This window comes from Callospermophilus lateralis, chromosome 8 (assembly GCF_048772815.1).
Source record: "Callospermophilus lateralis isolate mCalLat2 chromosome 8, mCalLat2.hap1, whole genome shotgun sequence".
In the NCBI taxonomy this organism is placed as follows: domain Eukaryota; kingdom Metazoa; phylum Chordata; class Mammalia; order Rodentia; family Sciuridae; genus Callospermophilus; species Callospermophilus lateralis.
In genome coordinates this window covers 51,435,230-51,507,318 of record NC_135312.1, presented here as the reverse complement: position 1 = coordinate 51,507,318, position 72,089 = coordinate 51,435,230, and the positions used below count along the sequence as shown (strand labels likewise).

The window sequence follows — 72,089 nt, the reverse complement described above, 5'->3', positions numbered from 1 at the left end:
GGTGGGGGATAGAGTTGAAAAAAAGTACCTAAGACTTTGAGGTCTTTATTATGGCCCAGACACTAATTTTAGTTCTTTATATTTATTATCAAACTAGTTATAAGTGTCATCTACATTTTACAGAGAGACAAACTAAGAGGTTGGAAGGTTAAGAATACTCCTAAGTATATTCCTACTGTCATCAATGACAGTGCCAGGAAATGAACCCACGCCTGTCTCCCCCAGGAGCCTGGTGTACTGCCACCTGACCATGGCAAAGACTTTACCTCACAGAATATAAAAACAAGTCATCTTTACATATTTATGGAAAGCAGAAGGAATGGGATGGGGGAGACTCAAGCTTTAAGACCAAATAAAAGAAAATTTGAAAGAATCACTGAACAGGAAGTTTTCCTGAGATAGTTAACCTATTTTTGACCTTTTAAATATTAGACTACTTCTGTTGCAATCTTTGAGTGCTTAAGGATGGTGAAAGTACATATTGCTGTATCACTTAAGCTCTTCTCTCGTAAGTGCTATGATTCAATATGAAAATGCTGATTTGGTTAACTAAGGGAAAAAATATGTATATACCACACCTCATTTCAGAATCCTCAAAGCTGATTCTTATACTTACATGAACTTGCTTCTTGTATGGCATAATTTTCTCCACCTAAGCCACATACTTTATTTTCTACCTCATTGTTTTGTACTAATATAGAGGGCTGGTAGTATTTTTAAAATTTTAAAAAGTAAGGATTATGAGAACAATAATAGAATATAGTCATTTACTAAAATTGACATGATTTTTTCTAGTACTTTTTTGTTTGATTTTATAAATTTTACTTTTGAAATAAATCAATATTCCAAAGAGAAAAGTTTTTTTTGCTGAAGTATAGTTTTCAATGTAGTTAAAGTTAAGGGTAACTTTTTGTGAATTATTTGTTTAGAAATTTTTATTGTTACTAAAAATTATGTATTTTTTTCATATTGTTGATGGTTATACAAACTGAGAATCTGCTTCATTTTTTCCATTTGCCAAAAATCTTGGGAAATATATTTTTTATTAATACCTTAGCAGAATATTATTACAAAATTTTAAGATTAGATTCATTATGCCTGCAGTATTTTAGACAAAATTATTATGCATGAACAACAAAAGTGTACATGTACAGAGTTTTCTTTTTTTTTTTTTACTATCTTCTCACTCTGAATCTTTAAAAGTACTTATTAAATTTCCAGTGTCTATGTTACAGTTGTACTGATCTTTATTGAAAATTCATGTATTCATTCTAAAATCTCCATAAATATATGCAAATATGTAAAGGGACTAATTATAAAGGCTGAGTAATTCACACCAGTAAGATGGACTAAACTATTCCTGATTATGGAAATGTGAAACAAGGTTTTGATTTTTTTTCTATTTTTTTTTTGTTTGTTTTGGGGGGGTGCTGAATAAATTTTTTTAATAAAATCATTTATTTCAGAGTGAAACAGGAAATATTAGAAAAGACAAATATAGCCCTGATATATTATTAAATATAAGCCCTTTTACTTATTAGAAAATAAGTCTCAACAAGCTAAGCAGCTTGCCCATGGTCACATTACTAAGGTGAAACAGGTGCTCTAGTCTAGAACCCAAGACTTCTCTCCACCACACCTTCATGATTCCCTCAAAGGGAAGAGAGGGAATATTTTAATGAGGAAGTAAGAAGTGCTATCAGTGTACTCTAATGTTTTGTATATTTTAAAACAAATTGGGACCACACCTCACCTCAGTACTGATCATACCTCCCCAACCGGAAAAGTGTGGCCTTCTGAATCATCACCAGTTGCACCTTATGAGCCCTCTACTGCTTGGAGTTTCTCTGTGCAGGTATTTACAGTTCATTGTGTGGAAACAGCTGGCACAGAATTGATCATGTTCTTATCAGACTATATCAAGATGGTAAACCTCAGTCATTAAACTGGCCAGACTTGTTTCTTTTCTGGTGCTAGTGACTGTCATTATTTTACAGCCTCCCAATCCTGACCTGGCTGATACAGATCAGATGGTGACTGAATAGAACCTGCCCCAGTCCGGGTCCATGATGTACGCGTAAGTACTCAGCTTTTCTCAGTAAGAGTTACCAATGGGAACAGATGCTGGCCACTCCTGAGACAGGCTGTGCAGATGCTGCCTGGTACAGATTACTTTAAAAATAAGATTATTTTTATGTGTGTTATTGTATTTTGTGTTATTTTTGTTGTTGTTCAATGTAAGACTTTTGAAACAAAAGGTGCCATTGTCTTTTCTTTCCAGATAAAGGAAATAGTAAGATATAGTAATATGTGAACTGTATTATATGTAACACAGAAAAATCTGTACTTCAAAACATAAAGTGCTTAATATAGTTCACTTAATTTCTTTAGTATTGTCAATAGCATGATGTAAGTTTTATTACTTTTGTTTATTGAATAATCTCTTGAGACAGCAAAGCATAAATTGAAAAGACAACCTATTAGAATTTTTGTTTGAACTTTACTTAAAAGAAAATGTAACAGAAATGGAATTATTGTATCATATGAATGAAATAATTAAAATTAATACATAATTATTAAACTAACAAAACTTAGGTTCCATATAACATTTGTCATAATTAAACTCCAAAATAATTGATCAATTAATGATCTTAAGGTAAAAACATTTATATGTATCTTTACATTTAGGTAATATCCAGGTATTGTTTTCAGACTCAGAAATGAATAAATGATATTTAAGAATGATTTCATTCAAACTCCTGCTTAGTCTGCACTTGTTTCTCAAAAAGATGTTTATATCTTTACAGATACAAATTTCCTAGTATTAATCATGATTCTCTGATAATTGCAATTGCTGAGTGATTTGTTTTCAATTAAATAAAATACATTAAGCCTGTGGGCTCTTGCGCTGTTAAATTAAGAGTGTTCTTCCCCTCTCTATTTTACTTTTCAATAACAGCACAAACCTTAACGACTGTGGATTTCAGAAAGCTTCCCCCACCGACCCTTTCATGACAGCACCTTATAGCATAATATCTGTACTTTTTCTTTAATTTCCCCTTTCTCTCCTCTCTTTTCTCCCTCGGTCCATTTCCTCTACTCTAATAATCTCCCCTTTGATTTTTTTTAAATGTTAAATACAGGAAAGTATACTTGTTATTTACCAAGATAAGGGCAGAACAAGGTAAAATGTGCAGTACATAAAAACTTTTATGTTTAATAAACATTCATATAAATATGACATCTAACAATTTCAGTTTCAAACAGTTAACAAAGAACTTTAAGATCTTTCATGTTCCTTTATTTCAGGATTCTGCAGTATGGCTTTTCGACCAACTGGTTCTTCTCTTCCCAACTTATAGTATCATCTCTACTCACTCACTTTACCGCTCTGAAAGTATCCTTATAGATGTATGAAATGTCCATATTGAAACCTCATCAGCTTTGATTCAGAGTGTATAGGTCTGATGATTTTATGTATCCTTTCTAGTTGGATTCCAGACCACTACTGTTTTTAACACACGTATTTTTCTAAAGTGTACAGATTGTGCATCAAGACAAGATTCACTGAACACATTAGTAAAAGAATTTTGCCCAAGGGATATAGTCTCCTAGAATAAAGGAGTCATGTGTGCTGTAGCTTCTTAGCAAAGTAAAAAGAGAACCAGCATGATATTTAGATGTATTCTAGATCCAGTTTTGTGCTTACTTTTCTTACCTCTCTCAAGACTTCACTTTTACCTGTAAAATGTGGGGAGAGTCTACAGCTAAATAAATAGTATGAGGAATTTGCACATTAATGGGACTTGAAATCATTTTTTGTGGATAAATAGGAAAATAGGAAACTGATTTTGGTTTATTGATTTATTATTTGGTTTCTTTTGACATTATAAACTTTGTTACATTTAGTAATAATGCAAAAACATTTGATATTAATTTTGCTATGTTTTTAGTAGTAAGTCTAAGTGTTATGTAGTGGAAATATTTCAGATTTGTAAATCTTTGCATGTACCATGTTGTGATGTCAAACATTTCTTCTGTGGGTCATGGTCAAAAATATTTTTTTAAACACTTCATTAGATAATTTTAAAGTCCTTTCAAATACTTTAAATCTATAATTTCAAACAGCTAATTGCCAGTTAATATGGAGAACATTACCTTAAAGCATAAGTGAGCCATCTAAATTATTCCAGAGTAGAGACTATTTAATTTTTTTTTCAGTAATACCTACATTTGATGTCCTCCAAAAGTGAGTCAGAGATAAGAGGTATGAGTGCCAGAAAGTAGATCTTGGTGTCAAGAGGCAATTGAATAAGCCACACCTAATGGCACAATCTGATAAATCAAAAATAAGAAGCACAAACAGGGTGTTATGGGGGGGGGGGGTAACCTCATTAAAGCTTTTCTAGATATGTAATAATTGAGTTTAATCTTTTAAAAAGTAGAAAGTGGTTGGAGGAAAAGAAAAATGCATTTTTGACTAAGACAACAGAGTCTTTGTAAAAGCCACGAAACGTTAAATATGCTTGCAAATAAATGTTGAAAACTGTCTACTGAAACTAAAGTGATCACTTTTATGAAGAGCTTTGTGTACCAGATTAAAAACTTCTGAATTTTTAAAAAAGAATTCAGTAAAAATTTAAGCAAACAGAAGAAATGATGAAATTTGCAAACTAGAACTGTTAGCGGGTACCAGTGCACTTGGGTGGTTCCACTGTCATCTGCAGAATTGGAGGAAGAGAGTGGCAGGGAAATTATGTGTTCATGTGCTGTTTCCTCAGCCTGCAATGAGTCTTCCTCCTCACATTTAATAAGACACCATAGTCCATAGTCTTCCTTCAAAATTCTAATCAAAGTTTCCATGCCATTTTTCTCCTGCTCTGAACATCTTAAGTATTCCTGAAACACAGCCATTCTCCTCAAACTTACATAACACATGGTGTGTACTTCTGTTGGCCTTCTCCGGATGTTTAGTTACTTGTTTCAAATCATCTCCCCAGTTAACTAGAGAGCTCTCTGTATTACTAGTGCCAAACACTTTGCCTGTAGAGTCTTAACATTTGCATGTTGCTCTATTATTACAAATGAGTAAAGCCAAAGAACAGATACTAAAAAAAAAAGAGGAAAGGCTAGGAGTAAATGAAATTTTAAGCTTACTTTTTATTATATGTCTATTAAAGAAGGCCTATGAAATATTTGAGATACAGTAATTCAGTAGGTGAATAAAACAGTATAGACAATTTATTCCAGGTAAATTTATGTTTGGTGCTGGATGAGGATTTATTATTGAAAAGATTAAATCATCAAATAAAAGCTAATAAACGAGATTTTAAATTTCATTCATTCAATAAATTCCTATTATACTAGTCTATAGTGTGCTAGAAGTAAATTTACATCTATATGTAAATACCTACAGATATTGTATATACTCATGTGTTGTGTGTATATAGTGTATGTAAATAAATGTATATAAATGAATACACATGTATAAGATCACAACAAATATGGTCACTACTTTTACAGTGCTTACAATCTTAAAGCAAATAAACAATTAGACAAATCATGTGAATTAAAAACGAGATAATTACAAGATAAAATTTTGTACATTTTCAAAAAAATTTTGAGTCCTGTGTGGTGGCGCACACCCCTAATCCCAGCAGCTCTGGGGCTGAGGAAGAAAGATTGTGATTTCGAAGCTAGACTCAGCAAAGGCTGGAGCTAAACAACTCAGTGAGACCTGTCTCTAAATTAAATACAAAATGGGGCTGGGATGTGGTTCAGTGGTCCAGTGCCCCTGAGTTCAATCCATAGTACCCTTTTTTGGTTCATTTAATTTCTTTAACTGGTGCCTTTTTAAAAAGTAGATTTTCAGTTTTTCATTCTATGACTCATTCTTGTCTACTTACAAATAAATGAAAGCTACATTTGTGAAATGTGTTTTTAAAATATTAGATACTGATATAGTTTCCCACTGTGCTAGAAGAAGCCTTGAGAAAATCTTAATAGAACTTCTCACCATCATTGAATGAGTGTAGCAAGACAACAATGGAAACCAGTATTTTGATGAGAAAGACACATCTCCATGGCTTGCAACAACTATCTGCAGTAGTCTTTTTAAAAATATTTTATGTTTGGAGTACTGTGGGATTGGATATGTAGGGGAGTAAAGCAAGAACGTTTTCATATTTTTGAATCGTACAATCATTAAGGCATTGTAAAGCCTTAGCATTTTATTGACATATTCAAAATCCAAGTTCAATGTCCAATACAAAGACCATTCAGATACATTTCTATTTGTTGCTGCTTTGGATTCTATACATTATATTTTGTTCCAATAGTGTGTGTGCCCAAACTGTGACTCTTAAAAAAATTCTCCATAGTTTGACATTGTCATTAGATGAGCAGCCCTCATCTTAGGTATCTTACATAAAGTAAAAATGCATTAATTTAAGATATAACTTTAGAAAATACATAGTATGATGTACAAGTTAAGAATCATATGAAATAGTTTTGCAGATTAAAATTTATTATGTACTAGGTTCCATCTTTCACACTGAACTTATTATTTCAATAATATGTGTAAATCTGAACAGGTTGTAGAGAACTGTTGAGCACTGAGTTTGATCTCTTGGTAGAGATATCACCTCGAAGCTATATCAAAGGCATAATATTAGCTCTCCTCTCTACTACACTGGTGAGGCCCCATTATGACCCTTCTACACGACTTTCTCTCCCTCTATTCATTCATCCTTCCATGATCATCTTAGCCTTTGGTGATTACTAGTACTTGATCATAACTTCATTACCATTCTCAAATTTTAATTGCTTTCAGGGGTATGGGTCACCATTTCTGCTAGGTAAAGGAAAAATCAATTTAGTTTTTCATAGCTTTTATATCATATCACTTTTTTTTAAAAAAAAGTATGAACTAATGAGATAATATAATTGAGTATTTGGAATATTGTCATATAAATTAGTCGAGGCCAGGTGTAGTATTGCACATCTGTAATCCCACAGCTCAGGAGGCTGATGCAGAAGGATTGTAAGTTCAAAGCCAGCCTCAGCAACTTTAGCGAAGCCCTAAGCAACTCAGATCCTATCTCTAAATTGAAAAAAATATATATTTAAAATATGGGGATGTGGCTGGGGATGTGGCTCAGTGGTTAAGTGCCCCTGGATTCAATTCCTGGTACCACCCCTATGAAAAATAAATAAACAAAATAGTTGAGATAAGTGTCTTTGTCTTTTTCTCAGAATGAGCAGAATTATTTTCACTAGTTAACTCAAGAAATGTGTCCTTTTTAGAGAACACAACCTCAGATTCCTTGCAATTCATAATTCATTCTTTTTTGGGCAATTAATTCTTTCTTAGGATTGGCTATGTTTTACTCCCTTGCCCAATGAGAGAAGCAAGAGTTTAATCAGTACTTTCTACTTTTTCAAAATTGACAAAAACCATTATTTTTTTTTTCAGCTCATTTAGTCAGTGACAGCAGATTAAAAAAAAAACACTGAATATTACTTGTAACTAAATTGTGGAAACCTGGAAAATATGGCTTATTGATCTCTTCTATATTCACAAACTTATAAACCTTAAGTCAACTTTGGAGTAGTTCTGTGTATATCTATTTGTAGTGTGGGGAATGTATATCTTCTAGAGATGTCCATTAGTTAAAAATTTGAGTGTCTATGGTAAAGTTGCAGTTTATTATCAAGGAAACTAGTATAATATTTTTATTACCCAACCTGAGCTAGGTATTAATTCTGATATGAATATTCCCAAGGTCAAAGTTAATCTTCACTCTGCATTCACACACACACACACACACACACACACACACACACACACACACAAAATCAAAGCAAACCGAGAATTTGGACAGCACTAAAATGTCTATATCTCTCAACCAATAAGAATAAAATGCTCCATATTCATGACTGTCTTCCTGGAAGTTATTTAATAAATTTTACATAATGTACACAGGCATGTATCAGGAGTTGTTCTAGGTGACTAGAACTGGAATATCTGCGTGAATTAGGTGCTATCTATGCATTAGAATAATTAACATAAACATTATTTAGAATGGAATCTACTTATTAGAATTGCATTTTCTTTGATTCATATGCTGATGTTGAGGAAGCTAATCCTGCATTTATAATATTTAACTGCTTGAACTGCATAGGAGAAAATATATGAAAACTAGGTTCCAAATACTACAATGAAATATGGCTATCACTATTCCTACAGCTGTGAAGTAAGATTTTTTTTCTGACTGGAATTCCTTTTGGGATTTTATCTACATACAGATATAGCAGTATACATTGACTAATGAATCTTCAAGCAAAGTAAATTTCTGTTGATCTATTTACATAAATAAAAGTTGTATCTATCAGAAAATGAGATGTAATAATGGAACCCTAGGTATTCTTATACAAATTTTCTTACATTGCTTAAGCTACATAGCACAGAGTTTATAAGTTATCTTTAAAAGATCAGAAGTTTAAATTAAGTTATTATGTTGTTATTCCACAATTCTTGGTATGATTTTATGTTTTTATTTTAAATTTAAATTTTATTTTTTTGCAGTGCTAGAAATTGAACCCAGGGTCGTATACATGCTAGGCAAACACTCTACCACTGAACTACACATTTAGTCCTAGGTAACTTTAGGTATCAATGAACTACTTAATGTACACTCAGACCTTCAACAAATAAAAACTGATTGTTTGAAAAAATTATAAATCTGATGAAATAGCATTTGACTTGTGAGCTTGTTTAGTTAATTAGTCAAGTTAAGGCAACTCAGTATTAGAGGGGAAAATTACAAGAATGAGAGGCTCTTAAACTTTGAAGGGAGCATTCTAACCTGCTCATTATCTCTCACATGACCCTTCAGTAATGTGGTGGACAGATTCTGGGACATGCTAATGTTGTTTATTTAATATGCAGATTACATGAGTTGTAAATTAGACATTGTTGATCTCTTTTATCTAGGACATTTATATCTTAATCATAGCTCCTCCCTCTGGAGGAGATTGCAAAATGCCACTAAAATACAAAACTTTATACCAGGCAATCAAACAGGAAGTTAAGTGAAGAACATTGACTGCTAACTAAAACAACTGTGCTTTAAAAACACATATTTACTTATTTTGTCATTTTGCCAGAAACTGCAGAGCAATCGCACATTCTGTTTGGCATCTATACTTCATATATAAGCACAGATTATATGCATGGAGTGTAAATAAATGTAGATGTAGATATAGAGAGACAGAGAAAGAGAGAGAACTGAGATTTATTATAAATTTAAATTTATTGCAACTCATAGCTCTTTATATAATTATTTAATTTTTAAATAAGAAAAAAAATATTTAAGATTTTAAGGATAGCTTATCAAAAATGTCCAACATCAATAAGTATACAAATACTTTTCAGAAGAAAGTGTGGCTAACAGTTTATGAAATATTTTTCAGTCACTATTTTAATTCTGCCTTTGTATTCTGACATATTCACATAGACTCAGTTAACACAATTAACAAATATTAAAATTTTATTTCTGGAAAAATGTTTTATTGGGTAGGTGATGAGAATGGTTAAAATTATTTTAATTGGAACAACTGGGTTTGAGTTAAAAAGAGAATTTATTGAGAAAGAATGCATAATAATGCAAGATTATTGGCCAAAAAAAATACCCAAAGAATTGGGTTAGTTGGTAAAATTAAAAAGAAGTTGACATGAGAGGTTTGGAGGTATGGATTCAGTCAGCTTGGTGTCATATAGAAGAAGAGGTGAGACTTGATATGTACTTCCCTATCATTTTGCATTTTTCTTCTCAATTTTTGTTATGTCAGTATATGAAAATAAAATCTCTGAGGTCATATTCAAGGGAAAAAAATAAATGCTCTGCCTTTTGCCTTATCTGAAGTTTAAACCCTAGGAAAAGTCTTGTTGTTCTCCATATTATATTAGATGACCCGTCATTATTTGTTCACAGTCTCAGAGAACAGAATAAAACACAATTCTTGATTTGATTGTGGGAAGTTATTATGATTATTCTTAATTGTGGTGTGCCAAACATTGAGTTTATCTATGGGAAATTCTGGCAAGCTGTGAGCCTGATGTTCATTCGAGATTCAGATTCATATTCACAGTTGAAATTTTTCTTGTCAATAGGATTTTTTAAGTAACTGACATTATATATATATAAAACTGTATAAAAGAAGCAGAGTACAAACCTGTCTTTCAGGAGCTTACATTTTTGTTGAAGAAATAAACTTTGCACACATAAGCAAAAAATAAATTAGCATGCAATCGAGAGTACAGTGTAATAGACTATAAAATACAAGAGGGAAGGACAGAATAATCTTTATAATATGCTAGGATGTTTATATTATAATCATCATGGGAATTATTGCTAGAAAGTTTCCCTTTGTACAGCATCCCAGTTATTACTGAGTTTTTCTAACATTTTCATCTTTACCAAAATTTAAAATACTCAAAGAAGCATGATGCAACTCTATATATTTACAGTAGTATTCTTTGATGAGCTCTATATGCTGTGACATTGGTAGATTTATACTGCTTATTTTCACATTCAAATCCAATTTTTTTGGAATTTATTTTGCATAGCTCTTTGCTTTATTCCAGGTTGCTCTTTTTCCACTCACCAGTTTTATCAACACTGGTTTATTTCAGGATATGAGCTTGTCACACACCTATTCATGTAACATAAGCTGCCTCCTCTGCATATTCTGCTCCTCCCTCTAAATTTCATATAATTAGATGCTCCTTCAGGTCATCTTAGTTTCAATGTCTTTAGAGACACCTTCCTTAATCCCCTGCTTGAGATAAATTTCCCTGTTATAGGCTTATAAGAGCACCTTGCATTTCCTGTTCATTTTTCATTGTGATAATTAGACACAAATTGCTGAAAGCATGTACACATTTGTTTATACTAATTGATGAATTTGAAGATTAGTATATATCCATGAGACTATCACCACAATCAGGGCTATAAGTTTGTCCATCATCTCCAAATGTTCTTTTCTTTTAAAGCCCTTTTATTTTATTTTTTTTTTCTATTTAAGAAATTTTTAAATGATTTTTCTTTTGGTCTGAGTAATGAACATAAGATCCACCCTCTTAACAAACTTAAAACTATAGAATACAGTATTACTAACAATATGCCCTATGGTATAGTAGATCTACAGAACTTACTCATCTTGCATAATTGGAACTGTTGTACCCTTTGGCTGAAGCCTTCCATGTCCCTCCCCCAAATTCCTGGCAACCAGTATTCTATGCTCTTATTCTGTAGAAGTTTGAGTACTTTGGATTCTCATATAGTGGGATCATTCAGTGCTTATTTTTGTGTGTCTGGTTTGTTTCACAGAGCATGGTGTTTTCTAGTTCCAAATAAGTTATCACAAATATCAAGATTTCCTTTTTTAAAAAAGCCAAAAAATCTTTCACTCTATGTACGCCACATTTTCTTTATCTATCCACTCATTGATGGATATTAATGTTGTTTCTATATCTCAGCTATTATGAATGATGCTGCACAAAACATGGGATGCGAAGATCTTTTTGATATCCTCACTTCAATTATTTATGGTTTCAGGTGTGGAATTAGTAGATTAATTGGTAATTGTATTGTGTGTGTGGTGGAGCAGCAGTTCTCCCACGCTATTGGGGATCAAACCTAGGGCCTTCTACATGATAGGCAAGAATTCTACCACTGAGCTACATTACTGATTATTTTTTATTTTTTATTTTGAGACAAAGTCACATAGAGTTGACCAAGTTGGCCTTAGTCTTGCTATCTTCCTGCCTCAGTCTCCCAGGTGGAAGGGATTATAGGCATAAACTACCATGCCTGGCTTTACTTTTAATTTTTTAAGCAAACTTCATTCCTTTTTTAATAGTGGCTAAAACAATTTATATTTACCCCAACAGTTTACGAGGGTTCTCCTTTCTCCATGACTTCACTAGCACTTGTTGTCCTGGCTTCCTTCCTTCCTTATTTCCTTCCTACCATCTCATCTTATCTTTTCCCCTCTCTCCCTTTCTTCTCTTTTCTCTCTCTCCCTCTCTCTCCCCCCCCCCCCTCTCTCAATCACATCATCATTATATGTTTAACCTTATTACAAACTTCCAAACCATTTTCTAGGAAGTACCATTCTGCATTTCCAATGCCAATGTATAAGTGCTTCAGTTATTTTCCATTAAAACAAAAAAGACTTTCACTTCATTAGTGGTTCATTAGTGGATTGTGTGTTTCCTCTCTAAGAAATCTTTTCTTGCTTCAGGGTCAGGAATATTCTCTTCAGAGTCTTTTTTATAAATTTTATACTTTCAGACAATATTGGAAAATCCAAAAGAAATTCTAAAGTTTATATGGAAAAGCAGATGACTGAGGTTAGCCAAAGTAATTTTGAAAAAGAATAAAGGTGAAGAACTCACATTTTTCTGATCACATTTTGTGATTTCCTTCTGAGAATCTATAGTTCAATTTTGGGATAATTGTCAAATTTAACAATATTGAGTTATTAAGTCAATGAACATGATATATTGCTCGATTTTTAATGGTTTTCTTTTTTTAATCAATGTTTTAAAGTTTCATATATATATGTTTTACAAATTTTATTAGATTCATACATAAATACTACATGATTTTCAATGTCATTGTAAATTATTCTGCTTTTGTAATTTCAGTATCCATGTGTTCAGTAAGAGTATATGAAAATAGTTTGATTTTTTATATATGACCATCTACCCTGTGGTCTTTGTAAATTTATATATGAGTCCCTCTATGGTAAATTCTCGGGAATCTTCTATATAGTAATGTTAATAAAAGCAGTTTATTACTCTGGGGTTTTTAAAACTTCTTTTTCTTGCTTTTCTGCATTTACATGAATAGAAGTAATAAGAGCCAACACCCTGCTTTGTTTTCAATCTCAGGAAAAAGCATTCAATATTTCATCATTCTATATGTTACAGAATTTCCTTAGAAGACCTTTATCAAGTTAAAAATTTCTCCTCTGTTTCTAGTTTGGTGAACATTTTTGTTTTGTTCTTTTTTAAATTTAAATCACAAAATAGTCTTAGTTGAATTTTGTCAAATACTATTTCTGAATCTATTAAGATGATCACTTTTTATTTTCTGCTTTTATTTGGTTTGATTTGGACTGTAAATAGGATGAGTGATAGTGATAAATTTTAAAATTTTCAACTAACCTTGCATTCCTAGGATAAATTCCACTTATCTTTATGTAATATCCATTGTAAACATTGCTGAATTTCTTTGGCTAATATTTTGTTAATTTTTTAATTTATTTGATTATAGGAATTTGTCAGATTTTGAAAATAATGTCTTTGGTTTTGCTGTCAGAATAACATTCGTAAAAAACATGGGAGGTGTTCCCTTCTTTTCTGGCAGAGTCTGTTTAAATTGTTAAACAGTAATTGTTAAACATGTAATTTGCATCTTGTTGAATGAGCTTTTATAGTTTGTGTATTTCAAAGATTTATCTCCTTCATCTATGTGAGTGAATTTATTGGCATACAATTTTTCATAATATTCCTTTATTATCCTATTGATGTTCAAAGAATCTATAGTGATATTTTCCCCTTCATCTTTTCTTGCAATTAATTCTAGGTAGTGATTTGTAAAATTTCATATAAGGTTATAAAGACCTTTTATTTTAATTGATTTCTTTATTGTTTTTCTGTTTACAACTTCATTTGTTTTCAATATTTATTATTATTTTTATTCTGCTTTTTTCTTGGTTTACTCTGATCTTTTTAATGTATTAAGGTGGAGACTAAATTATTGTTTTCTTCTGTTCTAATGTAAGAATTTATAGCCACAAAATTTTCCCTAAACATTGCCTTAGGTACATCCCAGAAATTTTTTGAAATCTTTTTACTTAATTCAAAATATTTTTTAAGGTCCTTGAGTCTTTGTTTTAAAAATAAGTCATTTAGAAGAAAAATATTTAATTTCCCAATATTTGGGGAATGTTCCAATTGTTTTTATATTAACAACTTGTAGTATAATTTTCTATGGTCAGGGGCTGGGGATGTGGCTCAAGCGGTAGCACGCTCGCCTGGCATACATGTGGCCCAGGTTTGATCCTCAGCACCATATATAAACAAAGATGTGTCCGCCAAAAACTAAAAAAAAACAAATATTAAAAAAAATTCTCTCTCTCTCTCTTAAAAATTTTTTTTCTATGGTCAGAGAACATATTTTATAAGATTTTAAAAAATTAATTGTAGTTTGTTTATAGACCAGATTATGTTCCTCATTGGTGAATGCTGCATATGCAGTCGAAGAATATACAGTTGTTGGGTGGAGTATTCTATAAACATCAACTAAAGAAAAAGATGGCTAATAATGTTGCTGATGTATTACACATCCTTCCTATTTTGTTCTGCTTTATCAGTTAATGAGGAAGCGTGTTGACTTTTCAAGTTACAAATGTGGATTTACTTGTCCTTTTTATCATAACTGTATTTGTTTCAAATACTTCGAAGTCTTGTTGTTATTTATAACACATTTAAGAGGGTTATATCATTGTTATTTTGGTGAAGTTACCCCCTTTATGATTATGTATCTTCTTTCTTTAGTTGTTGGTAAATTGTTGATTTAAAGTTGATTTTGTGTGATATTACCATAACCATTGTAGCTTTCTTTTGATTGGTGTTTATATAAACTATAACTTTTCCATCCTTTCACTTTTAAACTATCTTTATATTAAAAATTGATTTGTTGTACATAACATATAATTGGTCTTTCTTCTATATTACTTGGACAATCTCTGCCTTCTAATTGAGATTTTAAGACCATTTACATTTAATATAATTGTATGCCTGGATTTGAATCCAATCATTTTTCTAATTAATCATTTTTTTTTTCATCTGTTCTTTATACACTTTTACTCTTTTCTGACTTATTTTGGACTAATCAATTATTTAGGTTTTCCATCATCTCTATTTTGGCCTTTAAGTTATAACTCTTTCTTAAAAGTGTTAAGTGCCATTATATGATTTCCTATATTTTTTTCTTAAGAATTCTTTTTAATATTACCCACATCATCAAAATTCAGTTGTCAGTATTTGAAGCATTCTTAGGTTATTGAACATTTTATTCCCCTTATAATATACCTTTTAAAATTTTTATAAATTTACTTTCAAATAATATTATATTACTTTTTATAATATAAAAGTGTATGCTACATACTTTAACTTTCTTTCAGTCCTTGTGTTATTCCTTGCATGCATTTTTCTTTTTCTCATATTATAAGTCTCACCATATGTATACCCCAAAATTGTTGTTAATAATTTTGCTGTGTTCATACTATTACCTTTTAAAAGTAATTAAAAATAATGAAGTTGTCCATCATGTCTACTACTATTTACTAGGCTCATTAGGTACACTCTGTTTCAGGGTTGTTGCATAAGGTATTGCCCCTACCTGAGAACACATTTCTCCACCATCTGCATGTGTTATTCATGCACTTAATTATGGACTTGCTCAAGTGTCAGCTTCCTAGTGAGAGTTTCCTTGACCATCCTTTAATTCCAGCTATCTGGATCACTTTTAGGCTTGCTCTTTCTTTTTTGGTCCAGAGGAATTGCCATTATCTATCATGCCATGTATATTTTCCTCATTTATTTGTTTACTGTTATTCTGACTTATTTTGGACTAATCAATTTTAAATCTTTTTACTTAATTCAAAATATTTTTTTAAGGTCCTTGAGTTTTTGTTTTAAAAATAAGTCATTTAGAAGAATAATATTTAATTTTCCAATATTTGGGGAATTTTCCAGTTGTCTTTATGTTAACAACTTGTAGTATAATTCTTCTATGGTGAGAGCACATATTTTATAAGATTTTTAAAAATTTATTGTATTGTGTTTATAGACCGGATTGTGTTCCTTATTGGTGAATGTTGCATATGCAGTGGAAGAATGTATCCTTTGTAAACTATATTAGGGTGGGTTTTATCTGTTGTGTTCACTGGTATTATCCTTATGCCTAGAGCATACAGCAGATAACTATTTGTTGATTGAAAAAATTGGGGGGAAAAGGGTTCAATGAACACTATTGGGACATTAAGTTAGCATTAAAAGCATGATTCCTGATTGTTGGTCTATGTAATGGTCTAAATGTTTGTGCCTCTGCCCACCCCTACAAAATTTATATGTTGAAATCCTAATCTTCAAGATAATGGTATTAAATTAAGCCTGTAGGAGTTGATTGGGTCTTAAGGGTAGAGTTCTCATGAATGGGATTAGTACCCTTATGAAAGAGACCAAGGGAGCTTTGTCATTTCTACCATGTGAGAACACAGAAAGAAGTTCTTGTCTATGAGCTAAAATTGGGACCTTCACTAGATGTTGAATACCTTGATCTTGGACTTCCCAGCCCTTAGAACTGTAAAAAACAAATTTCTGCTTATAAGCCACCCAGTTTATGGTATTTTGTTTTAGCAGCCTGAATAGATCATGACAATCGATATTGAAAAGTGCTTATCCTTCGTTAAATACTTAATTTCCAAATACATAGGCTTCTTTTAAATATTAGAGGCCAGCACAACATTTGTCATTACATTGTCATAACTCTGCTTTTAATAACAAAAAGGAGGTGTGTCAAAAAAAAGAATGAAAGAAAATGGCATTATTCCTGCAATTATTATTATGAGTCTATAGAGCAGTTTTGAAATAATGAGTTTCGGGGTTGATGTTATTATGACTAACCTGTGTCCATCAGTGGTTCCATGAAGTGCAATTCAAACTAGTAACTTATTATTGTAAGAAATTTTACTGAAGCCTGGTGTGGTGGTGCACACCTATAATCCTAGCAGCTCAGGAGATTGAGGCAGGAGGATTGTGAGTTCAAAGCCAGGCTCTGCAAAAATGCTAGGTGCTGAGAAACTCAGTGAGACCCTGTCTTTAAGTAAAATACAAAATAGATCTGGGAATATGGCTCAGTAGTTGAGTGCTCCTGAGTTTAATCACTGGCAGAAAAAAAAATTTACTAAAATGCTCACTAATGCAACAGTTTTATTACCAGTCCTATCTATCTTTTACCCAGATTTTTAAAATATTTAAAATTACCAACTATGATGCAGGTGCTTCATAAATTGCTTCCCCTTAGAGTTAAATGTTGGGTAAATTGAGAGGAGTTAAATTTTTTCCATATGGCTTCATTGGGCAGAACAAAACAGATGAGTGTTATGTAACTTCTTCCTTCAAGATACTTACACCAAGTGACCAAAGGTCTCCTACTTAGTTATATGTCATATTTGAAAAGTAATTACATGTAGTACTTGTCTTCCTGAGTACAGTTTCATTTCAGTTAACATAATGATTTTCAGTTCCATCCATTTTGCTGTGATTTTGTTCTTCTTTATGACTGAATAATACTCCATTGTGCATATATATCACAATTTCTTTATCTGCTCATCCATCACTGGGCATCTAAGCTGATTCCATAACTTGGCCATTGTGAATAGTGCTGCAATAAACATGGGTGTGCAGGTATCTCTTTTTTAATGCTATATCATTTCCTTCAGATAAATACTCAGGAGAGGTAAAGCTCTATCATATGGCAGCTCTATTTTCAGTTTACTGAGGAGACTCCCCACTGGTTTTCTCTCACACACACTCAAAAAAATCTAGGAAAAAAAAAACAGAAAACATGAATTAGAAAGGGAAGTATTGGGGGACAGGATGGAAATGGGAGACTGATAAGAGAATAATAGAAAGGGTAGATATGATCAAAGTATGTAACGTATGTGTAGAAAATGTTACACAGAAACCCATTATCTTGTACGATATATGCTCGTGATTATAATGAAAATTTTATATAAAAAATTAACTCCAAAAAACTGAATATATCTTTGGCACAAACTTGTAATTCTACCTAGTGAAGAAGTTTATATATTAAAATAGTGAAACAGCAATAGGTGATTTTTTTAAATGAAAACAATTGGTACAAAGCTTAGTTCATTCTCTCATCAAATAGTTACTTAACACTGACAACTGTCTGCTACTAAGCACATATACTTTAATGAAGGAGACAGAAAATAAGCAAACATATGTCAGAATTTAGGTAGTAATAAATAAAACTAAGAAGAATAAAGGCCCAGAAGCATCCTGTGCTACTTTAAGATAGTTGCTGACATCTACGCTGAGGGGATTTTTGAATGGTCACCTGTAAGGGAGTAGTGATACCGCCACTTATCGGTGACAAATTCTGCTCCCTCACATGTTGAAGTATAACATTAGAGAAGCACACCGAAGCCAGCATTTAAAGCAGGGTTTATTTAAAAAAGGGTAACATAGACTTCTCCCAGGAGGGAGAAGGCGGGCATAGCTGGTATCCTGGTATCCCAAGAAGCGAGTTGTTCTGCCTTTTTATGTGTCTCAGGCTTCCTTTGTTCTCCTACTCTCGTCCCCTGATCTTTCTCCTTCCTGTGTAGGTGACTAGACCCAGAAGATGCTTGGTGGGATGGCCAATAGTGAGAAATAGAGGGACAGGGGAAGAGCTGGATAGAGCAGCCCAGGACAATTTTAATTAATTAACAACTTTATAACTCCCTGTAGGGAGGGGCACTTCCTAGGACAGGTTGCTCTAGCAACAGGTTGGAACAGAGGCAGGCTATCCTGATAGGGTGAAGGAAGGGCTCTGAGGAATTAACATTTCAATTCCTCCATTCTCAGGATCTGACCCTTGCCTATCTGCCTGTCTACTTCTGGCTTCAATAGGATGCACACATTTCCGGGGAAGGAATGTTTCAAGCAAAAGAAGAGAACTTTTAGTGTTTTTAAACAAGAATTAGTGAGTTAATAGCATTTTAATAATAGCAGTAACTTTTATAACACTTTATTGTTTTGCCTCCTTTTATTTTCACAAGGAACTTATAAAGTAGACACTGTTAAACTCATTTTGCAAATGAAAAGTGTGAGGCATAGAGAAGTTGAATATCTTACCTAAAATCACACAGCTAGTAAGTGTCAGGTTAGAATTTACAATATAACAGCTTGACTCAGGAATTTGTGCTTCTCATCACTATGCCATATTCTTTCTCATCTAATCTGTCAAAACAAACTCCATGCCAGAGAGCAGATCACAATCAAAGACAGTCCATCCTTGCTTAAATTCCACTCTGCCACGTATCTGTGGGTTGAACCCTGAGGAGCAAGAGTCTGAGTGTGTGGATATTACTAAGAGTCACAGGTTCCCTGTGCATTCAAAACTGAAATAATATGAACAGTGCATTTGTTTTCTGTTGGTAAATTTTTTCCATTACCATGCATATATCACTGTGTGTTAAGGAAGATCATTAACCTCAGTTAACCCATGCTAAAGAGATGTTAATGAAGAGATGACACTTATCACAGGCTTTCCCAGAAATGAAAGCTTTTTGGCAAGAAATAGAGAGGACTGTGCCCAAGCAGAATATCTAATGCATATCTATACTCCAGGTTGAATACAAATATGTTAAGACATGTGTAAGACATAGAAAGAATTTCTCCTTAGGGTTGCTGCTGTGGCAACATCTGATTAGCACACCGGTATTTATGCTGCACATAGAAGGGTGTATAATTTATGTTTTGTTATTTACATTTCATTAATACCAGGGATAGTAACACACTTAAAACTTCATCTTGGTGGTGTCGGTTATCTGACTGATTTATTTCACTCAGTTCATATTAATTGTACAGTGTTTCCTTGTAACATTTTAATGACATCAGAAACAAACATGGGAATCAGCCCAATGAGAGAGTCCTTTAAGGGTGATCATAAAGATTTGAATAATATCGTCATACTTTATCAAAGGTTATTTGCAAAGTACTCACAAAAGAGCTTCCCATCTGTACTTAAATTCTTTCCCAAATTATCATTCTTTCTATGTTATTGAGTCAAATTAATATACAAATTCATTCAACAAAAACTCTTGTGTCTCTCTTACCAAGAGGCATCACATGGTTGATTTTAAAACAAAGCCAAACCCTTTAATTCTAAATGAGCAAAAGCAGGCATCAAGTTTACAGGGGATGTGCTTTTCTCATTTATATTTATCTGTTACATAATTCCTATTAATACTTGTCAATTTTTGAAAGATATGTGGACATTGCTTTCTTGGCATGTCCTTGACATTTTCCCCATGGCAGTAAAAATACTTAATCATGTAATTTGGCTCACTAGTAAAAGGAACTGTGAATGTCCAACTGATTTTAATTTATTTGACGACAGAGATCTTAGGTTGTTTATTAGTGAAGAGCCAGTGCCTAGAATAGTGCTAAGCACACAGTAGGTGTTCAGTTAAAACAACTTGGAGCAATTACAGAGGTTTCTTCAAAAGGATTAGATCCATGTTGTATATTCTAATAAAACAGCAAGTGTAATATATGTAAACTTTGGGAATGCATGTCTAAAAAGCAGCATCAGTCTAATTGAAAGTGAGAGGAGATTCCTCATGAAGTTAGGGAGAAAGGGTTTTAATAATCATCTAGACAACATTTTGGTGGTGTTATGATAAAGGGTATTTGAGCATTGATGATTAAAGTTGATAAATTATAACATGTTTTTATTATAAATTTTATGATTATGTAGGAGTCCTGGGTAAAATCAAGAAAGGAGTCCTTCTAGTACTTAGCCCCATACTTAAAGTTCATTTATATCTGCAACCAGGCTCAGAAGAAGTAGGTCTTTTTAACTTGTTTACATCTCAGTCTTTCTTTTTACATTGCTATAGTTTGGGTCTCTAGGGTGTTTAGAAGACCCTTGTGATAAACGTTTAGACCCCAACTTGGCACTTTTAGAGTGTGGTGGAGTCTGAGATGTAGGGCCTCCTGGGTGAGATCAGGCCATTGTGGGCATATCTTCCAGGGGGATTTGGGGACCACAGTTTCTTCCTCTCTTCTGCTTTCCATCTGTGCTAAGGTTAGGAGCTTCTCTGCCATGCCCTCCCCCCCCCCCCCCCCCCCCCCCCCCCGTCGCATGCTGTCTTACCACAAGCCCCAAAGCAATGAAGCCAACCAACCACAGACGGAAACCTCCAAAACTGTAAACCAAAATAAAACTTTTCTTTTATTAAGTTGATCATCTCAGGTATTTTATCACAGGGATAGAAATCTAATTAATGCATACCTCTTCTGGGGCCTCAGGACAGAGAGGAAATAAATAACCATGGCTATAATTACTGCCTGTCTCCTTGTTTTCAAACAAAACCAGGAGTTTCCTATGTTGAAAAGACTTTATAGATATGGCACCTATAAAATGAAGATGTGTTCCTTGGGTGCATGGCAGGTAAAGGCTTGAAAATCAAGTGCAAGAGAGATGAGCAAAGGCTATGTGCTGGATTAGATTGATAAGGGCTCCATCATGGAGGACCTTCAAGTTTGGTGAGGAGTTTATATGTCGATGTGAACTTCAGTAAGGGTCTCACCAGTGTGGAGATCATATACTGGTAAAGTTCAGTATACCCTCTCCATTTCAAGACAGCTGTGTTTGAATCTGTATTATTCCATGTACGATTAATTTGAGAAATGAGTCTCATCACTTTTGAAGTGTTTCAAAGCCACTAGATTATCACATATTCCCCTGTTCAGGCTAAACACCTTGGAATACTCCTTAACAATTCTCTGTCACACTCTCTGCAACCAATACATCAGCACGTTCTGTCAACTATGACTTTGATCTATGTTCGGAATCAATGATATATTCTGACCTCCTCACTTAATATCCTAGTGCAAGGATCCATCGTTTCTCACCTGAACTATTGTGTGGTTCCATAATCTGCTTTACTACTTCCACCTTTCACCCAAGACCCCCATGTATTCTCCACAGGATTTTTTTTTTTTAAAGAATCATTTCAATCCACTCATAAAAACCCTTCTTACTGAGAATAAATTGAAGAAGTTCTTATCATGGCCTGCCGAATTACAATCTGGTCCATAATTATCCCATTGTCTTCCTTTTTCTACTTGCCCACTGTACATTAGCCACACAGGCTTCCGTTCTCCTAAAAATTCACCTAGTTTTCTCCCACCCAGGAATCCATATACTTACCTGTTCTTTTTGCTGGTTGCACTTTCCGTTGGATATCTGCATGGTTCCATTCTTCGCTTTGCTCATGTCTCTCTTACCTTTTTAGTGTTCTTCCCTGACCATTGAAATCCCACCACCCCCCACACTGCACTCCATTTGTTCTCTAGCTTTCTATGTGGAACTTTCCTTTATACATTGTTTATTTTACATTCTGTGTTTCCCACTGGGAGACATGGGGTATAGTCTACATCCACAGTACTGTTATATCCTTAGGACCTCAAATAGTGTCTGAAACATAATATTAGTGAATTTTTGCTAAATGTACATATGTTGGGTGAAGGAGATCATTGCATTCACATAGCATGCTCTTCTGTTCTTCACAGTATGTTTGCCTTAGTTACCATAATGTCTTCTTGAACTGAAAAATGTAATCATTCTAGTATAATTTATGTAGTGATCCAGAAAAATCAAAGATTTTTAAAGACCCTGATAGATTTTTGAGAACATAGGAAAACTATATAAACGTTCCTCATACTTACATAAAGTAAATCAAATCACTAAATATAGTTGCTCATGTAGTTAGCATCAGAAGTGGAACTGACCTTTCGAATACTGTTGTATGGGTGGAGTTCACTTCTGAGTGCTTACAAGATGGTAAACATGATTCAGAAGGTCAGCTCCAACAGATGATGGATCTTGTCTGAATCTAGAAATCCAAAAATTAGTAAAATAATTTTTAAGTAATTTTTGGAAAACTCATTAAATCATTATAACTAATTTCTTAAAATGTCTTATATTATATTCTGTGAAAATAGAATTCAGTTGGACTAATATCTTCCCCGCACCACACTCAGCACTTTCCATATCCCAGTAAATACACTAGATACCGTGTAATTTCTGTTCATACTTTGAAATTTTGTCCTTCCATTGTCTGTCATATTAGTCATTTCCAGATGAGAGGAAGCTAATTTAATGACTAAACCATCCTTGAAATTCCTACAGTCTTCTCTCACATTACCTGTTCTAGATGCTTCTGAAGTCAGTAATCATCATGAGGAAGTGGAGTTTAAAATGAAACTCCATGTACCGCGTCTGTTGATGGGTGAAGTCTGTAAGCTGCAGGTCTCTGCAGTCAATAACGCCTTTTTTAGTGTTAGCAGCTAATCATAGAAGGGAGGGCCTGCCCTCATTGGTTCCAAGGGTTGCACTGGCAAAGCCCATTCTTCTACACTACTGCGTGGCATGTGGCAGCTCTAAGCATTACGGCTCTAAATGGTGGGCTATGCCCTCCAGTATTATAATAGAGTCCAGCAGCTCATCACCAACTTCTTTCCAGGTTCTTGTCTTGCAAATTCAAAGAATGAAATCCATGTGCCAATGGAAGGCAAGAGTGAAAGGACTAGGATTTATTTAAATGTGAAGAATAGAAACAGAACTCTTCTAGTAGGAAAAGGGGACCTCTTAGCAAGTTACTGGCTGAGTGTGCTAGTCCAGGGGTTTATATATAGCACTTGGGTCAACCCTATTGGTCCAAACTGATGCTAATCAGGGTTTGAAAAGCACTAATACTACTGATTAACTCTTGAGTCTGAACTTCCATTTGGTCTGCCTCATTTCCATGTTCTCACTGTTGTTCAGGAAGGGAGTATAGTTTGAGGTCTATGAATGGTGGTTGGATGTCATAGTGTGACAGGTCGAGGTGGCCTGCCTTGTTTCAGCCCTGGCTTGCCATGCCCCAGGTCCACACTAGCATGGCAGGTGACAGGTCGAGGTGGCCTGCCTTGTTTCAGCCCTGGCTTGCCATGCCCCAGGTCCACACTAGCATGGCAGGTGACAGGTCGAGGTGGCCTGCCTTGTTTCAGCCCTAGCTTGCCATGCCCCAGGTCCACACTAGCATGGCAGGTTCTGCAGAGCTGCTGCCTATGCGTTAGCCCACCTGAGCCATGGATCCACAGCTCCAGGACAGCTTCATGATACAGAATGTGCCTCCATGTGCCTTTTGGCACAGTTTTCATAGTCCTCTGATTTATGCTCCTTGTTTTTGAAATTCATATCAAGTCCATAGGAAATTTTGCCTCATCATGAAAATACCAATGCCATCACAACTTAAATGGATGTTATTATTTTAAATGCTGCAGTAACACAATTAGTTCCTCACCACTCCATACTTTTTTTTTTAATGTCTGACTGGATTATTTCAAAAGATTGTCTTTAGATGCAGAAATTCTTTCCTGTGCTTGATCTAGTATGTTCTCAAAGGTCTCAATTGTGTGTGTGTGTGTGTGTGTGTGTGTGTGTGTGTGTGTGTAACATTCATTGATTTCTTCAGATCCAAAATTTTTATTTGGTTCTTTGTTATAATATTTATCTCTTTACTGAATTTCTCATTCAGATCAGGAATCATTTTCTTGATTTTGTTGAATTATCGGTATGCTCCTGTTGCTGAGTTTTCCTAAGATCATTCTTTTGAATTCCTTTTCAAGCATCTCATACATTTTTTTTTCCTTTGAGGTCCATGTTTCTTTAGAGGTGTTGTGTTTCCTTAATGTATCATGTTTCTTGTGTTTCTATCTGTGCATGTGATCAAATAGTCACTTATTCCAACTTTATGGAATACTTTTCAGCATGGATGACTTCCTGTAGCTATGTTATGGAATTTAGTTGGTTCGGTGAGTACAGTAGTGTAGCCTCCATGTGATTTTCACTTTAGCTGCAAATTTCTCAGTGGGCTAGATGGCAGATGTTTATAAAGATAGTCCTTTGATTTTGCTGTGTTCTGGGGCTTCGTAGAGGGTTGATCCTGAAATCTTTGGGGGCATTTGCTGAGTGCAGTGGGGCTGGTGGTGGAAGGGTGGTGAAATCACTAGAGGTAGGAGCTTCCTGGTGGGAAAGTCTTCAGGCCTTGGAGGGAACACACAGAAGATCTCCTGGTCTTGAGAACAGCCTCATTGTTCTGCTGGATAATTGTTCCTTGGAGTTTAGGCCATTGTGCAGGCTAGGGTGCTGGGGTCATTGTTGTACTGCTGGGTCTGGTTGAGGTCATGGAATTGTAGTTTTCTATGTGATAGAATAAGAGTAGAGCCTCAGGGGTTGGGCGGATGTAGTGACTACTCTTCTGGGGGAGCATGTATTGTAGCAGTGGTTCCATTCTCAAGATGGTGCCATACTGGGTAGAAGCTTGGATCCCAGGAAGCTGGGGGACACAACATAAGATCTTTCTCTGGAGCAAGGCAGTTTCCAAAACTGGGCTTGGAGTCTGTGAGGACTGCAGGACTCTCCTGTAGTTAGGACTATAAGTATCTGCCATTATGATGGAGGCTGGCGGGGATTTTGTACTTACCTTTTCCCTGCAATGGGGAGTTCCCCTGGCTGTGAGATGATCCAAGTTAGGAGCCAGGGTCATAGCTGCAGAGTGCCTCTTGCCCTTCTCTCTGCTGCCATCCTGAGTTTCCATGCCACACGGGGGTCCATATCAATCCCCTGCTCAGTTGCGGTGGTCTACTTCAGAAGCTTTCCTTGAAGTATAATTTTTTTTGTTTGTTTCTTTATTCATTTGTTTGTTTTCATACTATGGAAAGTAACTAAGTCTGGAGCATATCTTTTCAGCTGTTCTGATGAATCACTCTGCTCTCCTCTTTATTATTCCCAGTTGTGGAGGTTCCCAACTCTTGCTTTCCACCACTCCCAACAGCCTTACCACAAAAAGAGCTTCCAAAGGGAAGCTCACAGCCTGTACCTGAGCTAAAGACTATTTAAACTACCAAAATAGCTTCTCAAATTGTCTTAAATTTTTATTTCTGATTCTCCATCTGGTACATATGGCTTTGGTTTATTGTTGTTGTTGTGCGGTTTTGTTTTTTTGTTCAACTTCATCTCTAATCCTTTTGAAGGGTACTGAAAAATACTTCTAATTTGTGGGATCTGCAAGCAATTTATTTGAACTCCAAATAAACTCAGTGGTCATATTATTTAACCAGTTTCATTTGGCTAGAAAACTTCCTTTGTCCTTCAAAGGCCTGCTCAGCTGTCACATCTGAGCAGGAGTATTTGTATATTATTCACTATATTTCTAATATTTTCCCTTAGTGATTAAAACATAGTAGATGGTTCTAAAATAATTTTTCAATTTTGAATAATAATAACTCTTTCATTACTTAGCCTATAGATATAAACAAATTTTCTGAAGCTAGGATTTAGACTTAATTTCTTTCATTCAACATTTGTTCATTCATTCATTAAAATAGCAGAAATGTTTATGTCAGGAATTATGCTAGATACCATGATACAAGAAAGTGCAGCACGTTGTTCTTTTCTATGATTTCTGTTAATTCTGTTCATATAGTTCTTTAAGTTTTGTGAAGTACCTTGATAATTTATTCCTCACAATAACCGTGAAGAGGGGATATCATAATCCTAATTTCATAGATGAGGGATTCTTAGAGAATCCATACATGGGAAAAGAGAATTGATACATGAACAGACTTGAACCTAGAATTTCTGATGCTAAATTTACTGCTCTTTTGAACTGTTTTAATATGTATTACATTACTACAAACTTTAAAGGATTATTTCTCTGCAAAGTACCAAAAAGTTTTATTTTGTTCCTGTATTTCATTTATTGAGCAAAATTTTTAAATGACAGGGACTTCTAAAGATGGTAGTTGTTTTATATATTCATCTCAACACTAATATAATTTCACAACACTGCCATTTTGCTTTGTATTTACTTTAAAGTATTAAAGAAAAAAGTCAAACTATAAACACTTCTGGGCTTATATACTCAGGAGGTTTTTAAAGCAGAAATGTGAGTATTTTTTTAAATATCGTGGGTTTGTTACTTCAGCCTGAGGCTCAAGTCTTTTAGTTCTGTCAAGTATTTGATATATAGAACCAGCTAAACTAGTCAGAGAATTTTGGCAATTAAAACAAACAGATTTATATCTTTGATGCTTATCCTTCTAGGGATCAGTTTGTTATTCATTTGGCAACAAATCAAAAAACAATGGTTCATATAAATTATGAAGAAAACTAACATACATGAGTAATTTGACAGTAGTTGTACTAAGTTTAGATTATTCTAGAGAAAATATAAAAATATTCTTTATGATAAGCTGTCAGGTTATCTCAAGAGTTATATTTAGAATCAAGACCAAAACCAGAACAAACCATTGCAAAACACAGCTCTTGCTTCAATGAAGGAATGAGCATGACTGTCCTCAGAGTCTACTTGCATTATCTATTTGGAACCTTCATAAAGCCCTAAAGGCTTTAATTCTTCATTTTAAAATGAGAAGATTGAGGTCCATGATTTAACACCTTGTTGATAATAACAAAGTCAGAATTAAACTCAGTTGACCTGTGTTTTTATTTCCATCATTAAAGCCATAGCCAATTTAGAAGATACACATTTTACATTTAACTGTAAAGATTGCTTAAATAGAATAGTATGTTTGAGTTGTATTTTTCTTCTCCATTGATTTATACAATTCCAAGTTTTCATTATAATTTTACTTTGACATAAAGAAAGAAAATAAAGCAAAGCAAGATAAACAACATCCCCTCTCCTAAAGAACTAAGAACAAACATGCTTAATTCCTTTATTAGAACTGATGTAATATGAAATAGCATAAAAGACTGTTAAAAAGTTCCACTCGGCATCCAATTCGTATTTGGATTTAAATAAACAAATAGTTGTCATTTACAAATCATGGAACCATTTAGGAATATTTAAAAGCATTAAGAATTCTAAATATCCTACAAATAAAGCATTTTTTATTGAAGGTTTAGCCAGTTACATATTTAACAATCATATCTAACATGTCATAGCCAGATTCTCAAAGTTCACTACATACATAAGAAAGGGAACTGTTAGTGGGAATGTAAATTAGTATAATCTTTATGGAAACTAGTATGGAGTTTCCTAAAAGACTAGGAATGGAAACACAGTTTGATCCAGATATGAAACTCCCCAGTATTTATCAAAAGAATTAAAGTCAGCATACTGTAATGATACATGTATAACCATGTTTATAGCCACATAACTCAAAATAGCCAGGTTATTGAACCAGTCTTGGTACCCATCCACAAATAAACATATAAAATATCTGGTATATATTCACCAGGGAATTTTATTTAGCCATAAAAAAGAACAAAATGAAGGCATTTGCAGGAAAATGGATGCAATGGGAGAGCATCATGTTAAGTAAAATAAATCAGACCCAGAAAGTCAAGATTCATATGTTTTTTTTTTTCCTCCATTGTGGAAGCTAGAGAGGAAGAAGTTGGGGGAACAACAAACAATAACAAAAACAGAAGGGACAACTAGGATAGAGAAAGGAGATCAAGGGAGAAGGGAAAGGCAAGAGGAATTTCTGGTGAATGAAATTTATCAAAGAAAGTGATATGCATGTATTCATAGCTATAATCAATCCCACTATTATGAAAATTTTATGCAACAATAAAATTTTTTAAAATAACATTTATTTCATTGGATAAAATTGCATTGAATGCATTTTGATTTGTTGTTATGCCCACTGCAAACATTTCACAGCAGACTAACCAACAAATTGCTTTATTATTTTTTGAATACTTTGCTGGATTTTTACCCTCCCCCTTACATTATACACCATTTCTTTTGCAATTTTTGGAAATGGTAATTACCATTTCCTTTGCCATTATCTTCATACTGCTTCTGTTGGTTCAAAACACAAAAATGAATATTTGGTAATACTTCAACTTCTACATCAGACAAAAGTTTGCATTCCAGTTATACCACACTGAAAATAGCTGATCACCAATAGAAGAAACTTATTTTAAAATTAAATGTGACCATGAGAAAAGAAAAAGAAAATCATCTTTATAATGATGCATTGTTAACAGGTTTTGAAACTTGGTTATCACCCCCATGAGTTTGATAAAATTTGATTCTCATCATTTCTCACTTTTTGAAGGGCTCAGGGTACAGCAATGAAATCTTCAAAGCTTAAGGGAAAAGGGAATGGGAACAAAAATGAATTGCTGCAGTCAAAACATCTATAAAATAAGTAATGAAGAAATGCATTGCCATAGATTTTGGAAATAGAGATTTCAATCATGGGTGAGAAAGAAGGCAATGCATTCTTTTGCAATTTCTAGTAACCTGTTTTGGGACGGGGGTATACTTTCTACATTAATACTTGCTTTGATTAGAATCATGTAAACAGCATTTGTGACACAACTAAAATAAAAAAGAGTCACAGAGAAAGGACATAAAGCAGATTCTTTCCATTTGGCTCAGGCTCAGATATAAAGACAACAAATTTTTCTTTGTTAACAGTATTGATGTCTATATTGGAAACTCTTTAATCTTCCTCATCTTGCCTGGAGGCACAACATCCAAATAAGTGGTTCATTAATCCTTTCCATGTCCCACATAAATCACTCAACAAGGACTAGAACTAAACTGATCTTCTCCCCTCCATCTCTCACCATGGCCTTAGTTCAAGCCTCCACCCTCTCTAGACCTTCAATAAGACCTCTAACCAGGCCTGTCCTCTTAGCTCATCCCTGTCCTCATTCACCTGTGATTATTCTAAATTCACTGTCTGATTAAATTTTTATTAGCTCTGCAGCTCCTGCAGGGTAAATTTCTAACCCTTTCCTTTGGGTTACGAATGTCCTCATAAACTCTACAGCCACTTGCTCTGCCATGTCCTCTAGCAGTGTGCTGGGAAAGACTTATAGTCTGGACATACTTTGCAAACCCATGTTTTATTTTTATTTCCAGTATTCATTATTAGTAATGAATGGTTTTCATACCCTATCCTTTTTGTTTATTTCTGTTGTTCTACATGCTATTTTCTCTGTTCTTGTTTCTTTTTTCCCCCATCTGGTCTTCTTTTATTCCTCTATGTTTAGTAGTGTCATCTTACAGTTCACACTGTAAATCCTTGTTTCCATATCTTTCTCCCCTTTCCAAATGTAAATGTCTTAACAGCAAAGAGAATATTTTGAAATCTTCACACTTCTAGAGATCTAGAACTGTTTCTGAAACATTATCCTGATGTGATAGATTCTATTCTAAGGATTTTCCATTATATAATTTAGTGAAAATTTATAATATGTATTTACTAAATAAAAATTAAAAGTACAAAACTTTTTAAGAAACTCACTTGCAAAATATCATAATATTGAATACTGTTTTGGGGATTCAGAAAATAAAGTAAATAAATGACAACTTTCAAGTTGGGAAAAGATAATATAAATGATATAAGATGTGGGAAGAGAAGGTAGTGCACAAGTGGGCATAGGTAAGAGTTAAGTGAAGATAATAGGTGTTTTTGAATAATAGAGTTTTATCAAGTATAATTCACAAGTTGTGATTTCTCTGGCAGATGCTAATGGAATGCAAAGAACCATGATCTTCAAAAGTAGTATTGTTACTTATCTAAGTAACACTATAACCACCACCATTGCAATAAGTAACAACTTAACAATAGCTTACTTAACAAGACATTAAGATTTTTTTTCCTTTTTATTGGTGCATTTTAGTTATACATAATATTGAGATTCATTGTTACATATTTGTACATGAACAAAATATAATATAATTTGGCCAACATTATTTTCAGTATCTTGAGTTTTCTTTCCCTCCTCCCTCCTCCTGGTCCTTTCTCTCTACTCTACTAACCTCCCTTTGATTTTCATGTGATTCCCCCACCCCACCATGTGTCTTTTCCTTTTTCCTCTCTAGCTTCTACATGAGAGGAAATGTATGACCCTTGACTTTCTGAGTTTGGCTTATTTTACTTAACATAATAATCTCAAGTTCCATATATTTTCCTGAAAAATGGCATAATTTCATTTTTATTCATGAATGAATAAAACTCCATTGTGTATATATGCCACATTTTCTGTATCTATTCATCCATTGATGGACCCTAGCCTGTTTCCATAATTTTGCTATTGTGAATTGTGCTGCTATAAACATGGATATTCATGTATTGCTATAGTATGATGACTTTAATGCTTCAGGATAAATATGGAGGATCAGTGACACTGGGTCATATGGTGGTTCCATGCCTAGTTTTTTAAGGAATCTCCATACTGATTTCCATAGTGGTTGTACTAACTTATATTCCCATCATTAGTATAAAAGTGTTCCTTTTCTCCACATTCTTTCCAGTATTAATTATTGTTCATATTCTTAATGATTACCATCCTGACTGGAATAAGATGAAATTTCACCACTAAGAATTTTTCAAGGTCATTTACACAATAGTCATATTAAAATCTCTTATTTTTTAACCTAGTAAAACTGGTGGGAGTATTATATAACTTTGTTGCTTGAAGTTCCCTTATTTAAATAACATCAAAATATTATTTCTAAATTACAATTTTAAAAAGTTGAGCCTTTGCGTTTCACTACCAAAATTTCAAATTGCCAGTATGCCAGACACAATGTGGTGGGGCAACACTGTCACTTGAATGTCAACATCAGTAGAACTTTAAAATTTGTACTGTATTGTGGTGTTGAGGGAGTATATGCAAATTAAAACCTACTGTTCTTATCCAGATTTAAGTATCCTATTGTTATTTTGCAAAGTAAGGTATTTTCAGAGGATCACAGCAAGTGGACATAAAGCAAAAATGCAATGCATTTTGTAATTGTGATACTGTTTTCTCACAGACCAGTTGAAATTTCAGAAGCTGAATATCCACGAGTTGAATATCAAAGAAGACAACAGTTTTGGGACCCAATAAGGCTAGCTCTTTTCACGTTGGCGATTGTAGCAATCATAGGAATTTCAATTGGTATTGTTACTCATTTTGTTGTTGAGGGTAAGTATCCAGGTCATATTTCCATTTCCTAAGTACTCTATGACTTAGAGTCTTGAAATTCTTTCGTGTATAAAACATGACATCTGCATGACATTAACATTTTGTTGTTTAATTGTATTTTGTTCCCACAATTAACTCTATGTTATGTATTTCTACCCAGTTGAGGTTTAAATATATAGTACATTGATAAATGGCTCCATAAGAAACATACATAAAAAAAGAATAGTAAAAACAATCCGTAAACTCATCCTATGGTAAGAAACATATATAAACATATATAAAAAAAGAATAGTAAAAACAATCCTTAAACTCATCCTATGATGAGTTTAATATACTGTTATCAGAATCACTATATTATTGAGTTGCCTCAAGAAAAGCTTAAGTAATATATAAAAACTTACCTTAAAAAAAGCCTTTAGTGGGGCTGGGGATGTGGCTCAAGAGGTAGCGCGCTCACCTGTCATGAGTGTGGCCCGGGTTCGATCCTCAGCACCACATACAAACAAAGATGTGTCCGCCAAAAACTAAAAAATAAATATTAAAAAAATTCTCTCTCTCTCTCTCTCTCTCTCTCTCTCTCTCTCTCTCTCCCCCCCCCCTCTCTCTTTAAAAAAAAATCAAGCATTACTTTTGAAGGAAAACTAGATTTGTTTCATGATGGAGGAAGTTCAGAATTAATTTCTAGTTAATGGAGAAATGGATAGCCAATAGGACTAAGATTCATTTACCTTGGCTTTTGATTTGTGTTTTTAATTACAGAAGATCAAAGCTTTGCTTAAATTTTTAGGCACCCATGCCAGTCATAATAATAAAACCACATTTGAAAGTCCTCCAGAAAAAAATATTGTCCAACATTTTCAGCTTACCTGCTACCCACTTTTCTTGGGGCATTGATAATATCCACTTCCTAAACTGTAATAAAATAAAAACATGAATGGAGTTACACCCTATAACTTTATTTTTTTGTTAATATTTCCTTTGGGTTAGAAAGTAGCCAAGTAGTTTTGTATTTAACATACCCCCAGACCCAATTCTATAGGTGTTTGAAAGAGAAAAAGTGAAGAAATAATATAATAACAATAATGATAATAATAATAATAGAAAAAAGTGCTAAGAAGAACTTCCCATAGAAGCTGTAATAGACTGAATAAATGCTTCATTCTCATCCCAAGTTTTCCATATCCTATTACCTATACAGCAAAAGAAACATTCCAAATATCACCAAACATTTTGAGATGGGGAGATTATTCTGGATTTTCTAGAAGGGCCCTACACATAAATACAAGGGTCTTTATAAGAGAAAGGAAAAAAGATGAAAGGAGGAGAAAAACAGTGATATATCAGAAGGGGAGAATGGGACAATGTGATGCAGGGAATGAGCCAGGAATGAGGATTGTCTCTAGAAAAAAGCAAGACACTGGTTTACCCCTTACAGCCTCAGAAAGAACCAACTGCACCAACATACTCATTTTAGGCTATAAAACTGCTCTCAGACTCCTGACCTCCAGAAATGTACAAGGTAAGTGTGTATTAGCTCAAGTCATTAAACAGGAGCAGTAAGAAAATAATACAGAGATTAACACTCAAGGATTTGAGAGATTCAATACTAGGACGTTACATGAGGGTAAGTGAACAGTTTTCTGAGATGGACATTTAGTAAAGGAAGAAGGTGAACTATAACAGAGGATAAGCAAATTGAGATAAGTCAGGGTCATCTAAGATGATGTACACAATTGTATAAAGGAAATACACATTTTCATAGCACAAAGGAGCCAATAAAGGAATCACATTTCAGTAACTAGGACAATAATAAAAGGAAAAATTATGTTTTTAAATATTGGTTTTAAAGGTTGTAAATGAATAGATCTGAAGATAGAAGAATAAAAATACATGTATGTAATAATTGCAATGGAAATAAGAATTTTAGAGGAATTATTGATAAAAGTTGTATCACCAGGGTTGAAGTATATCTGTTGGAGATATTTTGATCCTAAAGAGCTGAACAGTTATGAAATTGGCTTTTACTGTATTAAAATTTTGACCAATTATTCACTACCCATTAAAAATGGGCCATTTCAAAATAAACAATAATAATCCAGTAACTTTTAGAATACATTTAGTTTATTAGTGCATTCTAGCTGTGGATCATGAGGAACATATCTATGATTGGGTTTATTAGTAGTTGCAGGGAAGAGCATATCCTATAGGAAACCACAGGGCTACTATGTAAGAGATTATTTACAATGATGCACTATAAAATTTTGCTTTGTGTTGGGTGATTTGGGAGAAAGTTGAAGGAACTATGTTTTTCCTCTGGATTGAATGCTCTCAGGAAGCTAGAACAGTGCTATTATTGGGTATTATAATAAATCTCATCTATGAGGCAAAGAACAATGAAATGAAGCAAAAGCTGCAATTAAGGATTAAAGAAGCAGCAGACACCCATTATTATCCAGCATAGGCGGTCTTTCTTTCTTTCTTTCTTTTCCTTTACTTTGTGGCTTTGAATAACGTTCTTGTCTTTGAGTTCGGACATACTTCAGAATGGTCTTATTTTTGTTTCGATCTAATATGACCAAAGAAGGGCTTTGTCTGATACTGATGTTCAACAGAATTTCAAGACCCAACTGGTAGCACCAGATCAGTTTTTGAATGTTAGGGGATACTTTTTTTCTCTCCTATATTCATGACTTTATAATTTTTATGCCAACTGGGTATTACTTTAAAAATTAATTTATCTTGTTGTTGACTCTTAAGTACTTGTCTTAGTCCCTGTTATGCTGCTATAGCAAAATACCTGAAATTGGATACTTATTGGATATTTATCTTGCAGTTTAAGAGAAAAAATTCCAAGGTGGGGAAGCCCTCTTGGTTTGGCACTTGGTGAAGAACCTCTTCACTGGGTCACAACATGAGTAATGATGTCATTGCAGGAGCCCATGAGGAAGAGATCACATGAGGAGAAAAGAAGCTAAAATTAAGAAAAAACAGGCTTACTCTTTAAAACAACACATTTTTAAATTAATTTTTAAATTAATATTTAGAGTGAGCTAGTTCCTTAAAAAATTATTAGAGTGTTAATTTCTTTCTAGTGTAGTTCCCCCATAGTTAAGCACCTTTCACAAAACCCCTTCTTCTTCTTCTTCTTCTTCTTCTTCTTCTTCTTCTTCTTCTTCTTCTTCTTCTTCTTCTTCTTCTTCTTCTTCTTCCTCCTCCCCCTCCTCCTCCTCCTCCTCCTCCTCCTCCTCCTCCTCCTCCTCCTCTTCTTCTTCTTCTTCTCTCTCTCTCTCTCTCTCTCTCTCTCTCTCTCTCTCTCTCTCTCCCTCCCTCTTTTTTTTTTTTCAGTGCTAGGGATCACAGGCTCCATGCACACCAGGCCCAGGCTCCAGCTCTTAAAGTTCTACCACCTCTCATCTCACCACAGTGGAGACTAAGATTCTAACACATTAATACATTTTTTGGGACAAACTATACCCAAATCATAGCAGTGCTTGGTGGAATTCACATCTCTAAATTTTACTACACATCATTATGAAAAGACTGATAAACTTTTTGGGTATTTTATCCTCAGGATTTTCAACTGGATCCTTATTTTATTTTGGCAAAAAAAAAAAAGTGAAATCCCATTTGACCATTAACTATAACAGCATTTAACATATTATGTGAGGCTGGCTTATACTGAAAGCTGTTGCAGAAGTCATACACCTTGGTGTAGGCAGCTTTGGTGCATTTATTTTCATTATTTTTTGCTAGTACATTGTCTTAAATATTCCATAATTGTCTTAAACATTTCATAATTAATTTATGTATTCAATGTTTGTAGACATTTGAATTGTTTCAGATTTTAGGTATTAGAAAAACATCACTATGATCCTTCTTCTGCATATATTTTGGTACACACATGCAAGGGTTTTCCTATGTAGATATAGAATTAATTGCTGGGTCATTTTTATCTTTATGGTTAATACCAAACTTTCTTCCAGCACCTATGGCAATTTCTATAGCTCTATATTTCATCACCCACACTTACTACTGCATATCTTTTTATACTTTCTAATTTGGTGTAGGTTGTAGTGTTATCATTGTAACTTCAATTTATATTTATTTGCCTGATCAAGAACAATGTTATCTATCAGTTGTTCATTTGCGTTTACTATTATTGTTAAGGGCTTAAGTTTTTCTCTCATTTTTTATTGAATCATCTGTCATTTCTTATTGATTTTGAGTAGTTCCATATAGATAGATAGATAGATAGATAGATAGATAGATAGATAGATTTATTCATGGCTTGTTACAAATATCTTCTGCCAGTGGAAAAGTTTATGGCATATATGTGCATGTATGATTGTGATAGCTTCATACTGTATAACTATTTTAGGGTCGTTTTAAGATTAATGAAAAAGCCAGTCACTACTACCACAATTAACTAGGGAAGTGCAAACTTTGAATTTGCAAGTTGTCTGCTTTTGGGGTTTATTTTGGTTGTTTTATTTTTGTTGCTGTTGTTTTATTTGTTAGTTATTGGAATTATGTAATAAACTATATTTTTCAACAAACATTTTTATAATTTGGATTACTTTTTAGGATTAATTGGGATTATTATATTTCTTGTTATGGAGAAAAAGTAAACCTACTTTATAGAGTTTCATGAAATTTCTAAGAATATAGTAGTTAGAATTGGACTTTCACATCAATTTTAATCTTTTTGTAATAGAACCTCAGCTATGAAATTTTATCAAGATATGCATAGATAAGTAGCCTAGATCCATTAAATTTAATAAGGCAATACAATGGAGAGCTTAGTGTCTGTTAGGCCCTGGTAAATATTATTTATTCATTCATCCATCAATAAGAATTAAGCCATAATCTTAAAAATAAAAAGAAGCAGAAAAACAACAAATTGTCACATAAGTATATATTTGTTTAAAATATATATACATATATATATAAACATATCATCCTTGGTGCATTTTTCTCAACTAATTTTGAATGAACAAAATACACTTTTTTAAGAAGTAAGAAAATGCTTACGTAGAAGAAAGATTCAAAACTGTGGTGAAAATCCATCTCAGCCAACTAAACAATATTTTTAATAAGAGAAAAATAAATCAAAATAATAATATCAATTACTTCTAGGTATTAGGATTATATATTATGTTTATTCTCTTATAAATTCTTCTCATGATTACAATGTAGCATTTATAATTTTAAAAATTAAAAATGAAAGTCTAACTAAATTAGAATATTCAGTGCAGAGTCTGATACATTACACACTTAATAAATGTTTGATATTGAAATACTTAATTATTTATTATTTCATTACTTTAAAAAGTTTAAGATACTATTCTTTTTGTTAACATTACTTGAAGTGTTGCCTCCCTTTTGAATGAAAAATTGCACAATATCTCCTACCAGAGACTGATGTTCTATTATACTACAATCTATAGATCTTTATGATGCTGTGCCAAGTGCAAGGCAAAGATCTTCAAAAGAGAGCTCCAAAAGCTATACTTAGCCACATAGGTGAAGTCCCCATTTCAGTCTGGATGTTCCAGGAACTTTCTTGGTAGGTGTTGACATCAGCAATAGGATTAGAGAAGTCCAGAGAAAGGACATTTCAGGTCAAAGTGAAAACAAAAGCAAAAGCCTAAGGAAAGAAAACAGCAGTGTAAATGCAGACAAATACAGTTTGCTGAGGTTTCAACATAAAATTCTAGGGAGAACATGACAGTTTATACTCAAGTGGTAGGCAGGCTCCAGGCCTAGAAAAACTCCATGAGTCATTTCCATTGACAATGGGTAATGATTTCATTGGAAAAGTGATAGTGTCAAAATTGCAGCCTAGCAGATCACTCTGGAAAACAGATTTGAGGAAAGCAAGACTAGATGCAGGCCACTAATCAAAAAGCTATTATATTTTGCAAAGAATGATGAGGGTATGAACTGGATCATGCAGTGGTGGTAGCAGAATGTGTGAGGAGGATGGATTTAAAAAAAAAAAAAAAAAAACGCCTTAGTTGGCAATATTGTCAGAACCTGATGATTAACTAGGAAAGAATCAAAGATTAAGATATCTAGTCTGAGCAATGAAGTAGATTGTTATGAAGTAGATTATAATTTAAGATAGAGAACATAAATGAGAGATTTCTTTTTAATAGAAATGTTATTTTGTTTTGAATAAGCATTTTGGGTGGTTAATGAGAACCTGAATAAGAGATTGGAATGATTAAATGGGCTGCACCCATTGGATTTAAAGACTGAAAGATTAGTTTGATATTGGAATAAGGATAAAGACATGCCATGAATGACCATGTGTACTGTTCACAAAGAGAAATGCAGGAGCTGAGCAGTTTGAGTAAAGGAAGCAGTAAATGATTATTTCACTCTAGGAATATTATAGTATTTGAGGTACCTATTGAATGCACAGTGAATATTCTGAAGTGAATTGATATGGAATTGAAACTCATGACAAAAATTTGGTCTGGAAATTAAAATTTAGGGGACACCAACAAATAGTGGTTAAAGCCATCCTAGTTAAGATCACTGAGAAGTGATTAGTATGAATACCTGTACCAAGGATGGGACCTTAGGAAGGTAAGAATGAGGACAGAAATAAAGAGCTTTCTATTGTAAATGAGAAGTGGCCAAGAAGGAAGAAAGAAAACTACATGGCTTTGTAGAGCCAAAGATGAGGTTTTAAAGAACACAATTGAGGTTGCCAAAAAATCAAGGAGTAAAACAAAGAAAAAACCCAAAACAGTAAACAGTAAATATTATAACTTCTGTCCTTGACAATGGCTATTTGAGTAGTATATTGGGAGTAGACTGCAGAGTATTAACAGTGAATGGGAAACAAGAACATGAAAACAATAAATATAGAGTTATATTTTATAAGTAAGCTTAGCAGTGGTAGAGAAAAAAATTATACTTTATTTAATATATCTTCATATTACAGTTTATGTGTGATATATGTACATTAGCAATTCTTTGAGGAAATAAATTATTTTTACATGACTTTTCAGCCATTGTGTTCAATATTCACTTTCCATTGTATGCTGCATGCCCAATTGTATGAAAATTGTGATATACATAAACATCTATAAATGGAATATTTGGTAAGTGATTTGGGGACCTGAATTTTCTATTTTTGCTGACAGCAATGATGAAATTAGAAAATATTTGAAATGTATCTACACTGATTTTTGTCCTAAGGGGAAACAGATTGCATCACAGTAGTCTTTTTAGCAGGGTGGGAACAATGGGCTGGTTACTTTTAACCGTAGATCTTTGTTTTATCTTTCAGATGATAAGTCATTCTATTACCTTGCCTCTTTTAAAGTCACAAATATCAAATATAAAGAAAATTATGCAATGAGATCCTCACGAGAATTTACAGAAAGGAGTCATCAGATTGAGAGAATGGTGAGCTCAACAGAAAATTTAAATGTTTGTGTATTAATTTTTCTGTCACTTTGAGTGTAGGAACTTGGTCTCTCTGTGTCAATTTTCTTTGACTGTAAAATGGAAAATTTAGGTCAGACAGCTATAAGAATTATACAAATATAAAATATTATATAAAATTTAGAATAGTGCTCTGTACCAGCAAATGTATGTCGCAGATTATAGAGTGGACAACTAATTATCTTCTGGAAATATAGAGTAGACAATTAATTAGTTTAGGAAAGTGTTGGTTCAAACAGATTTTCCCTGTTTTTAACTCTTTGATTTGATCTTCTTCGTTCATTTTCTTTAGCCTTCTTTAACAATATAGAATTGGCATACTCACCTTATCATTTTGCTTACTTTTGTCTTTGAAAGTACGAATAGGATCATATAAAAGGATGTGAGGTGTCTACAATTCTTGGTATCAATCTCAAATTTAGTTATGTACCTAAATACTTTTTTCTTGATAGTTTCTACATTTACTGAGGCATTTCTAATTTTTAAACTATATTTGGTGAGCTAACCCCCACCCATCATGACCAAATGTCAAATAGAATAGTCTTCCATTTTACCCATGAAAAGAATGATTATGGAGAACATTGTTAGTAAAACCCAGCATATTAGCTTAGAGTGTACTCCTTTAAGTTTACAGTTATTCTGGAAAAAAGAAGCAATGGCTGAATATAAAAGACTCTGTATTAGTATGATTCTTTATGATTAGCTATAGACAATCTCTTTTTAAATTAAAAGTTGAGGACTTTAGCTCTCCTACCGTTCTCTGATTATACTCTTCTCAGTATGAACAGTTTAGGGGGAATATTTGCATTATTTACCTTTATACAGGCCAATTCTAAATTTCAAAACAGCATTTTCCTTTCCATAGTTAATTTAAATAATATTTGACATGTTTAGTACGACAGTGCTTTTATTTTTTACAATTATGCCACAATTCTTTGCCATTCAAAGAATATCCCCAGAGTTAAATTTGAATATTTCTCTTCTCCATCTGCCTCCCTCAACACCCCCCCCACCATCTTTTTTTTTTTCCTTCTCTTAACTATACTTTCAGATGTTTTCAAGGTCTTGATAATTCTTTATTTCTTTAAATATATTTTCTCAAAACCCATGTTTCCTGCTCAACTTCAACTAGTTGCTTCTCAGGGCTACTTCATACAGGTAAATCTGGGCTAACACAGTCCTGCCCTTGAGTGTGGGAACCATTGCTTCTTGAATACCATGTTTTACTTCTTGTGTTGTGTTGTGTCCTTAAGCTTTTTGCCTATGGGGGAAAAATCATGGGGGGTAAAATGTATGAATTATCTCTTGTTGGGAAAATCTTTTATTCTATGTTAGAATGAATTGATAGTTTGAATGTACAATTTTAAATTGAAACTTATTTTTCCTCAGACCATTTAAGGACTTCAGTTTTTACTACTTTATCAAATGTGACAAATGAGGAATTGTGTTGCTTTTTAGATGACCTGTTTTTCTCTAGAAGCTTTTATACTTTTTTTTTCAGTTTTCTGAAATTTAGCAATAATATTTCTTAATGTTTGCTTTTGTTTTCTGTCATCACTTTTGTTTGGATGTAATCATGCTTTAAAAACTATGTAAAACATTTTAAAGAACTATAAATTGAATACCCAATTAAGAAGTAGAACTTTGTCTATACTGCAGAAAACTCTCTGTATGTTCTTTCTTTTCTTTTCCTCAGAGGTAAAAACTCTTGTTTGGAATTACTCTTTGCAGTTTTATTACTTATGTATATTTCTCTAAACAGTGTACTACTCAATATTGCTTCTTTTGAATTTTATGTAAATGGAATCATATTCATCTGTAACTTCACTCACATTATATTTTCAAGATTTTTCTATTTTGATACATAAAACCAGAGCTTGCTTATGTTACTTCTCCGTAGAACGCCCTAATAGGAATATAATATTTGCTAATACTTTTCATGGTTAACAAACATTTCTTTCCACTCTTTATGACTAACAAACATCCTTACATGCCTCCTAGCACTAGCATGTGTGCTAGAGTCTTTCCAGGGAATAAGCCCAGTAGGGGCTTATTGTGTCATAGATTATGCTCAGTCAGACTCTAGTGGATTTTGACCATTCTCCAAAGTATTTGTAAGCATTTGCACTGCTACTGGCAAAGCATGAGAGTTCATGTTGTTCTACATCCTCCTCAAAACTTATCAATTTGATTTTCCAGTTTGCCATGCTGATAACGTGTAATAATATCTCATTATGGATTTCAGTTGCATTTTCTGATTATTAATGAGATTCATCAATGATCATCAACTATTTGTAATTCATCTTCTTCTATAAATGCTTACTTGTGATTTTTTTGTAATTTATTATTGCATCTGACTTTTTAAAATTTATTAGAGGGCTGGGAATGTGGCTCAAGTGGTAGCGCGCTCGCCTGGCATGCGTGCGGCCCAGGTTCGATTCTCAGCACCACGTACAAACAAAGATGTTGTGTCCGCCGATAACTGAAAAATAAATATCAAAAAATTCTCTCTCTCTCTCTCTCTCTCTCTCTCTCTCTCACTCTCTCTTTAGAAAAAAAAATTTATTAGAAACACATTTTCCTGAAAATGAATCATCTGTCCAATACATGTATTAAATGCATATCTTTTCATTTGTGACTTATCTATTATATTTAGAAATAGATGAATAGAGGTTCTGAATTTTGAAATATTGAAAGGTATCGTTCTTTTCTTATCAATATGTTCTGTGATTGTGTAAGAAATCGTTCCTGATTCTGACGTTTTCTATCCTCAAAAAAATCTTGGTTTTGCATTTTGCATTTAAGACTTAGTATGAAATTGATATTTGCATGTCAGTTTAATTTAGGGATTGACTTCATTTTCCTTTATACATATTAAGCAGTTCTCTTAACACTACTGATTGAATAGCCAATCCTTCTCTATCTGACTTGCCAAGCCATCTCTCCCACAAAACAAGTTTCCCTAAGTGAATTGAGTGTTACTGGGTTCTCCAACCTGTTCCATTGGCTGCCTTGTTTCTCACTGTGTCATTACCACCCACAATACTTTGACCTCTATTGTCTGACAACAAGCATTGGTCCCTGTTTTATTGGTTTTGGGGGCTGCTATAGCAAATTATAACAAAGCTAGGTGGTGAAAACAACAGAAATTTATTCTCTAACAGTTCTAGAGGCCAGAAATTTGAAATTAGAATGTCAGCAATCCCTAGGGAGACTCTAGGGAGGATCCTTCCTGGCCTACTCAAATTCCTGATAACTCTGGGCACCTCTTGACTTGTTGCTACATAAAATGGAACCTCTAATTTATGTCTCAATCTTCACATGACCTTCTTCTCTGTCTCAGTGTGTTTCCATGCTGATAAGGGCCCTTGTCCTTGGATTCAATGCTTCCTTGGATAATCCATGATGTTTTCACCTGAAGATCCTTAACTTAATTATATTTACAAAGATTCTTTTAAAAATATGGTCACATTCACAGATTCCTGGATTTAGATTTAATCTTCAGGGACCCACCATTCAACCCAGTAAACCTGGGAACATCATATTCTTCTTCAGGTGTATCTTAAGTGTTAATGCAAACAGATCAGCTCAGCCCAGCTTTTATTCAGGAATGGAGTAACACTTCTGATGGACCCATTTTTTCTGGTGGAAAATGAGCCACCAGCCAAAGGGGGTGAGGGTTAGGCTTATATTGATTACACTTGGAGGTGATTCAATTAATGAGCATATCTGTTTGGGCTGTCTTTACTGGGCCAGATGGAGGGTGTGGAGTCTGTGGGTGTGGAGTCAGTGGTCAGTATCGGATTTATCTTTATTGGGCCAGATGGAGGGTGTGGGGTCAGTTTTAGGGTGAGATCAATGCTTTGGCCTCTTCCCCCAAATTGTCATACAGACTAAATGGATATCTTCTCCCCAGGGTCTGTCTTATCACGGGGAAAGATAGTGACTCTCTCATTCGTTCTCCCTGGGCCACATTATTTGGGGGTTTGTCTTTTTCTATATCCAACATTAGGTATTTTGGGTTCTTTGTTTTTCTATATCAAGTAACATACACACACATACAATTCTTCATATTGGAATTTTGATTTAACTTGCTTCAATGTAAAGATAATGATATCTTCATTTATTTGATGTTTTCAACAAAATGTTTGCTTCCTTTTAAAAGTCTTAGTCATTCTTAGTTAGATTTAATCCTAGGTACTTATTTTTTTGTATTTACTAGTTTTATTGACTGAGCCTCTTGGATTTTTTTCTATTTTGGGAGGTACTAGGGATTGAACTCAGGGCACTTGGCCGCTGAGCCTCATCCCCAGCTCTATTTTAAATTTTATTTAGAGACAGGGTCTCACTGAGTTGCTTAGCACCTCACTTTTGTTGAAGCTGGCTTTGAACTTGCAATCCTCCTGCCTCAGTCTCCCAAACCACAGAAATTATAGGTGTGTGCCACTGTGCCTGGCCTCTTTTAGATTTTCTTTTTTTTTTTTTTTTTTACAGCAGATGAATTCTTCCCTTGGCTGAGTTCTCTTGACTCATAGTGCTGTGTAGTAGTTCTCAATAAGGAGTAATTTTGTCCCCAAGAAGACTTGGCAAGGTCCGGAGACACTTTTTGTTGTCACACTGTGGGGAGGGATTGTTAAGGGCATGTAGTAAGTAGAGGCCAGGGAGCTTCTAAAGACCCTACAATTCAACAGGACAGGTTCCCTCCCCACAATAAAGAATTATCTTGTCCCCAATGTTAATGGCCAAGGGTAAGAAACACTGGTCTAGTCTGTGTCTTCTCCCACTTTATCAGACCCTTTCCCCCCAATTGGCATGAGTTGAATCTCAGTATACTAAAGAAATCTCTCTTATTTTTGTCAGCATCATGGGTTTAGCCCTATTTTGATATATGACATAATTTAATGGGGTCTTCAAAAAAGAGAAATTACATGGTCATTCTGTCATTTTGAACCAAAATCTCTTCATTTACATGTATCAAAAATTATCATTTTAAAATTTCCTAGTCCTTAGAATTATTTCTTTTATAATAATACCTTCATACTCCAGAATGTTTTATTTCCCCTTTTCTTTGTCATTTCTCTTGCTATGTCAATGCTCTTCTTCAAGGACAGTAAATAAAATAAGGTGTTTTATGAAGTAAGGGCTTGTGCATAGCAAGTAAGCATGAGTTTTCTAGCTGACTCCAATATTTTTTGTGATGACAGTAATATGTTGGTCTTTCATCTTTTGTCACCAGAAACTCCTAGACTAATAGCTTCTCAAAATGTAAAAATTATTACATGTTGTTCCAGTCTTAATTACTATTCCTTTTGGCAGATACTTTTCCTGCTTTTTAACAGATCCTTTCCATTCCAAACAAATATAGATTTGACTTTCATGATTATTAAAGATAATGATATAAAAGCATAGCCTATAAGTCATTCACCCATCTATCCATTTACCTATTAAGCCATCAATCCATCAATTAATTTGCCAAAGTATTTGTTTAATGAATATTTAGCAGATGCTAAACTCTAGAGTTCTTTCAAATGAAGGGTATTATAAAAACCATGCTATGTTTTATTAGTGGCCAAGAAAGGAGGCAGTAAATAAAATATATCCATCTCTAACAATTTCTTAACATTTTAAATTATTGTTAGTTTAAATCACATTTCTTCAGGAAAAAAAAAATGTTAAAGATAGTCATTGTCTTTAACATCTTTCTGTTCTCTAGAGCCCACCTGAAATCCCAGAGCTAGATGTGTGCTAGGGTTTATCATGAGACTGTTTTGCTTAAAAACTGAATGTATATTTCAACAATACTTCATTGTTTTTGGCAGACTTAAATGTGACAAATATAGTAATTAAAGATAGTAATTGTTTACATGCCAAGAATTGCTCATTAGATTAAGTTTAAGGACTATAGTATGACTCTAATTTGATGCAATACACAAAGGACTTACTGAGTGCTCATCCCAAAACTAGCACTGTACTAGATGTCATTCTAAAAAGCCCCATTTCCATTTTCTTCTTGGGAGCCTCAGGTAATTAGTGAATTTCTGCCAGGAGTCTACATTTCAAAGCTGTAAAAACTTGTTTGTTTAGATAAAAATAAATATAAATAGCAGTTCTGATATTTTTCCAAGATCTCTATAATATATTGGCTTTGCTTTAGAAATACATTCTCAGAATAATCCCAGAACTTAATACTTAATACTATAAATGAATGAATTGAAAATCAAAATGCTATGCTGCATTTTTAATGTCAATAAAGACAGTATTTAGAGCCTACAGATGCTGGCTTTATACTTGTCTAACCTCATCTTTCAATAACAGCTTCCATAAAACCTTTTTTTGTGGGGTTATTATGTTAAAAAATTACAACATAGTTTAAGGGACCATCTTTAAGTTTATTCTTTCTTTTTCTTTTTTTTCTTATTTCAAGGAAATAGCACTTGCAATACAAAATCTCCCTTGTAAACACCAAATATTAAAATTAATATTAAAGTTTATTCATCATTTTCCTAGTTATAAGCTACATCTTATCTAAAAATCAGAAATGTAAGATCTCAGATCTTCAAAAAAAAAAAAAAAAGAAGAAAAGAAAGAAATAGAGACTCTGAAATAGATTGCTAGCACAGCATTCTCTCGCTCCAACTGAGTAATTCTTGTACAGGTTTGATCCCAAGAATCAGGATCTGTGATTGAATGTTCTTAGTTAAGTGGTTCATTAACTAAGAGCTTTCAAGAAAACATTGTAAGGAAGTTGAGACATCAGAAAAGAGCAAAGGAAGAAGCTAGACAAAGATGTGGTTTCAAAAGTGCTGTCTCAGCTGATTTTTCTTGGAGGGGTAGGGCTTAGAGTACATCACAGAGGTGGTTCTTTGCAAAACTATGAGGGCTGGGCTCTCTGTTTTACACTGAAAAGGTTTTCCCAGGGAAGGTGGAGCATTACCTCCCAGATATCACTGGGTGTGGTGCAGGTCAGGCAAGGGCAAGCCTCTGGGGAAGTGCAGGTATGAGTTGATATCAGTCAATACTTACAGAAGCTGGGGATGTGTACACACATCCACTAACTGCAGTTGGGTAGAAAGCAAATACGTGCTACAACTGTGTTTTCGTCACAATTCATCAACATGTAAGTGAATCCAACTTCTTAAAAAATTTCTAAATAAAAAAAGATTTTCATTTGTTTACTAAGCAATATAAACACTAAATCCTCATTGGCCCAGGCCTGTAGATCACCCAAGGTGTGATCCTGGTTTGCTTCTCTTTCTTCTGGTCATCTGTAAATGATTTCCTCCATTTCCATAATAGGACACTCTTGGTGGCAAATAACAGAAACCAAATTAAAAAGTTAAAGTAAGATATTTAGATAAATAAAATAAAGACTACTGGAAAACCCTAAAGACTCATCTGGCTTTGGGTATGACTGAGTTAAGGAGATCAAACCAAGCCTTTGGGCTTTTCTTCCTCCTTTTGGTTATTCTCTACATGACAGTTGTGATAGCTAACAGCTGTTTTATATTTGCATTTTCCTAGGTTAGAATTGAAGCAAGAAAAAAAAAAAATTCCAAAATTGGCCTTGAATGCATTTTTGAAGAAGCAGTCTTGTCAACTGGTTGGCCTAATTTACATTAAACACTGTTACCAAGAGGACAAAACTGAGCCACCCTTATGGGATGTGGGAAAGGGAGGCAAATTTATCTCCTTTTGAACCATGTGGATAAAGCTGTGTCATACCTGTGCATTTGATAGTCTACTCGATATTTCCACTTGGATTTCTCAGAGGCATGGCAAAATTACAATGTCTGAATTTTATTGTTTCCTCTTTCCTCACTCTATAATTTGGTTCCTGCTCAGCAAATGTCATCTCTGTCCACCCAATTGCTAGAATGCCTATGTTTCTCTTGTCCTCATGTCTAATTCATTCACAAGTCATGTTTCTATTTCCAATTAATTATTTCCATTCTGTACCTACCTAGTATCTTCCTTCATATGGGCAACTCACAGTTATCACTAACATCTACATAGAAGTCAGAATGATCTTTGAAAACATATTTTGTTATTTATTTGCTTAAAATTTCACAAATGGCTTCCAAATGTACTTAGAATAAACTTCAAGCTCCTCAACAACTGTGGCTGTCATTTCTTCATTTTCTATACTTTGCTGCTTCCTAACTGTGCTCTACACATATTGGTCTTCTTTGGAATTCTTCGTATACTCTTTTTCCACTTGGAAGATTGCCCCACAACCCTGCTTTCTGTTGGTCACTGCTCATCTTTCAGATATTACTTAAATATCACCTATTTTCAGAACCCTTCCTCTATTACAGTTTGATAATTTATGTGTCTTGATTCTGTCCATCTCTCTATTCTAGGAATTTGGGGCCTACACATTTTTGTTTAATACTCTATCACAGTGTTTCTACATCGTCTATCACAGTGACTCAACATTGGAGATTCATCATTGATTGTGTTGAATGAAAAAATAAATGAAAAAAAGATACACACATATAATGAAAGGATAACCAAGGGGTCCAAAAGCCAGTAACTTTTTTTCCTCACAATGTTGCTTTAGTTTAAGGACAGCTGGAAATTCAATCATTAGTGAAAATATTACTATACACCTACCTTGTACAAAGCTGTGAAGAATGCCAAGGTCAATAAAGTTTGGTCCCTTCCCTAAAAGAGTTTATTATATTGTTTCTATATGGAAGTTTATGTGTGGGAAAGAATAGAAAAAGAAAATTTAGATAATACATAATATCAGAACTGCCACCGTGCAACATATAATTGCCAAAATGTGTGACTTGAATGATCAGTATTTTCTGAAATCAGAGGAGGGGAAATCCCTTTGAGGTAGTAGGAAACTTTCCTGGAGAAGAAAGGGAAAAGGAATCAGTTTGATGGTTTATTTTTTTCTTTGCTGGTATATATACCACTGAAAGTAACAAGAATCCTAAAGAATTTGATTTACTTATTTTCATGGATGGACCTCAAAGGAATTCCCTAGCTGGTATCTAGAAACTGCCAGCATCTAACGACTACTGATCTTTCTTAAAGGCTTAATGTGCATGCAGTTCTCAGCCAGAGGAAAGATGCAAGCTCAGGCTTGCCAAAAACAGTAACTGGGTAGGTACCAGACCTCTTAGTCAGAGCCACCCACATTGTTCCCAAATTTTTAACGCTGGAGTTCAAATCAAGGACTACAATTAGGTTCTAGTTTTAAGATGAATAAGTGATTTTATCAGCACCATAGCCACTATCTTTTTTAAAGGGAAATAATAACTAGTAAAATCATCCTCCCCCTCAAAAGTAGACAACCGTATTCAAGTATGTAACTAAGGGTTTTCTGTGACAATCAATGTAGTTAACACAAGATCTAAAGCCAGATTCCCTGGGTTCACATATCAGAACTACCACTTCCTGTACCACCTTAAACAAGTTTAAGCCTACTGAGCCTCAATTTTTTCATCTAAAAATAGGGCTGATGAGAATAGTACTTTCCTCCCAAGATAATGTGACGTTTAAAGAAAGGAATCAGTTTAATCCCTGCCATGGAGCATTGACTTAATACATACCAATTAGTGGTCACACAACATTGTAATTTACTAGGTTCTACACGTTTTTAAGTATAAGTCAACGCCTTAGGAGACCAGTGTTTGATCATATCAGGGTTTGAACAGACTCTTGGAATTTTTTAATACTCTGATATGATAGATTCCTCATCCTTTCCCAAAGTGTCATATTTAAACAGTTCAAAATTTCAGAGGACACTTATCTAAATGAAGTTTTTGAAATTAAAATTGATGTTTCTTCCCATTCTTTGAAATATGGAAATAATTGAGCTCAGAGAAGTTCAATGAAAGCCTAACTAGCATGATTCAGAACTACTGCAACGCTTGGGATAACCATCCTTGTGGACTTATCCCTGGGGACTCCTAGCTCCCACACTGTTTTGGGGAGTTACACTTGGCAACTTTACAGTGTTGTTGATTCTTAATTAAACTCATTTATACATTCATTCATTTACTTATCAGCCATGCCAAAAGTGTTTATACTAGGCCTGACAATGTGTGAGCACTGGAAATATAAAGACGAATCAGATACACTCCGACTTCACACAGCTCATAATCTATACCAGGAGAAAGACTATATATACCAGTGAAAAAATTGCGATAATAGAATCATGTGCAAGATTGTCAGGGTGGCCTAAATAAAGGAGTCTAAGTAGAAGCTAACTTAGTTGTCATTGGAGTTCTCAAGGAGACCAAAGTTTAATTGAAGAAATTCACTTAGGGGCAAAAAAGTGTGTTATTGGAAGAGGGAATTGAATGTGCAAAATCATTCAGGTGCCAACCAACCTAGTGTATTAGAAAAGAGCAATTGATTGGTAGCCGCGCCTTCCCCACCTCATGCACATCCTGGGATTCTGTGATAGCCAGAATAGGACCAGCTCCCTGGCTCAGGCAGGGAAAGGGTGAGGGAGGGATGGGGGCCTGGGTGGTGAGTGCCACTCATCTGTCCCCTCCCCCACCCTAGCAATGTGTGCACTGGGAACTTTTGCCAGCAGGGCCAGGTTGTCTCCCCACCTCTGTCTCTTGCTCTTACTGTCTTCAGATGGGCACCCAGCCATTAAGGCCTCTTTGCACATCCGCTTGTGGATCCCTGGAGTCACCCCAGACAGAATCTGACTGGCCTATGGGTCAGTCCCCCGCCAAGGCAGTTGTCTGTAGGATCCTCCAGGGAGCTCTGCCCAGGGCTTGTGGTAGGAGGCTGCTGAGCTAGCTGCATTCACAGGCTCTATGTTCTTAGCATAGTTCATGATGTTTGTTATTAGCACTGTCAGTGGACATCTGGGCAAAATTGAGGGAAATGCTGTTATGCTTACTGTTTTGGTTGTGAATGCTGTTGGGATTTCATCTGAAACCAAATTAGCTTTGGCTTGTGACACACTAATGTGTCAATCCTTTGGAGACAAGAACGTGAAATGCATGAGGATCATTCTTCAAAGAGGAACCCTCATCTTGATGTAGTGTGGTCCACCTTACTGGGCTATCCTCTTCAATATGGAGGATATTCTCTAGCTCTTAAAACCCTGAAGTCTTTAGGATAGTCTAAATTTATATAATTTTATTCCTGCTCTTCCAGCAGCATTCCTGTTCCAGCTGCAGACAATATATATATATATATATATATATATATATATATATATATATATATATGAAGTGAGGTCATCACTGTGCCTCATGACATTACCAGGATCACAGTGGATGTCCAAAATGTGAGCATGAATGTGCTCTTGTATGCCCTGGACCTTAGGGTAATAGGTTCTACCAAAACCACTTCCTAGTTCTTCCTGTCTGCTCTGTTTTTTTTTTCCTCATTGTTTGGTGGAAAAAATTCTACAGTCATACCTGGGCAGGTTGGACTGTTTCCAAAAGTGGACATCTGGCATCAAGCTAGCTAATTCTCAAAATGTTCCTGGTGTGCATGGAATGATGGACCTTCACGATTGGGCCCTTCTTTGCAGCACTGGTTGATGTGGAACAGTTAGGAGTCCAGGCCATCATTTATGAACTAGCTAGGCTATTTATCAACCAGCTAGAGCTATCATTGGTTATTAGTATTATGAAGGAACAAGTGAGGGGAGAGAAGATAGGGTAGAACCACATAAACTTGAGTTTCTGAGGACTAGTTTTAAAAATAGCAATGGAATAGAAGCAAGGGAGGTAGATTTAATATGTAGGAGGTCAAATCTACTTGACATTGTTACTAATTCAGAGGAATGGGGTGGGGGAGGGAGGAATCTTGTGGGAAGAGAGATAATATTCCCTATTCTCAAAGGATACAGTAATAGAGAGCAAAACTTGTTTCCAATATGGACCTTATATAAACTTGCATGAGTCTGTAAGTTCTTCTGTCAATCCAGTGCTCTTCCACTCTAAGGCAGTGCTTCAATGGTCAACTGGATTCCTTTAGGGAATCAGGACTATTTAGGAAATTAGTTCACTGAACATACAAAATATTTCAAAGTTTCATGCTGGAAAATTGAGGAATGAAATACTCTTGGTATGAAGTGTGATGAAACTTATAATCAACCCCTGTACCAGTTGTGAAATCTGAGCGCATAGAGATATGACTAACAATGTGAGGAGTGTCAGTCACATGACAGATGCTACAAGTTATGACAAATGATCTAGTAATGGCATAATAATTTAAGAAATCAACAAACATAGAGTAGTGGACTAGATGGCATACTCTGTATTGAGTGCAGAAACAGGATGGGCTTTTTTAGAGATAAAGATGCTTCTTTTTAAAATAGCACATACTTTAATTCATTTGAAAGTGATTAAAAATAACATTAGCAGTCATTTCCTAGAAAGCAGACTGGTTGAAATATGTGACATAATTTTATTAAATTCTCAAATCAACTCTTTGAGGCAGATGTTGTTATCTCAGTTTACAGAGACTTAGCAAAGTTGAAAAATTTTGTTAAGGTTGTTTAGTTCCGTAAGAATTAAAACTCAGGTTAGACTTACCATTGTTTACAACCAATCTACGTGATGAGTGATTAACTGAAAACTTTCTTTTCCCAAGTCTCTAGACAACACAAAGAGTAACATTTTTCTTAAGACTAATACATTTTTTTTTTTTAATCAGATGTCTAGGATATTCCGACGTTCTTCTGGAGGGGGTAGATTTATCAAATCTCATGTTATCAAAATAAGGTATGTAAATTTGGTTTGTAACTTCAAACCAGTACTGCTAAGATGAAATATTTAATCAACATGGTTTCTGAGCTGCTCTTAGCAATTCTGTGTAGCGACACAAAGATTTCAAGAAACTCAGGTTATGTGACCTAACCATTTCCCAACCACAATAGAAAGATGTAAAGTATGCAATGACAAGAGAGTCTCTTACAAAAAAAAAAGAGAGAGAGAGAGAGAGAGAGATAAAAAAAAAGGTACAGAAAGGGGAGGGACGGGACTATGAACACCATTGTGCCTCGTAAGCAAGGAGCTAAATAGAACTTAAGTTTTTTTAAAATTTTCCTTATTTATAGTTATACAACCATCAGACTATGACTTTCTGTGCAATAGGTTTTTCTTTAATGCCAGTGCATATTTGATATTATTTTAAATGTCTTTTTATTTTGATGTTTTTTGTGAAAGGTAATCTATTTAAATTAAACATGAATTATTATCAGAGACTAAATTTAATTACTAGAATCCTGTTTTTGTATGTTTGAAAGATTCTATACTGGGTTTCTATACCTAGATTCTATACTGTTTTGTTTTTGTTTTTGATGTGTGTGTGTGTGTGTGTGTGTGTGTGTGTGTGTGTAAAATTTGTTTACTTGGTGGTGATAAAATAAATACACATATGATTAAATGATTAAGGGCCTTGTCCCTTTTTTTCACTCTTGCCCTTCTTTCGTTTCTTTACTTTTCTTACCTTTCTTCTTTTCCTATCTCTCTTCCTTTCTTTGTTTTTTTTTATCTTATAAGTTAAATTCATTCTGAAAAAGTTATTGGAGTCTTTCTAGTCCTACACATCACAATATGTATTATGTATTTGAATCATTGATCAAATTATCTCCCTTTACAAACTTCTTTCTCTAATTATCCATCTATTAACTGGTCATGAAATGCCTAAATATTAGTGCTTTAATACAATAAAATTTTATTCACTTCTTGGTGAAGTCCAAAGAGGCAGAAATGGGGACAATGTGTGCCAGGCTCTGCTGGTGGTCATTGTGGGATGGAACTGCCCAAAGGACCTTCCACTTCCAATTGGCAGACCAAAGAAGAATAAGAGCATGGAAAATAATATGGGAGTTTTATAAAGAGTCAGGCCTGGAAATGGGGGAATATTGCTTCTGCCCACATCCAATTGTCCAAAATTCATTAGATCATTTCAGTCAATTTCAAGAAGGGTTAGAAATGAAATCTAGCTCTGTGTTGAAGAAGCAGAGGACATTGGGTTTATCTCTGCCACACCACTCTGAAGAATAATGACCTCAGTTACAAATTTTGCTCATAATTTCTTAAAAAGCAAGTTGTGTAAGTGCATGTAAAGCATGATTTCATGAATATGTCTTCCCAAGAATCTCTAAACCCATTAGCTTTGGAAGGATGGAGGAAAAGATTTTTCAGAAATATCACTTACCTAGTATTTCTAGCATGTTACCTTTCCTTCCAACACTTCCTGATCATTATACATCCATTCTTATTCCCTTTATCTAGAAGTAATTTAAAAGCATTATCATATATCATTCATTATGTTTCTTTAAATTCAGTGATTCTGAATAGGTAATGTCACCATTTGTCTGCTGTTTTGCTCTTAGTCCAGATGAACAAGGTGTGAACATTCTTATGGTGCTCATGTTTCGATACCCATCTACTGACAGTACTGAAATAATCAGGAAAAAAATTGAAAGGAGTTTTTACCAAAGTCTGAAGATCAAACAATTGCCCCTGACCATAAATAAACCATCATTTACACTCACACGTAAGTCTTTTTCTTTAATTTCTTTCTTTTTGGAGGGGTACATTTTTGTAGTTCCCTTCAATCTCAGTTTCCTTTATTATTCAAAAGAATTTGGTCAATGTATTCTCTCATTTAAAGAATCCACTACTGATAAATATATCAATGTGGAATTAAAGTAAAATAAATATTCACTATGAAGGGAAATTTAGTGCTACTTTCTTTACATTTTACTAGGGTTTTTTGATAAAGTTTCTAATTTTTTCCCATATAATATGATACTTGGATCCTTACAAAAGCACCAAAGGGTAGCTACTATATTCACTACTTATAGGTAAGCAAACTGAGAAGTTCTGAGACATAGGATAAGCAAACCTTGGGGCTAGAATTAGACATAGGTATTGTGAATCTGGGGGTTCATTTTTATAGTGTCAAAGACACAGACATCTTTATCAAGGTGTGCCTACCTAATAATAAGTGACATGAATTGTAAAGAGGTCCTGTATCTTGTTCCCGATTAAAACTATTTTTCACTTATTTTCTTATTGTTTTCACATACATGCACACACATACAAATATTAGGAAAGTTCTTTTTGTTTTTCCCCCAAAGTAGAAGAAAATTAAGTTTAGAAAGTTTAGGAAACTAAAATGAAAATCACCTTACATCTAGTTGAAATCCAAGCCAAGAGGCATTTTTATTTTCCTCTACAACATACAATTAGTAAATAAAATGCTGTGTTTCAAATAAGATTTTAAGTGTCAAGGACAGGAACTGTATTTTTATCTTCTTACCTCTGACTCCAATTGTAGCATACATCTCACATGAAATAGGTATTTCAGCTCTGTTCCTTATTTTATGTTATGTATATCCAAGGTTAGTTATTTCAAATTTCATAAAAAAATGTTTCATAAAAACATTTCATAAATGTTGAGGTAGAATCTCTCCAAATATTAGGGATAACTTTTCTTGAAGTCATTAGAAATAATGAAGAGTATGGTATTCACCTTGATTGTTAATCAGCTATATTCCAAAATAAAATATAATTTTTTCTAACATTCTGTAAAGGGAGATCTCAAATTTAATCTCAACTTCTGATAACTGTTCTTAAGGCATAATCATATATTCTAAAGCAAAATATCAATTTTAATAGTTTATTTAGTTTTTAAAATTGTAGAATTTTTTATTTTACAATTATAAAAAGTAATTTTGGGCCTTGCTGGTCATGCACAGAGACTTTTTATTATACAGGTTGTTTTAATGCCAAAATAACTATATTCTATGTTCATGCTCAATCATGTATATGTTTTCTTCTGCCATAAACATATCATTCATTAAAAACATAGACATATCCAGGAAATCTCTAGAAGGGATTGGGGCTCACATCCCTCTGTGAGATGTTAAGTCTCAGAACAGACTGCCTCAAAGGATGGTGCCTTGTCATACTGATTATTTTGAACCAAAAGAAATCAAAAGGGCCTGAGAAACAGAGTATGGTGGCATAGCCTCCTCCAAAGACTATTCAGCCTGAGGCAGGAGGATCACAAGTTGGAGACCAATCTTAGCAACTTAACAAGACCTAATTTAACTTAGTGAGACCCTATCTCAAAATGAAAACTTAAAAAGGACTGGGGATATAGCTCGGTAGTAAGGTGCTGCTGGGTTCCACCCCTGGTGCCATTAAGAGAGAGAGATAGTAGAGAGATATTTTTTTTTAAAAAAAGACCTTAGATGTGAGATCTTTCTGAAGATCTTTCTGTCCTTCTCCATCCCTTCTTTCTTCTGCTGGCCTTTCTCCTCCATGGTAAGTCATAGAAGCTAGAACTCTTCTTTCCCCAAACTAATGGTAAAACCTAAAAATATTATTCTAACCTTCCCTTGCCCTTCTTTGTAGGAGCTGGCCATAAATAAATTCTCTGACCTATGATTTCTAACTATAGATCACAAAACCTTTTTTCCTGAGGGGCCTGCCCTACACCCAGGAAGAAGGAACTCCACCTAGAGAGGTTAAGAAGACTGAATTGTCAGGCCCTGCTGGGTCGGTCCCCTGCCCACCTTAATGCATTAGCATTAGTTCACACCCTTCAGTTCAAGTACATTTCTACCTTACCTGACTGTTCATTCTTCATTAGACACAAGAATAAAAATAGATGGTTTTCCCTGGGTTTTTCAATCTGAAGACTCCAAGATACAAGCACTTTTTTTCATAAATGCATATACTTTCTCCTATTAATCTGCCCTTGTCAATTCTATTTCAGGAACCTTATAAAACTTTAACCTATGAAGGTTAAAGAAACTTTTCACTTCTTACAAGGGAAAGTCATTTTCCTTGAGAAAAACACAGTATAATTCTCCATTTTCTCTGACAAATAAAACAAAATAAATGACCACCATACCAACACAAATCCAATGTAGCTGAGTTCAAAAGAACAGGAAAAAGTAACTCTGAAAGGAAAAATGTCTTGAAAGGAAAAGATGTCTTGAAAGAGAAGCATAAAGTATAGTGAGAGTTTGTGCATGGGTGGGTTCTTTGGACTGTTGAATGTGAAAGAGCTCATGCCCTGCTCACAGTACTTGAGTCACAAACTTACCTAGCACTCATCAGGAGGATCAATCCTCAATGAGAGAAGGTTATCAATTTACCTAGACTAAATCCCTACCTTTTGTTAGACCAGGGCCTTAAAATTGGGCCCCAAGGGATCTATGGTACCTTTTGCTCCTTAGAGCTGCCCCCTGCACTCTGGTCATTGGGAAGTTGCTTTAAACCATATAATTTGGTAAACACTAACTACAATGGGACTCGAGGTTGCTTCTCTGACTTAGACTGGGGCCTTCAAAGAAAGCAACCAGGCATATTCATTCCTAGTCTTTCTTTCCTGATTTTCTGATTTCTTGTTCTGTTTCTGAAGCAAAACTAGAAAATAAAATGCTCTCTGATTTTATTTTTAAGTGAGATTTTACACTTTGAACCAAAGTAGAGTACAGGGTTATTTGTATATTCTTTGGTTATAAAAACATCTTATACCTCTTGAAATACAGATGTCTCAGATAATTAACTTTTCAATTAATGATAATTTAACAATATAACATGAAAATGCAAATATGTTACTCTTCCAACTAACTTGTGTTTTTACTTCTTCCAGCTATTGACAGCAAAAAGATGAGGAATCTTCTCAATAGTCGTAAGTTTCAAAATTCACAATTAACTATTTATTTCACTGAAAAGATAAAAAGAACCACAGAAAAATCAGAAGTATAATTTACTAAGTTTTTTTGCTCCTTTATATTTTTATAAACCATGTATTCCTTTAATTATACTTTGTTATTTTTAAGAATTAAGGTTAAATTTATAACTTTAAGTGTAACTTGAACTTTTATGATCCATGGGATGAGTTAAAAATTACATAGTATTCCAGATATTATATTAATAAGTTCTTTAAATATTTCTCTTTTAATATTCTCTCACAACTCAAGAGAGTGTTTTAAACTGGTAATAAGTTGAGATTTTGTTAAATTTTTTCAGTTTTCTTGCATTTTAATGGAATAGCTGATATGCACATTTTCTGCCCCCTTCTCAGCCCTGCCCCCCACGCCCATGAAAACTTTGGGTCTTTTGTGAACAAATTTTTGATACTCAGTAAATTACCTATTTATTGATAAAATACAAGTCAAAATATCTGGGTAACGGTCAAAAGAACAGAAATCTTTTTCTGCACTTTAGAGCTGCCCCACTCACCTGTCTTGGTTAGAAAAGCCCAAACCCATGGCAGAGTGCTTGTCCAGTCTGGCTGCGTTTTCCAGTTTCTAAATCTATTCTGCACTAAATTAAAACTATCCTTTCTTGTAATTTAATCTCATTTATGATTTAGTTTACATTATCCATCTATATATGTTTCATAGACAGATGGAAATCAATTCTTGGACTGAATGCCTCCAAATGTTGGTAATATTTCTTCTGAGCCTCAATATAATTAGTAAGAGCTATACAAAATATAAAATAACCTCAGAGGTTGAGTGCTAGGAATGGTTTAGAGGGCTGAGACAATGAATTTTCTAAGTATCTCCACACAATACAAATGTGTGTATGTGAGTGTGTGTGTGTGTGTGTGTGTGTGTGTTTCCTCCTTTTTCCTTTTTCAACTAACATATATTTCTGTGTGACAGGCTGTGGAATAAGGATGACATCTTCAAACATGCCATTACCAGCATCGTCTTCTACAGAAAGGATTGTCCAAGGAAGAGAGACTGCTATGGAAGGGGAGTGGCCGTGGCAGGCCAGCCTTCAGCTCATAGGGGCAGGCCATCAGTGTGGAGCCAGCCTCATCAGTAACACATGGTTGCTCACAGCAGCTCACTGTTTCCGGAGGTAAGTTCACCAGGCTGTTATGAACATTATTTCCCCAGTCTTCTCTGGCCATTGATTCAATGCATGGGAAGGGCCCAATCTCACTATTTTGTCCTCTGCTCTACTCAACATGTACCTGGCACTGTCCCACAAATGCATCATGCTTGCTCTATGTCCCATCCATGATGCTTGGTTTGAATTATTGGTAGTTCTTACCATGGATTCCCCTGTGTCATCATGATCCGGGTACTATCTTTCCTATGGTATCAGATGATTTTAGTGCAAAGACTAAATACTATACATGTACAAGTTTAATCTCTTCTATATACTCAAAGTCATCTATTTCTGCTCTGTCCTTTCCTCCCAATTAATCCCTCTGACTTCCCTCTGTTAATATTCAGTGTGACTTTAGAAATAATAAAAAAAAATAATAATAAATATCCCCCTTGACACTCTCCATTCTCACTGCATTATCCAAGAAACCCTAGTGGGCTTGTATAATTTGGAGAGGTGGAAGTTGGGCAAGACCTGCTATTTTGTCACACTGCCCTCACAATAGCAAAGACTGGTCATTTATAATCTAGCGGGAGCTATCTCCTTGGGCTTTCACAGTTGTAGCTCTCAAAATTCAGCTGTGTCAGTTCTATACACAGACATACACAGGCACCTTATTACCCCTAGAGATCAGAGAAATAACCATCTTTTCATCCAGAAGTTTTATCCTCAGGATACAGAAAATTTTCCTTTAAAGTCTCAAGATAGAAAGGTTCTGAATAAAGCCCCTTTGCCTGGCCTGAGCCACTATTTGTATACCCTTCTAGAGAATTCTATCCTTGGTGATCCAAGATTGTTTTCATTCTTCTAAGGGTAATAACCCAAATGATTCCAGGATATTTACACCATTTTTTATGTGGTAGACATGTAATGCGAATGACCTAATGAATTTATGGTGATTGTCTGTCACTCCCTCACTGAGAAGAGACTCACTTATATATATATTTATGAGACCCCAAAATAACTAGCAACACGCCTTAGAGGTGAACTTGAATCTCCCTCACTTGTTAAGGCTTTCTGATTTACTCATGTTCTCATAGCCTACTAATCTTTGTGCTTCTCTTTTTGTGAACGTGTCATCCTCTTTAGTTTTTAGTGGATTTCTTTTAAAGTAAACTAAAAAACAAACCAAAACAAACAAACAAAAATCAGAATTCTGGCTTTATAGAATGAATCTTTAAATAATGAAGAATATAAGCTATAATGATTGAAATACTTACTTCAGTAGGTCTCTATATGCTGGCAGACATACATGACAATTGGCTATTGAGCTTGATAAAGTAAAGATTACTGGTGACTTTGAAGAGAGATATTTGGTAGTGTAATTGGAATGGGAAAGGATTTAAGAAAAAATGGATGGAAGATAGGGCGCAGTATGTTTAAAGACCACTTTTAGGAATTTTCTAATGAGAAATATGAAGTTGATGGTAGTTGTGATGAAAATGATGATATTTTTAAATACGGAAGATAAAATTATAGTATAGTTTGCACAGATAATAATAAGCCAAAAAAATTAAAAGGTAAGATTTGTTGTGCTTAACTTTATTTTTTAAACTTTTTGTAGGAATAAGGACCCAAGTCAATGGATTGTGACTTTTGGTACAACTATAACACCACCTGCTGTGATACGAAGTGTGGGGAAAATTATCCTCCATGAAAATTACCATAGAGAAACTAATGAAAATGACATTGCTTTGGCTCAGCTCACAACTCGAGTTGAATTTTCAAATATAGTCCAGAGAGTATGCCTCCCAGATTCATCTATGAAGTTGCCACCTAAAACCAGTGTTTTTGTCACAGGATTTGGTTCCATTGTAGATGATGGTGAGTGGTTTCAATCTAATTTTATGCAGCTATGTCCTGGTATCAATGAATTTCCTTGGTCTGAGTTTCCTTATACCAAAAATACACCAGTTGGACAAGACTGATGTGATCGATCTCTGTGAGAATCTCATGAAAACTGTAGAACCTCCCCTCATTAAAATATACATGTGTAATATTTGCATATATTTTGATATTTTCTATAATATACAAATATGTAAAATGTATAATATTTTGTACACAGTTTTAAGGGTGCCCTGAAAGATCCACCAATATGATACAAAATTGGGTTGTGATTATTATTTTTCTTTGTGTGCACTTACTATATAGAACATAAACTTAAGGAATAACTGAAGTTAAAAAAATAACCTTGTGATTTTGCTCCTAGAAATATATAACATTGCTGTCTCTCATGTCTTGTATACGATTATATTAGAAATACACATTGTTTGTTTGTTTGTTTGTTTGTGTAACAGGACCTACACAAAATAAACTCCGTCAAGCCAGGGTGGAAACCATAGGTACTGATGTGTGTAACAGAAAGGATGTGTATGATGGCCTGGTAACTCCAGGGATGTTGTGTGCTGGATTCATGGAAGGGAAAGTGGATGCATGTAAGGTAAGTCTAAAGTCAAAGCCAAAACTTTAAAGGAAAAGTTTTCATTATATATTTTTAACTCTGGCATATATTTTGCCTGGAAGGAAAAAAAAATGGCATCTACTTCACTAAGAGCTAAGTTTATCTAATATACAAATATTATTGTATTATGTTTAGTGTGTGCTAAGGCAAAAACAAAGAACTTGCTGGGGGCTGGGGATGTGGCTCAAGCAGTAGCGCGCTCACCTGGCATGTGCGGGGCGCTGGGTTTGATCCTCAGCACCACATAAAAAAAATAATAATAAAATAAAGATGGTGTGTCTGCCGAAAACTAAAAAAAATATATATTAAAAAAAGAACTTACTGCATGTTATTTCATTTAATATAATGAGACATAAGCAGTACTATAATTATTCCTATCTAACAAATTAGGAAATTAAAGGCTTGCTCCATATTTCTGTTCACACAATTACTTTTATGATCTATTGTTGCTTTCTCAAAGTCATAAACAAAAGACAAGGAAACCTCTTCTCTGAAGGGCATATCACTCATGTCTTCATAACCTGTCAAATATGTTATCATCCCCCAACATCTAAGACACTCCCCTTTGTCCCTCTCACACACTGTAAACTTTGTCAACTAAAACAGGTTTTCTCTCAACCTCAAACTCTGCAGTATCAATACTGACCCATTTAAATGGTGGACTCTTAGTTCCTACATTTCCTTTCTAGTGATTGAGGCTTTTCCTCAGTCACCTTAGACCCTATTCTTTTTTTTTTTTTTTTAGGGATTTAAATCTTCTTGTTTTAATTAGTTACATATGACAGTAGAATGCATTTGTGCACTTCGATATATCATACATAGAAGGGATATAATTTCTCATTTTTCTGAGTGTACATGTTGCAGAATCATATTGGTCATGTAATCACATATATACATAAAGTAATAATGTCTGTTTTATTTCTATCCCCACATCCCCTCCCCTTCCCTCCATCACTACCTAATCTAAGGTAACACTATTCTTCCCTAGTGCCCCCTGCCTTATTGTGAATTAGCAACCACATATTAGAGAAAACATTCAGCCTTTGGTTTTATGGTACTGTCTTATTTCAAACTTAGCATGATATTCTCCAACTCCAACCATACTGGCAAATGCCATAATTTCTTTCTTCTTTAAAGCTGACTAATATTCCATTGAGTATATATACCACATTTTCTTTAACCATTCATCTATTGAGGAACACCTAGGCTTGTTTCATAGTCTAGCTATTGTGAAGTGAGCTTCTATAAACATTGACGTGGCTATGTCAATATGATGATTTTAAGACCTTTGGGTATAAACCAAGTAATGGGATAGTTGGGTCAAATGGTGGTTCCATTCCCAATATTCTGAGGAATCTCCTTACTGCTTTCCATAGTGGTTCCACCAATTTACAGTTCCACCAGCAACACATGGGTGTCCCTTTTTCCCCACATCCTTGCCAACATTTATTGTTGTCTGTATTCTTGATGATTGCCATTCAGACAGGGATGAGATGCAATCTTAGAATAGTTTTGATTTGCATTTCTCTAATTGCTAGAGATGTTGAACACTTTTTTTCATATATTTGTTGATCAGTTGTATTTCTTCTTCTGTGAAGTGTCTGTTCAGTTCCTTAGCCCATTTATTGATTGGGTTATTTGTTGTTGTTATTTATTTATTTATTTATTTTGGTGTTAAGTTTTTTGAGTTCTTTATATATCCTGGAGATTAATGCTTTATTAGAGGTGCATGTGGTAAAGATTTCTCCCAATATGTAGGTTCTCTTCTCACGTTATTAATTGTCTCCTTTGCTGAGAAAAAGCTTTTTAATTTGAATCCATTACATTTATTGATTCTTGATTTTACTTCTTGTGCTTTAGGAGTCTTGTTAAGGAAGTCAGATCCTAGGCCAATGTGGTAAAGATTTGGGCCTATTTTTTCTTCTATTAGGTACAGGGTCTCTGTTCTAGTGCCTAAGTCTTTGATCCACTTAGAGTTGATTTTTATGTAGGGTGAGAGATAGGGTTTAATTTCATTTTGCTACATATGGATTTCCAGTTTTGCCAGCACCATTTGTTGAACAGGCTATCTTTTCTCCATGAATGCTTTGGCCACCCTTATCTAATATGAGATAACCATATTAATGTGGGTTTGTTTCTGTATCCTCTATTCTGTACCATTGGTCAATGAGTCTATTTTGGTGCCAATACCATGCTGTTTTTGTTATGATAGTTCTGTAGTATAGTTTAAGTTCTGGTATCCTGATGCTGCCTGCTTCACTTTTCTTGCTAAAGATTGTTTTATCTATTCTGGGTCTCTTATTTTTCCAAAGAGATTTCATGACTGCTTTTTCTAGTTCTATAAAGAATGTCATTGGGGTTTTAATACAAATTGCATTAAATCTATATAATGCTTTTGGTAGTATGGCCATTTTGACAATATTAATTTTGCCTATCCAGGAGCACAGAAGATCTTTCCATCTTCTGAGGTTTTCTTCAATTTCTTTCTTTAGGGTTCTGTAGTTTTCATTATAGAGGTCTTTCATTTCTTTTGTTAGCTTGATTCCCAGGTGTTGTCTTTTTTTTTTTTTTTTTGAGACTATTGTGAATTATATATTGGGCCTTGTTATCATAAACATTTTCATCTTCAAAGGCACAAATTCCCATCTTCTATTTGACTAGCAAACCTGTATTTCCCCTCTGCCCACTATCTTTCAGTTGTTCCTGGTTCCTTATATACAATCTGGAGGAAAGAGCTACCTCTTCCATGCTTTTTTGGTGTTCTTTGGCAATGGCAGTTCACTATTTATTCTCACCTGGACTTCTTTTTGGGCCAGTAGTTAGTGATTCCACTCAACTAGTATTGTGTTCGCTAGTTGTAATGGGATGTTACCTATGCTCTGTGGTCAAGTAGAACTGCTAGCTGTGCTCTGTTGTCTAGTGAGACCATTGGCTGGACTCTGTATTAAAGCTGAACTATTATTTTCGCTCTGTAATTGCTCTATTTGGGCAGTGTTATAGGTTGACTTTCCTGGCTAACCTGTTCTGCAGTTGGATATCTATAGTTGGGCAGGGCCATGTTCTTGGCTCAGAGGCTGGGAAAGAGCTCTGAGATCATTACTAAATCTTGTGAGCATAGGTGAAGAAAAGCCAGAGGCTATGTTACACAGATATATATGAACATGGGGTTGTCTCCTGTCCTACTGTAGACTTAAGCAGAGTACCAAGGCTTGATAGCATAGTATTTCAGGTGATAGGCTTGGGCAAGGTCAGATGCTTTCCTCAGCAGACATTCATTGACCTGGTCTTGACTTCTGCCTTGACAAGGACTTTTGGAGACATTCAGGGTTTGGATGTGTTAATGCTTAGCAGTTGGGTATGGGTGGGGTCAAATGTTCACTCAGTAGATATTCACCAACATATTTCTGCCTGAAAGTTGGTGGAAGAGTTAAGGAGAGCACCAGAACACTGGCTGGGGAATCTAGCCAGGGTCTCAAGTCTGGGAGACCCATTTACCATGTTTTCTGCAGCTTGATGCTATTGGCTATGCTCTGGTAGTGGTGGTATGCCCCCCACCCCACCCTATGACCAGAATACTGAGTCACCAGGATTAGCCCTATGGTCACTGTGAGCACCACTCAAGTCCTTTTGTTTCTAACTTACCTCAGTTAGTCTAGCTTTGCTGATACCTCCAAAGTTCCAATGGGGTGGGACATGAGAGGGTCTCTTATGTTGGGACCCAGAATAGTGGGGAAGCAAATGCCTGTTTCCACCTCTTTCCTCCCACTACAAAAACAGGGTCCTATAGAATCCCCTGTGTGTGGTGCTATGCTGGCTTTCAGGAAGGCCAACATGGCCAAAATGCAAATGCTCCTGTTATACTTCTTGTATGGCTGTCCTCAGTTCTGTGGTCCAAAAGGGTATTTCAGTCTTATTCTCAAACTGTTGATATTCATGAGAAAATTCTCATGTAGATAGTTGCTGGCGGAATTTCTGAGGGATGGGGAGTTGAGCAGGAAAATTCTTATTCCATCTTGCTGACATCACTCCTACCTCTTATTTTAAAAAACAAAAACAACAAAAAACTTGTCCATATATTCCAAGTTTATTGTTGCTCCTTCTCTCTCTCTGTGAGTGTGTGTGTGTGTGTGTGTGTATGTGTGTCTGTCTGTCTGTTTGTGTATCTGTCTGTCTTCTCTCTGTGTTCCTTGACCTGCACCCAAGCAGTTAATTGCTCCTGAAAAAAAAAATAACCTCACAGAGAACCTTAGTTTCACTAGAGATTCCAGATAACAAAAGCTGATGGTTCTGTTCTGTTTCATGTTTGTTGTCGTCTGCTTTCTTGTTTTGTCCCCCCCACCACCACCACTCAATCTACCATTGTCTGAAATTTCATTAATTTTCCACTTTTTCCTACCCCTTACTTGCAGCAAATGGCTGTTTTCCAATTTTTGAAGAAACCATAAGAGGGGAATTTCCCCCATTCCCAGAACCAAGCATGCAGCCCTTTGCTTGGACGCACTGCTTCCACTTTCAGCTTAGATCTCAACAGAGTAGCTATCTCTTCTCTAAAGTTCTCTGCTTATGTTCTCACTGGCCATTTGGGGAAGATTACACTAGCAATTACTTCCTTTTTATGTTTATAATCAACGCTTATCTTACACTAGATCCTTCTTTACTCAGATGCTTTAAAGTAGGGGGGAAAATCTCTTTCTTGACTGAGATGCTTCCAGATAGCATCCTCTCTTGTTGCTTTATTTGGGGAGAAATATTTGGGAAAAATTTGACACTAATTTTCTTCACACCAAATAATTTTTTAAACTATTTCAATATGATTTTTGCCTTTTTACATCAGCAAAGTAGCTCTTTCTAAACTTTCCAGTGACACACCAATGGCATTCATGTTTTTAAAATATTTATGATCCTATTCTTTCTGGGTTTAGTAGCAATATTTTATGATGTTCATCACTCCCTTTTCTTCGAACAATATCTTCCCTGGTTTGTAATTATTTTCAGCCCAGCTTTCCTATTCCATATCCAGTTGATGATCTAATCCTATTCATTTTACCTTCTTCAATATATCTCCATCACTATCTTTCCATGGCCTTCCTCCCCTCTTTCTGCCTTCCTTTTTCTATCCTCAATAGACGATATCAGCCATCCTGTTAATTACCCCATTTTCATTCTTAAGTTCCTCAAGTGCATTAATCAAACGAAAGCCAGCTTGATTTCTAACAAGATGCAAATCTGATCATATCAAACCCCTCCTTAAAATACTTCAGTGGCTTTCTTTTTTATCTTAAAATACAAAACAAAACAAAGAAACACGCCTACACAAGACCCACGGGGCTCTGCATGGACTCATCACCCCCTATCTCATCACATACAACTGGCCTGCCTTGTTCTCCTCTTTCCACACCCCACCCCAGCTACATGTAGGCCCTTGAACATTCCAGGATTCTTTATGCACAGAATATTTGCAATACTGTTCTCTCTGCCTGGAATGCATTTCATCTCCATTTTCTTTTTCATGGTCAACCTCACTTCCTTCAGAAATCAGCTCAGTTACACTTCATGGGGGAAAACTTTCCTTTCTCGCCCATCAGTCACATTCCCCTATTGTAATATTTCCATAGCACATACCACAGTTTTAATTTTGCATTTTTGTTAACACTGTATTCCAAACATCCCTAAAAATTGCTGGGACACATAATAGGAACTCAGTAAACCGTTGGGATAAGAATAAATGAAAGAGTAAGTGGCAAAGGTTCAGAAAGGTAAAGTATTTTACCCAAGATTACATAGTCAGTAATTAATGGAACTGGACCTAAAACTCAGGCAGTTCAACTACTAAGTTCATATTTTTAACCTCTATGTGTATATCTGTTTATTTATTTAATTTTCCCTGTTCCAAACAGATTTAAAGGAACATCTATAAAATTCTACAAGAAAACATGCATTAGAAAGAGTTCATTAAAAGAAAAGGAGACCAAGAATAGGTCTATAAAGTAGTCAAGCTAACAATATTCAAGAGAAATCATTGAAATTTTCAACCACAAATAATAATTTTACATTTAGCATTTTTATGAACAAAATGTTACTAAATCAAACTAATAAAAAAAATCCAGATGTTGGGGTTGTGACTCTGCAGAGAGCACTCGCCTAGCATGTGCGGGGCACTGGGTTCAATCCTCAGCACCACATAAAAAAATAAAATAAAGGTATTGTGCCAGCTACAACTAAAATAAAATATTTTTTTTAAAAAAAATTCAAATATTATAGACCAGATATAATGTAACCATTCCATGTAAAATTTTAGCACAAATTGAAAGAAACATTATATAGTCTATGTATAGTCTGGCTGTGTGTTTTATGAACCAATTTTTTTTATTTCCCCTGTGGAAAAGGAGATGATTACAATAATCATCCTACTGACTTAAATTGGAATTAACAATTTCAAATATGTATTTGCTTTTATTCCAGGGAGACTCTGGTGGACCTCTGGTTTATGATAATCGTGACATTTGGTACATTGTTGGTATAGTAAGTTGGGGACAATCATGTGCTCTTCCCAAAAAACCTGGTGTCTACACAAGAGTGACTAAGTATCGAGACTGGATTGCCTCAAAGACTGGGATCTAGCATGGATGTTCCATGAGTTACACTGACGGCAAGTAGAACTGAAACATCGACATCTGTATATTATCATTTAGACTCATGTGGTTTGAATCAGTGCTTTTGCTACATGGCAAGAAACTCTTGAGACCTGAACCAATCTAATATTATGAGGTGGATCTTATGAATTTTTGAACAAACTCTACCTCGAAGGAAGAAGACAACACACATGACAGTTAGCACTGATTCCTCACTCACCTGGGAAACTGTGATAGTTCTTAATGTGATAAATACTTACAAGTGGTGTAATTCCTTGATGGAAGATGGGGATCATCATTTTTCACAGGATATGCTGCCAGGCTGTCACAATCTTACCTTACTAATACCTGAAGCATCAGGGATTCTTCTAGCAAAAAGTCAAACAGCAGTCTTTCCTGAAGATTCAGAGCTTCAACATTCTACACTGGACATTTCATGGCTGGAATGGAGGAGCATGGGATCTGCAATATAACTTGAACTTTAACCTGGGTTTATATATAGCAGTACAGAGCATTATCATGTATCTGAACTTGCCATTAACACTGCACTAGGCACTCAAGGACTAGCTTCCAGAAGCATGTTGTGTTGTTAAGAAGCATTTCTTATTTATTCTTCAATGATATCTTGCCATCTATACAGAGTCAGAGTCAGCCCAAAATGAAGAAGACTCTTGGGAACAATTTTCCATGAGTACAAGGAAGATATAAAGAAGGGGACAAAGATTAGCAGAGTTGGTTTTGAATGATTATTTGTGGAAAAAACACTCTAAATATTTGATGGAATGAGCCATCCACTTATTTGTTTAGTGATATCTACATCAGCATATGATATCTGGTGCTTTTTTAAGTCAGCAGCTCAGCTTTCCAACAGATCAGATGTGTATCAGAACGTAGGTTGTAGAACTGATTTGTATGAAGTACTTATAAGGACAGTGCCTGGCATACACTAAGCACTAAATAAAGGGAAACAAACGCCTCAGCAAGCTTTAGATAAATGAATTCAAATCTGTCAAATAACTGAATGACCTTAGGGCTTAAATATAGCTCAAAGCCTAGTGATGGGTATAGTCATTCAGAGCACAGACTCTTTGAAACAGGGCTGCGGAGTTTGAACCTTGTCTCTGTCACATTTGAACTATTTCCTTCAGCAAATTACTTAACATCTCTATTCATTAGCTCTTTCATCTCTAATTGGGACTGAAAAAAAGGAATACCTCATATGGTTGTTTATGAGGACTAAATGCATTAACTTAAGTAGAACACTTGCATTGGGGTCTACACATAGTAAGCTCTCAAAATGGATGATTACTGTTAATCATTATTAATATGCTTTGGCCCTAATAAAACTTACTATACTTTTTAAAAATTGCCCTTTGCTTCTTTAAAGTGATGCAATCAATTTCAAATTACTTTAAATTACATTATAAAAACATCAGCTGAAGTACTATGCTAGATTACCAAAATCACTTTTATATTCCTTAATTTATTTCAAACTATGTCTACTTATAGACAAACACTCAGGATGACCATCTGGGGCCATGGTTGTGGCTACAGAAGTGCATATGTATTCATTCCCAGCCTTCAAATGTGAGACAAGATTTTTTGCTCTTATTTATCAGAGAAAACTTGGCCCATCCAGTTCTTTAATGATCAAAAGTTTTGTTTTATTTTGCTAGTTCATATGTATATGTACTTTTCTGTAATATGTGTAAATAAGATAAACATAACTAAAGAAAATCTCCTAGTTGTTATTGTTTGTAAGACCATAAGCACAGAGGGTTCATGCATACATGCACACTTCACTTTTTAAAAGGAAAGTTATCAACTTTCTGATATGATGACTAGTAACATGTAAATATTATCAGAATAACCAGAGTAAAAACTTAAATTCTTATACTTCCTTAATTCTAAGTTCCTATACTCTGCAAATAGCACAAAAACATCTAAAGCTTTAAAAAGAACATTTGGCATAATAAAGAAGTGCTTGATTGATCTTAGACATTTTTTATATTAAAGGTAATCACCTCTTCTGGTACATAGAAGAAAGCAAACCTGCCTCAAAAAAAAATTGCTTTCTTCCATCTAAGTTCTGAAATAATGGATGTGTAACATTGCACAATTTTATTTATATTTCACAAGACTGTGATAACTTTTGTGCATATATATCTGTGAAACTGTATACTTATTTAAATATTTCTATGCTTAATTAAAATCAATTTGATGACATTCACAAATGAGAAGAATAAATACAAAAGATCATATGGAAAGCTGAGCAATGAAAAAATGGAATTTTTAAAGGAGAATTTATGTGTCATCTTTCGAGTTTGGTATTTGACCTACTGAATGGTGTTATAGGAATTATGCAGTGTCTTTTACCTCATGTTTTCCTTCTGCCAAGTGGGACATTAAGCTATCTACCTCATGGCATTGTTGTGAGGCTTTCCTGCTGAGTGATAAAGATAAAAGTCAAAGAATATTTAAGACTTGCTTAAAAATGCAAAGTATATTATTGTAAACTGATATCAATATAGCTGATGCTGAAAATGCATTAAGATTATAAATAAGTTTGATTTTTTTTACAGTGTTGGCATTTTAATGCTTTGTGAATTTCACAAAAATATTTGTGGTTAAAAACAAACAAACAAACAAAACATTAAAGTTTGCCTCCTGTGTGGTGATGTTATATTAACATTCACATTTTCTCATAGAAAAAAGCCTGTAATTTGTCAAACTCATTTTAAAAGACAGATCAAAACAATGATCTGACAGTAAATAATGCAAAATCTACTCCCTAAAAATCTTCACAGAATTTTGTGCAGCATGGGTACTAAAGAGTTAGTTTACATTTTAAAACCTAGAAGAAGCTAGTTTATAACCTAGAAGCTAGAAGCTAGAAGATTGAACCAAAATTTTTGCTAATGGTTAACTATCTCTCAGTGACATTTTCACAACCCAACAGTAACAACAAAAAATATATTAATGGGAATCTGCCCTTTCAACTGAACAAATTTGTTAATATTTTTATTTGTTTGTTAATCTATTTGTTTGATAGAGAATGTGTGGGAGACATTTGTTCATGCAATTGTGAAAATAAAAAATAAACTCATCATAAATGATTGAAATTAATGCTGAGCTCATAGTTACTAGTACTGGGAGAAACTTAAGTGATTATTTACATCAACCTCTTATTTTGAGTAGTGTGATGTCAAGACCAAATGAATTTCTTCAAGTTTGTACAGTAGGCTATTGCCAGTGTAGGAACAAAATCTAGAAGTTCTTGTTATCCAGTCGTATCTTCTTCCATATGTTATAACCTGAGTTATGCAGGCTCAGTAGGCAGGGACATTATGATCCTAGAAGTTACTGAAATTAATGAACAGTGCCAAACCATTGCTTCTTTACTCCCCCCAGTACCCCCACGGCCACCGCTCCGCAAAAAACAAACAAACAAACAAAAAAAGGTGAGATAAGCTAAATGTGCCAAAGTACATTGGGGATCAAACCACAAGTCTTATACTTTAGATAACAACCTACTTTTTATACCTATACCTACGGAAATGAAGGATGGTTTTGTGTAGGCAATACTGCTCAGCTAATTAAACTGGCAAGTTATAATACTCCATGGTAAATTTATCCTCCAAATTCATACCTCAGTCATTCCTTTTCTCATTGTCTACACTAAGCTTTATAATTATGAAGTAATGTAAAACCTTGATATGCTACAAATAAAAAAATCCATATCATATTTTAAAATGAAGAGCAGTAAAAGATTTGAACTTTTTTAAAATGACAAATGTAAACTGCTCATGTTCTTTGTAATGATTCATTAGAAAACCTGTTTTGCCAAGAAAACTATAGAAACTCAAAATATGTAGAAAAAATTTTAAAAGTTTTAACTAAGCTGCTTTCATAAATGCTTATAATGAACACTCTTTTATAGGTTTTGATATTTTCCTATCCTTAAAGTTAAGTCATCTGATTTTTGACAAAGGTACCAAAAATGCATGCTGGAAAAAAGATGGCCTTTTTGACAAATAGTGCTGGGAAAACAGGATATCCACATTTATGAGACTGAAACTAGATCCCTATTTCTAACTCTGTACTGAAGTCAACTAAAAATGGATCAAAGACTTAGGTATAAAACCAGAAATGGCGCACTCCTTAGAAAAAATCATAGGGGGGAAACTCCAACATAGAGGCACAGGCAATGACTTCCTAAATAGGACTCCTTTAGTTCAAGAAACAAAACGATGAATTGATAAATGGGATAGTATCTAATTTAAAACCTTCTTCACAGCAAAGGAAATAATTGTGAAGAGATCTTTGCCAGCTCCTCTTCTGACAAAACATTAATATTCAGAATATGGAAAGAACCAAAAAGAAAAAAAAAAAAAGTAAAACAAACTAAAACATCAAAAACCCATATAAAACTGATTAAAACAAATTTTAAAATTTTTTTTAAAATACCAATTAACCCATTTGATAAACGATTGTGTGAACTATGCAGACACTTCTCTAAAGAATTGTAAATGGCCAACAATTATATGAAAAAATATGTTTAATATCTTCAGCATTAGGGAAATGAAGTAAAAAACCACATTGAGATTCTATCTCACTACAGAATGGCAATCATGCAAGGAAACATCAAACTCTCATAGACTATGAAAATGTAAATTAATACAACCACTATGGAAGTTAGTACAGAGTTTCCTCAAAAAAACTAGAAATGGAACTACCATATGATCCAGCTATAAGCACTCCTTGGTATTTATTCAAAAGT

General features: G+C 34.4%; 1 protein-coding gene across 1 annotated transcript; it reads left to right on the top strand.

Annotated features, from left to right (window-relative positions):
- The first annotated feature begins 31,699 nt into the window (after positions 1–31,699).
- On the top strand, positions 31,700–67,298 carry LOC143405652 (transmembrane protease serine 11F). The gene is made up of 9 exons (XM_076864027.2): positions 31,700–31,886; positions 39,190–39,308; positions 51,993–52,060; positions 53,680–53,843; positions 56,961–56,999; positions 57,982–58,183; positions 59,781–60,040; positions 60,514–60,656; positions 67,140–67,298. Exons 1-9 carry the CDS (start codon positions 31,700–31,702, stop codon positions 67,296–67,298), a joined length of 1,341 nt encoding a protein of 446 aa, XP_076720142.2.
- The last annotated feature ends 4,791 nt before the right edge of the window (positions 67,299–72,089 follow it).

What these genes read in the sequence shown, in the direction of transcription:
- LOC143405652 (XM_076864027.2), top strand. Translation starts at nt 31,700, where the DNA reads ATGCATTTTGTAATTGTGATACTGTTTTCTCACAGACCAGTTGAAATT. An exon ending in ACCATCATTTACACTCACAC is followed by an intron (nt 53,844 to 56,960) that starts GTAAGTCTTTTT and finishes TACTTCTTCCAG; the next exon opens with CTATTGACAGCAAAAAGATG. An exon ending in GAGGAATCTTCTCAATAGTC is followed by an intron (nt 57,000 to 57,981) that starts GTAAGTTTCAAA and finishes TCTGTGTGACAG; the next exon opens with GCTGTGGAATAAGGATGACA.